This window comes from Rhinopithecus roxellana, chromosome 1 (assembly GCF_007565055.1).
Source record: "Rhinopithecus roxellana isolate Shanxi Qingling chromosome 1, ASM756505v1, whole genome shotgun sequence".
NCBI classification, from domain to species: Eukaryota; Metazoa; Chordata; class Mammalia; order Primates; family Cercopithecidae; genus Rhinopithecus; species Rhinopithecus roxellana.
In genome coordinates this window covers 74,967,952-75,026,538 of record NC_044549.1, presented here as the reverse complement: position 1 = coordinate 75,026,538, position 58,587 = coordinate 74,967,952, and the positions used below count along the sequence as shown (strand labels likewise).

General features: G+C 54.5%; 1 protein-coding gene across 3 annotated transcripts; it reads right to left on the bottom strand.

The window, feature by feature from the left end:
- Positions 1-8,919: 8,919 nt before the first annotated feature.
- Positions 8,920-40,779, bottom strand: PRKCD (protein kinase C delta). 3 transcript variants are annotated; one of them, XM_030925199.1, is made up of 19 exons: positions 40,550-40,779; positions 36,831-36,942; positions 23,417-23,550; positions 22,154-22,353; positions 20,658-20,718; positions 20,319-20,481; positions 20,193-20,224; positions 18,733-18,818; positions 18,363-18,492; positions 16,996-17,096; positions 16,275-16,371; positions 15,948-16,048; positions 15,637-15,810; positions 15,282-15,373; positions 14,595-14,657; positions 13,149-13,287; positions 12,769-12,957; positions 12,015-12,143; positions 8,920-9,527 (listed from the first exon to the last, which is right to left on the bottom strand). In XM_030925199.1, exons 3-19 carry the CDS (start codon positions 23,529-23,531, stop codon positions 9,369-9,371), a joined length of 2,031 nt encoding a protein of 676 aa, XP_030781059.1. In that variant the 5' UTR covers positions 23,532-23,550; positions 36,831-36,942; positions 40,550-40,779; the 3' UTR covers positions 8,920-9,368. The 3 variants fall into 3 exon arrangements, with proteins under 3 accessions (XP_030781059.1, XP_030780999.1, XP_030781121.1); XM_030925139.1 differs by lacking the exon at positions 36,831-36,942 and having other exon boundaries at positions 40,550-40,763; XM_030925261.1 differs by lacking the exon at positions 36,831-36,942 and having other exon boundaries at positions 22,220-22,353; positions 40,550-40,763.
- Positions 40,780-58,587: the final 17,808 nt, after the last annotated feature.

The window sequence follows — 58,587 nt, the reverse complement described above, 5'->3', positions numbered from 1 at the left end:
CTGAGCTCAGGTGATCCACCTGCCTCTGCCTCCCAAAGTGCTGGGATTACAGGTGTGAGCCACCGTGCCCAGCAGACAGCTATTTTTATGGAAGCAACAGTGTACAGCAGCAGCAGAGGCACTGCTCCTTGCAGGGCAGGGCTACCCCACAGGCAGTGTGCCCTGAGTAGTCACTCAGAGGTAGTTCTGCAGTCATATTTATACCCACCTTTAATTACATGCAAATTAAGGAGTGGATTATGCAGAAAGTTTTAGGAAATGAGTGGTAACTTCTAGGTCATTGGGTTGCTGCCATGGAAAAGGGTAACGGCTGGGTGTTGCCATGGCAACAGTAAACTGACATGGCACACCAGTGGTTGCATCTTACAGAAAACTGCTTGCCCCCTCCCTGTTTTAGCTAGTCCTCAATTGGGTCCAGTGTCTGAGCCCCATCTCCAGAGTCAAGTCTCACCTCCTACTTCACCCACTTCCAGGAGACCTTCCCTGGTTGCCATGGCCCACCCAGGAAGAGCCAGCACCTCCTCTGTATGCCCACAGCCTGGGTGGGCACCCCTAGTCACCACACCACCACGTACTGTGATTGTCTTTACACATCTGCCTCCCCACTGAGGCCATGAGTTCTGTTCCTTGATTGCATCAGCTTCCCACCACCCTGCAGAGCCCCCAGCATGCCATCACAGAGTGAATTAATGAGTCCAGCCTTCATTTCAAGGTCAAGACCACTAATGCACTAAAGCCTCCAGTACCAGATCTGCCCTTAGTAGCTGCTCAAGAAACATCAGCTCAACCTGCATATTCATGCCTCAGATGCTACCAGTGGGGGGTACATTTGGGGGTCTCCAGGTTGCTCTGCAGCTGAACCTCTGGAATAGGCTGGGGAAGATCATGAGGGTGGAGGCAGGGAGCTCAGTATGGGCTGTAAGACCAAACAGGGGCAGAGAAGGGGCCATGTCACAGGTGTCAGCTGCTCTTTCTACTGCTGCTGCAGCTTTCCATGGAATTTTGTGACAGTGGTAATTACCCCACCTTTCCTAGGGTTTGATTTTAATTTGTGCTAAGAACTGGGGTATTTGACATTCAAATTTTCTTTCTCACAATTTAAACTCACATGAGACCCACTTGTTATTCCTATCAATCTTAGATACATTTTCTGCTGTGGAGCTGGCTGCTGGCCCAAAGCTCACGGTGAGAGGAGAAGTGAAGGTCCCTGTTTCAGGGACTGGAACCCACTGCTGATTCATGACTCAGGGCTCTGTACCCCACTCCCAAGCTAGGAAAAGTGTGTCCCCTTCCTACAGAATTCCTTACACTTATAGCATTGTTATGAAGAGATCATGTATGACGACATGCGAAATGTTCATGGAGTTAAGAATCACATTCTTACATTTCTGGGTGCTTGGTTGCAGTATGAGTTTTCCATGCATTGACCTCTTAACAATCATAAAGCAGGTACTATTATGCACACGCTGGAGATGAGGAAACTGAGGCTAAGAGAGGCTGAACAGCCTGCTCAGAGCCACACAACTGGGATGGGGCAGGCAGGTGTAGACCCAGATCTGACTCTGAGCCCTTGTCCTATGGTTTGGCCACCAGCACTGCCACTCCCTGGCATACGCCCAGCAGAGTATGCATATGGGTCCATTATAAACAGGGGCATTTGATATCAAGCAATTGACAAACCTGAGCTAGGGTTTAAAGACTTTTTTTTTCAAAACATACCTTTTTTCCAGACAGGGCATTCGGGAACAATTAAGGTAACAAAATCCACTTTTGATTCAATGCAAATATTTTGTGAAGCACATTATTTTTAACTTATTACTCACGTAAAGTGAGTCTAATTGGCTTAACTGTTTCTCAACTCATGATTTACAACCCAGAAAGTGGCTTGGAGAGGCCTTGCCAATGCTACTGATGGCAATGGGCTGCCTAATGGGCTGGGGCCTGCTGCCACTGCCCTTTTTGAGACAGAGTCTCGCTCTGTTGCCTAGGCTGGAGTGCAATGGCACAATCTCGGCTCACTGCAATCTCCGCCTCCTGGGTTCAAGGGATTCTCCTGCCTCAGCCTCCCAAGGAGCTGGGATTACAAGAGCCTGCCACCATGCCCAGCTAATTTTGTTGTATTTTTAGTGGAGATGGGGTTTCGCCATATTTGGCCAGGCTGGTCTAGAACTCCTGACCTCAAGTGATCCGCCCACCTCAGCCTCCCACAGTGCTGGGATTATAGGCGTGAGCCGCCGTGTCTGGCAGCTGCCCTGCTCTTGAGCCGGGTCCCCACCCTCGACTGGGCCAGCTAGCCTCCACCACCCACCTGCTGGAGGACATGAGCTCTAAGGCCCTGGGTTTTGGTCATCTGCCACCGTTAATGCCACAGGCAGCACTAGAGGCCACTCCTAACTTTACCTACTTCTTATCCTTGTCCCTCCCCGTACCAGAGCAGGGGAGGGGAAGAGAGCGTGAGAGGCAGGCTGTGCTGGGGTGGAGCAAGCGCTCAGTGGACACTCAGTATTCACTCACTCACCTGTGCTCATTCCTCAGCATTGACTGGCCACACACCACGTGCTGGGCTCACTGTGGGCTTGCAATGGGTGGAAAGGACACTGAGCCAGGATTCTGCCCTCTAGGAGGTGGCATGTTGGGGAGGCAGCTGGCTGTCCTCTTTGAGGGTCTCCCTTCATCCCTGCCACTACTTTCCTGTGCAACCCTGGCCCAGCCCCTTCTCCTCTCTAGCCTCAGCTTCCCCGCTGTGAATCCATGGAAATTCCCACTAGAGATCCATAATCTCCCAGGGTCCTTCCAGCTCCAAGTCAGCCTGCCTGTGCCCATCATTGCTGCCCTCTGCTGTCCCTGCCTGCCACTGGCTTACTTCTCTCTTATTGGACCCTCTGACGACAGGAAGTAGGGAGCCCTCGTGTTCTCTGACAGTCCCTAAGCAAGACCAGGAAAAGATGGGAGAATGTCCTGTTGTCTCTACAAGAAACATGACAAGGGAACCAACTCACAGATGGAAGGAGCCCCCATTCCAGAGCTGTAGGCCATATCCCTCAACCTCTCAGAGCCTGGGTTTGCTCACCGGTAAAAGGGGAGAGTCCCGGCTGTTTCCTCACGGGGCTGTTGTGAGGGTGAACTGCAGGCAACCATGCAGGAAAAGCATCAAGCACAGTGCTTGTCCCAGGGTATTCTGACATGGGCTCTCAGGTCACACGCCATGAGTGCCAGGCACAGTCATGCCTGTTGAGTGATGCTCGTCAAGGTCCTGGCACACAGCACTCACCTGTTCCATGAAGGAATACACAAATTTGGGAACAGGGCACAGCACTGCCCACCCCACTCACAGCTCCTGCGTCCACCATGCCAGGTGAAATTGATAGAAAGCTAAACTCCCCTCTCCTAAGAAGAAAAAGGAAAAGTACCTTCTCCAAAGCTCTGAGCTTTGTCCAGTACCTAATGTGGGCTGAGCAGCAAATGTCAGGGCCTTCAGAGTTATGTATTTCAGGATAGGGACAGAGAAGAAATTAGGGGTCTTTGTATTAGTCTGTTCTCACACTGCTAATAAAGACATATCGGCCAGGTTCAGTGGCTCATGCCTGTAATCCCAGCACTTTGGAAGGCCGAGGTGGGCAGATCACCTGAGGTCAGGAATTCGAGACCAGCCTGGCCAACATAGTGAAACCCCATCTCCACTAAAAATACAAAAATCAGCCAGATGTGCTGGCAGGTGCCTGTAATCCTAGCTACTTGGGAGGCTGAGGCAGGATAATCACTTGAACCTGGGAGGCAAAGGTTGCGGTGAGCCAAGATTGCATCACTGCACTCCAGCCTGGGCGACAGAGCAAGACTCTGTTTCTAAATAAATAAATAAATAAATAAATAAATAAAGCCAGGCGCGATGGCTCATGCCTGTAATCCCAGCACTTTGGGAGGCCAAGGCAGGAGGATCACCTGAGATCAGGAGTTCAAGACCAGCCTGGCCACATGGTGAAACACCATCTCTACAAAAATATAAAAATTAGCTGGGTGTGGTCGCAGATGCCTGTAATCCCAGCTACTCCGGAGGCTGAGGCAGGAGAATCACTTGAACCTGGGAGGTGGAGGTTGCAGTGAGCCAAGATTGTGCCATTGCACTCCAGCCTGGGTGAGAGTGAGACTCAGTCTCAAAACAATAAATAAAATAAAGACATACCTGAGACTGGATAATTTATAAAGGAAAGAGTTTTAATTGACTCACAGTTCTGCATGGCTGGGGAGGCCGCAGGAAACTTACAATCATGGCAGAAGGTGAGGCAAACACGTCCTTCACGTGACAGTAGCAAGGAGAAGTGCAGAGTGAAGTGGGGCGGGGCGGGGGGGGGGAGCCCCTTATAAAACCATCCAATCTCGTGAGAACTCACTAATTATCATGAGGACAGCCTAGAGGTAACCACCCCCATGATTCAATTACCTCCCACTGGGTCTCTCCCACGATTACCTGGGGATTATGGGAACTACAGTTCAGGATGAGATTTAGGTGAGGACACAGCAAAATCATATCAAACTTCTAAGGCCCACTTAAGAAGCCTGATTTCAGAACTGGCATTCAAGTTCTGAAGACTTAAATCACTGAGGTTATGTGAAGGGTTGATTCAATCTGACGACCAGACCCAAGGAGTGCCCCAAACCTCACACTTCTGGCCTGGTCTGAGCTGTGCTGCCTCAGACCTGGCTCTCACCTTTGGGGGCCTTTCTCTGTCCCCATTTCCTTTCTTTGCTGCTGGGTCTTATATTTTCAGCTGCATGTATCTCCCCCTGCCCCAACCTAAGGAGATCAAGTGCCTGGGAGGATGGTCAGGACTCAGGAAATCATAACCAGCTCCCCAGCCTCTGGCATCACACAGGGTAGTCGTCCGGGGTCACGTGCTGGGCACAGTCAGGGTGCAGGAGGGAGCTGAAGATCCCATCCAGCTTGGAGGGAGGCCAAGGAAGAAGCAGGTGCACAGTGAGCTCATGGGCATGGTGGCTCACGCCCGTAATCCCACCACTTTGGGAGGTCGAGATGGGAGGATTGCTTGAGCTCAGGAATTTGAGACCTGTCTGGGTAACTTGGTGAAACCCCATCTCTACCAAAAATACAAAATTAGCCAGGCAGGGTGGCACATGCCTGTGGTCCTAGCTACTCGGGAGGCTGAGGGTGGGAGGATTGCTTGACAAGCCCATGAGGTCGAGGCTGCAGTGAGCTGTGATGGCACTACTGCACCCCAGCCTGGGTGACAGGTCAAGACCCTATCTCTAAATAAATTAATAAATAATAAATGGGTGAAGGTGGCTGTGACGTTGGAATGGTTGAATTTAGGGCCGTCTGGAGATTCTAAAAATACCAGGGAGCTGTCTAGCTGTAACCTCCACATCTCTGAACCTCTCCAAAATGGTCCCCCAGTATCTCTTTGTTGAAATATTTCCCCAGGGAGTAGTGACATGAAGTGGGAAAGTCAGTGCTCCCTTCCGCGGAAGTCCTCCCCTGCTGGGGTCTGCGGCCTCCGCAGCACCCGCAGCGCCCGCGAGCCTTCTGGCCGCCAGACGGCGCTGTAGCCCAGCTGGGGCCGCATGCTTCCCGCACGGTCCCTCCCTGGCCACCAATCCTCCGCCCGTGGTCTTCCGCGCAGGCGGCGCTCAGGTTGCGGAGGGGGTGCTCGGGCCTCTGCGGGCCACGGCTGGGCCGTACAGGCGGTTGACTTCGCCTTCCAGGGTGTAACCTGTTCAGAGTAGCATTTTCTGTCTTCACCAGGGTAACTGGGCAAAATGCAGATTCCCCAACTGGCTCTGGATCTTGGAGCAGGTGGGACCGCAGGGGCAGCTTTCAAAGTACGGATGCCCGGGCCCTCCACAGATCACCGCGTAAGTAGACCAGGGCAGCCTGGCATCGGCTTCCAGTGACAGCCAGGGCTGAGACCCGCTGGTTAGAACTTGACGCAGGACCAGCGCATGCTGAATTTGAGAGCCACTGCCTTAAAGGGACCTGGGGTCTGGGCAGTCCATTCATTCATTCATTCATTCACTCGTTCATTCATTCATCCATCCATCCATCCATCCATCCTTCCATCCGTCCTTCATCTCTGCAGCCTTTCCCTGTGCCTAAGACTTTGGGTCCCTCACGAGCTGGCCCATGGAACCACAGGGTAGAATCTGGCTGCATCTTTGATTCTCTCAATGGCTTTTTGCCGATCACTTGGCCCTGCACCACTTTCCACGCCAGGAGAGTATTCAACTAGTTCCCCGGCTGCTGGGCCTTCTGCTTGCTTCCAGTTTTTCCCAATTAATCCATGCAGTGGTGGGCTTCCTGGCAAGCCTCCTGGGGCCCTTGGGTGAAGTTCCCAGGTAGCTCTGCCTGAAAGGCACCACTGGGTCATGGGTGGGTGCATTTAACTGCCCACCTGCAGTCCAGTTAGAGGGCTTGCACTTGAAGTGCAGTGTGCAGTGGACAGGCCTGCTCTCCTGAGCATGTTTCATTCCACCGGAGCATGGGGTCACAGTGGCTGCTGTTTCCTATGCACCTAGTGCATGCTGAGCTCATGTCCTGCACTTAGAGACATCGTCAGAGTCCACCGCAGCCATCATGGCACTCCCCATTTTACAGTAGAGGAAGTCAGGGTGCTGGAAGGTTAAGTCATTTACTGAGGTCACACAACCAGGGACATGCACAGTTCAAACCCAGGGCTGTCTAGTAGCCGAGCCCGTGCTCCTGCCTCCAGGCCCTCCTGCACCCATGTCGCTCCGCCCAGCACTGATGGGGCACCCAGCTCTATTTGGCCCTTTCACAGGGGGACCAGGCTGGCTGCTGCTCGAATACCTACTTGGCAGGTGGGAGGCAGAGGGCAGTCTGCCTGCTTCAGGGTCCCCAGGTCCCAGCGAAAGTGTGGTTCAGGGCCCAGCCATAAGAGGTATTTCCCGAGGCTGCTGGGTCAGGCCTGGCACCCACCCAATGGCTGGGAACCGGCCTGGAATGGTGTAGCCTCCCAGGCGGTTTGGCAGTGTCCTTAGTAGCTGCTTCCTGTCCTGGGCTGCTTGAGGTGGAGCTCACGGGCACAGCCCCTGTCCTTTCCTGGGCTCTGCCTGGCACCACTGAGTATCAGCAACAGTCTTACAAGGGCCCGCCAGAGTCAGTTCCATGAGGCAGGGGATTAATGGTCTGGTTTTACAGATGAGGAAACTGAGGCCCATGAAGGAACTCGAGTGCATGGTATGTAGGTGGCAGAGTGGAATTCAAACCCCAGGCTTCTGATTCCAGGCACCATGTTCTTCCCACCACCCTCCACTGCCTCTGGCTGATAAACAACCTATTCCCCCGTTCCACACTGGAGAAAACTGGGCTCGAGGTGCAAGGCTCCACTTTGGTGCTTCAGGAGGATGTTGGGAAGCTCTGAGTTCAGACACCAACCATGTTTTTGTTCTAACCTCCCTCTGAATGGCTCCATGGGGTTCTTGGGGAATGTGTGTTGTGGCAGAGGCAGGGAACGGGGGCCCCCAGGCACCTCCTCTGGGCTCCTACAGCCCCAGTGTCCCAGAACAGAGCCCATGCCATGCTGCCAGTTCCTCCACCTGTGAGCCCACGGGACAAGCACTTCTGAGGTTTTGCCTGCTGTCCTGGACACCCAGCCTGGCCCAAGGCAGAGCAGGAATTCAAGAGGAAGTTTTCCTAAGATAGGAGGTGGGGAGAAGGGGACATTTGGTCTCTTTGGGGAGAGTTTGGCCCCCATCCCTGCAGCCCCCTCCCTGAGCCAGCACCAGCCCCATACCATCCCGCCCTCTCCAGTTGTGGAAACTTGTACCTAAGCCCAGAAAAATGAACTTGCTGGAACTCAGCTGCTTGGCTGCCTGGGCCAGCCAATCTGGTGCTAGGAGTGTCTCGCCCCCATCTAGGGACAGAGGGCCAGGGCTAGACCAGAGGGTCTGAAGAGCAGGCTCTGCCTGAGACCAGTGCCCGAGACAGCAGGGCAGGAACAGAAAGAGGGAGAGGTAGTGAGGGAGGCAGAAACAATGAAAAGCCAGGAGAGGGGGGAGATATGGAGTCGGTGGGGAGGAGGGCAGAGTAGACTCACTGTCTCCAGCTGCGCACACTCAGGGGGGATGCCGGCGCCTCCTGGTCTCCTGGAGCCATTCCTCACCTGCACGACAGGCACACTGGAGCATGTCTGTCAACCTTGGCCCAGTCACTCGGCATTTTTCCACCTTTCTCTCCCACCCTGCCTGTGTCTCCTTCCCCAGGTAGGCAAAAGCTGCTATGATATAGATTCTATAACTTAGACACAGACTCCTCTGCGGCAAAGGCAGGGATAAATGGTAATGAGATGAGGAGTTACAGCTATGGTCTCCTTGCCTTGCCCCCATTTTAGAGGAAACTGAGCCTTTCTTTTTTTTTTTTTTAAAGAGACAGGGTCTTGCTATGTTGTCCAGGTTGGTCTCAAACTCCTCGGCTCAGGCAATCCTCCCACCTCAGCCTCCCAAAGGGCTAGGATTGTCAGTGTGAGCCACCACGCTCACCCAATACTGAGGCTTAAAATGGTCAAGTGACGTGCCCACATCCTTGTGGCTACTCTGTGATTTAAATCCAGATATGCCTGAAGCCTGAGCTGTATTTTCTTCCTCTCCTCCCTCATCTGGGGCCAGCCTCAAAGCTTCTGCTTATGCCTTCTACTTCTCTGCCCTTCCAGAGACAGCTACAGCTGGCCCCATCACCCCACAGAGACACCTGGAGCTCCCTGTAGCCACCCGGAAAAGTCTTCTGCTTTAGGCCCAGGGTCCTGGGCCAGAGGAAACCCATAAATACAAACACATTTGCATGAAGGCCCAGCAGTTAGCTTCCGGGCCAGTTAGCTTCCGGGCCAGTGCTGCCAAAAGTGGGAGTGGCCACCACCAGCTTCCTGGGACAAATGTGTCCTGACAACCAGGTTGGTACCATTTGGTGTTTATTTAGACACACAAATAAAAGAACCTGGTGGTTCAAACAGCTTGTGCTCCTTTTTTTTTTTTTGTCGTATATATATTTTTTTGAAAAAGATCAACATGTCACCCATCCCCCATGGTTTTTCTCTACTGAGCAATATATACAGCCTATTATATATATATGTCTATATATATAATATATATTTTCAATAGATAACTACATTCAAGTAATGAAACACAGGATTTACAATTTTCCTCCGAGGGCAGAGGAAAAGCAGATTCACACACAGTTCACAGAGGAAGTACCATGAGAGCCTGGCCAGACAGGAGCCAAGGCCGCTCTGGGGGCAGGGGTGGGGCCAGCAGCAGAAGTCACCACAGTCCCTCTGCTGCTTATCGTGGGGAGCGGGCAGGTGTGGGTGGAGGGCGGGGCTAGCCTACTCTGTCCAGGAACCTCAGTCTTCCAGGAGGTGCTCGAATTTGGGGTTCACAAAGGAGAAGCCGGCAAACGCAGACTGGTCCATGGAGTCGATGAGGTTCTTGTCGCTGTAGGAGAGGCGTGCCTTCTCGTTCAGGAACTCCTGGTCGAAGTTGCTGTAGTCTCTGGGGGACTTCTACAAGCAGAGGGCAGGGGTGAGCGAACAGGACGTAGGGAATGGCCCTGTAGACACCCCAGGCTGGAGTCCCTGCAGGGCTGGGCCAGGCCAGAGCTGTCCTCACCCAGAACAGAAGAGGGAGCCTCCCCTAGCAGCCTAAAAGGAGCCCCACAGAAAAGAGGCTGCCATTTCCCCAACAGGAGGAGGAAAGTGACCAGGGAGCTCTGGGCCTGGGTGAGGAGAGGTGGTAGCCTCCTGCTCAGGGGCCACCAAATCATAGCCCATGGAGGCCAAATCTCACTCACCATCTGTTTTTGTGGGGCCCACAAGCTAAGAATGGCTTTCGCATTTTTAAGTGGTTGGAAAAAAAAAAACAAAAGAAAAATATTTCATGACATGAAAATTAGGTGAAATTCAGGCCGGGCGCGGTGGCTCAAGCCTGTAATCCCAGCACTTTGGGAGGCCGAGACGGGCGGATCACGAGGTCAGGAGATCGAGACCATCCTGGCTAACACGGTGAAACCCCGTCTCTACTAAAAAATACAAAAAACTAGCCGGGCGAGGTGGCGGGCGCCTGTAGTCCCAGCTACTCGGGAGGCTGAGGCAGGAGAATGGCGTAAACCCGGGAGACGGAGCTTGCAGTGAGCTGAGATCCGGCCACTGCACTCCAGCCTGGGCGACAGAGCGAGACTCCGTCTCAAAAAAAAAAAACAAAAAACAAAAAACGAAAATTAGGTGAAATTCAAATTTCACTTTCCATAAAAAAAGCTTTTGTAATACACAATCATGCCTATTTGTTGATGTACTGTCTGTGACTGCTTTGAGACCATCAAGCCTGAAAAGTCCAAAATATATACTATCAGGCTGTTGACAGGAGAAATTTGCTGATTCTCTGCTTCTAAGGATGTGATGGGATGGTCACACAGAGAGACCGCAAGCTGGTGGCCCTTTGGCCAAACTGAACTGGCAAGTATAATCATTTCAGCTTGAACTGGGTTTTAATGGAATTTCAACCTGTATTTTATTTATTTTTATTGATGTATATATTTTGAGATGGAGTCTCACTCTGTTGCCTAGGCTAGAGTGCAGTGGCATGATCTTGGCTCACTGCAACCTCCACCTCCCAGGTTCAAGCGATTCTCCTGCCTCAGCCTCCTGAGTAGCTGGGATTATAGGCTCGCGCCACCGTAACCGGCTAATTTTTTGTAGTAGAGACGGTTTCACCATGTTGGCCAGGCTGGTCTCGAACTCCTGACCTCAGGTGATCTGCCTGCCTCAGCCTCCCAAAGTACTGGTGTGGGCCATCGCATATTTTAAAACTGAACAACCTATATTTTAAAATTGAACAATGCAACATAAACATCCAGATTTCCAGCTTCTTTTGAAAACTGGCAGATTAAAGCAGCCCTGGGCCTACTTCCTGCCCACTCTTGGTGATGAGAGCCCCTGGACAGCCCCTGCCCCACTGACAAGGGGTACATCACATCTGCTTTGTGTTTCTTAGTGCAGAGAAGGAAATCGACCAAAAGTGAGACTGAAAGCAGGCTGTGTGATTTTCTTGCAGCTGGCCTAGCCTGTCAGTTACATGCTCAGCCAGGACACGTCTGAGTTTGAGGTCCTTGGTATAGGGGAAGTGCTCTGTAGCCTCAAAGCACAAATGTGGGGTGCATTACACAGGCTGCCCAGTGGGAGCTGTGTGCCCTGGTGGAGGAGGGGAATCAAAGGAGACCAAGGGAGTGGGAAGGAAGAACTGTGGTCACAGAGGGGCCACATAGCCCCAACTTTCTTAGTGGCCCCACCTGCCTTTGCTCTCAGGCTGGTTCCTTGGTGGCCCTGTAGATTCTGGGCCTGTGAGTGAACCATCCCCTCTTCCACCTGGAATGCCTCCCAGCTGTCCCTTGTCTCACTTCTTCCAAGGGAGCCTCTCAGACCTCCCAGCCCTGCTCTAGTCTCACTTCTTCCAAGGGGGCCTCTGAGACCCACCCTCTTCTCTGCCACCTGGGCTCCTGCTGACAGACCCACTCAATAGCAACTGATCATGTGTCCTGGGGTATCTCTTATGCTGTCATCTCGTATCACAAATTGTCATCGGTGTGCAAGTTTCTTATCTCTCCAACTAGCTGCGAACTCCTCCGGTTCTGGGACTGCATCTCCCACTTTGCTGTGCAGCCAAGCACTGTGCTCTGCATTCAACAGAGACTCAGGACTCCCCATATGTATTGGAGAATGGATTGAATGGAGTAATAACATGAAGTTTTAACTCTATTTCCCAAAACAGGGTCCTGTGCATAGATCCACAGTCCCCAGTGTGTGCTGACTGACTGAGTCAGGAGGGAGAGGATGAGAATACAAGGGCAGCAGCTGTGACTGAACATGCTGTGGAGATAGGGGAAGTAGACTCGCTGGAAGAAGGGAGAGGTGGAAAGCGTGTGAGTGATGTAGGAGAGAGGGAGGGCAGGGGAGGAGGAGCCCAGCCCGGAGACAGTGCGGGGCAGGATCACATACCACTTTGGGCCTGAAGGGTGGCTCCAACCTCCGCTTTTCTAGCAGAGTCCAGTTTATGGTCTTGAAGAAGGGGTGGATTTTGATGTTTCCGGTCACTCCCAGCCTCTTGGTTGGTTCCCTTTCAAAGAGCTGCAACCCAGCAGGGATCCTGGTTAGCACCCGAGGGCCATGGGAAATTGGAGCGTCAGCAAATCCCCAGCAGACCCAGGGATGCAAAGCCAGGCTTGCCCCAGCCCCGCAGTCAGCCTGGGGAACAGTGGGGCTGAGGGAGATCACTCTGGCATGCAGTGCTCCCAGTTTCCCCAGAGATGAGAGGCTCTGGGCTGGACATCCACGACTCTGCTAATGGGACTTTTTATTATTTACTATCTCCCTGGCCCACAGCTGAGCATCGTATGTTTCTATTTTCTTCCCAACAACTCTGTGAGGCAAGACTGCTCATAGCCCCATTTTGCAGATAAGGAGACAAACTCTAAGAGGTTGTGACCAGCTAGTCCCAGGCGGAGCCAGCATTTGGCCTCGGGTCTGTCTGTCTCCTGACCCTGGGCCCTTAGTCACCATGTCAGGCTGATTCCATGCACAGGACTCGACAGGAGTTCCTGGGAACATGGTGAGACAGCACTACCCTGTATGTTAGGACTGTGGCACCACTGAGGCTGCCATTCCAGAGACAGGAAGCTCCTCACCCAAAGCCCAGTGTCTGCCAGCCCCTGCCCCTACCCCTGCCCAGCCCAGCCCAGCCCAGGGCCTGCACCTTCTCCAGGATGTCCTTGGACTCCTTGGTGATCCAGCGGGGATAATGCGGTGTATCCACACGGATGGACTCGAAGAGTTCATCCTCATCATCACCATGGAAGGGGGACTGGCCAATGAGCATCTCGTACAGAAGGACCCCGAAAGACCACCAGTCCACCGAGAATGTGTACTTTAGGCCCTGTAGGATCTGAGGGGGAGCAGGTCAGCAGGAGCTGAGGTGCTGGGGCTGAGAGGGGCCCCTGGGCACGAGCCCTAGCCAGGCCACCTTGGCCTATGGGCTTTGGCTTGGACCTCACTGCCCTTGGGAAGCCTTCCCCCGCCCACCGTGGGGAGGCAAGGTGCCTGACTGAGCGGGGGTATGGAAGGGTATCGGCTCACCTCAGGGGCGATATAGTCAGGAGTGCCGCAGAAGGTGCTGGCCCGGTTCTCCCCGAATATATTCTCTTTGCACATCCCAAAGTCGGCAATCTTGATATGGCCATCCCGGTCCAGCAGCACATTGTCCAGTTTGAGGTCCCTAAGGACAGGGGACAGGTAAGAGTCAGCAGGGGCCATTTCTTCTCCTTCCCCACCCTGCCCGCCATGTCCTAATTTTCAGCCATATTAGTCCAGGACTGTCCCCAAGAGTACAAGGTAATGAGAAAGAGAAAAGGAAGCAGGAGAAAGAGATCCTAAAAACAGGTGCTTCTTGCAAGTCCGCTACTGTGTGCTAAACGCTGGGCACACACCGCCCTACTTCCTGAAACCCGAATGGGGCTCAAACAAGTGATGTCACTTGTCCAGGGTCCCCTAGCAGTCAGCAGCAGAAGTGATCTCCAGGTTCAGTTTTGTCTACTCCCCAAAGGTGGGGACCATGTCTATATTTAGTAATTAGTCATCTGAGTAGATACTTTATGCATATGGGAACTAGAAATGGCAAACAGTACAAAGTCTGCCTTCCACTGAGCTCAATCACCAGGCTCTCCTTAGAGCAATTCTAGGCATGGACAAGCATATGGCAGCATGCAGCTTGCTCCCACTTTTTTTTTTTTTTTTTTTTTGAGATGGACTCTCGCTGTGTCACCCAGGCTGGAATGCAGTGGTGCAATCTTGGCTCACTGCAACCTCTGCCTCCCGGGTTCAAGCAATTCTCCTGCCTCAGCCTCCTGAGTAGCTGAGATTACAGGCATCCACCACCATGCCCAGCTAATTTTTGTATTTTTTAGTAGAGACAGGGTTTCACCATGTTGGTCAGGCTGGTCTCAAACTCCTGACCTCAGGTGATCCATCCACCTTGGCCTCCCAAAGTGCTGAGATTACAGGCGTGAGCCATCGCGCCTAGCCTCTCCCACGTTTTAAAGCCTGAATGCTAATATTCGATACACACTCTCCTACAGGTTGGTTTTCCACTTAACAACGTGTCTTGGCATTATCCCACGTCAGTACACAGAGCCTGGCCGCAGCCTTTTTGGTGGGTGTACAGTTCCTACCATAGGATGGAATCATAACTTATTAGATGAGACTTTATGGAACCAGTCTCTTCTAGCAGAAGCTTAGATGACTCGATGGGTCTTCAGAGCGAGATTGATGGCTCCAAGGATGGGCGGGGCAATGGTGTCAAATATGGGCAGTGAGTTCCTAGTTCCTGGAGCTAAACCAGCCTCAAATGGGGGCCACAGGAATGCTCGCACCAGGGTGGGAGGTTTAGGCAAATCCCCAGCTAAAGATTGATTTCCAGCAGAGAAGGAACTGGTGTTGGGGGAATCCTGCTTGCAGCATTTCAGAAGATATGATGGGGCTGGAGCCTCCCCTCCCAAGAGCCCCCCGCTGCCCTAACCCCTGCACCTGTAAATGATGCCCTTGCTGTGTAGAAACTGCAGTCCACAGATTATCTCAGCTGCATAAAACCTGGGCAAGATAGAGAGACGAAGTGTTCTAGGATCTCTGCCGAGCAGCCTCTGCTTCCCCTCGGGCCCTCATCCCACTTCCAGGGGCAAGAAATGCTGCAAATAACTCCATGGACAACCTAAGCATGATCAAGTACATCTTGTATCAGGCAAGTGGGGGCTGGCAGCCCAGGCAGAAAGTTCTGAAGGGAAAGCTCTCAGTGAGCCAGTTCTCTAAGAGTGTATGCATTTATATGCATGTACACATGTGTTTGCATGCACACACACACATGGTTAGTTGGGGGGGCATGTGAATGGGGAAAAGCAGGTCTGGGGGCCATGCACCAGGGTCCTGTGTCCTGTGTTGTGTAGGACCACCATTTGCAAGGCTGCCCTGGCTGTGGCCCACCGAGGGTCCAGAACCCAGAGTATTTGTGCTGAGCCCCCAGCCGCAGCTCACTTGCCACCCATGGCTTCTTATGTGGTGTGGACCCAGGCTATCCCCACATCTCCCCAGCTGCTGCTCTAGCCCATGCTGGCTTTTCTAGGGAGAGGGAAGAAGGCATGGAGGGCAGACTGGCAGTGGGTTCTGAGCCAGTGGCCCTTCCTCCACACTGGGCCCTTCCCCACCATGGCCCTCACATACGTGGCACGGTAGAGTTCAAAGCGGCCTTTGTCCTGGATGTGGTACATCAGGTCCCCCCCGTTGAGGAACTCCATCACAAAGAACAGGTGGTCCTGGGGTGGGGAGGGTGGTGAGCAGGGGTGAGAAACAGGCAGGAGGCTCCCTCACTCAGGGCCACTGGGGCCAAGCCCCAACAGGAAACAGCAGGGACAGGCCCTGGCTGAGGGGGACAACTCTGCCCTGGGAGGCATGAGGGGGGAAAGCATGGCCCTGCTTTAAGTGGCCTGAGGGGGAGACACAGCCCTGACTTAGAGGGGCTGAGGGGCTGTGGGACATGGCTGTGGCATGGGGCGGTGACGGCAGGAGGCCCAGGAACCTTGGTCTGGAAGGTGCAGATGAGGTGGGTGAGAAAGGGATTTTCTGCGGCGAGCGTCAGCACCCGCTTCTCAACCATGGTGCATTCCACATCGTCGTCGATCAGGACCACATCCTTCTTGAGGGCCTTGACAGCAAAGTACTCTCCTCTGCCCTTCAGCTCTCCAAGCAGCACCTGATGGGGAGGCACAGGTGCTGAGCAGGGGAGGACAGGGCAGGGGCCACAGCCCGATTCAGACTCCCGCCTCAGCCACCTAAGCAGGAAGCAGCCAGGGTGGGGTGGGAAGCAGATACCCGGCTCACAGCCCTCACCTTCCCAAAGCTGCCTTTGCCCAGGACCTTGTGGAAGATGAAGTTGTTGATGTTGCACTTGCTGCTGCCCTCCCAGATCTTGCCGTAGGTCCCACTGTTGTCTGCCCGAGAGATGGCACCTCCTCAGATCAGGGTCTCAGTCTACACAACTCCCCTCCCCCAGGGCCCGGGGTAGGCTGGGGGAAGGGGCCTCAGAGAGGAAGGGGCTCACTCCCCAGGGCCGGGGGTTCCTCCCATATCTCACTTGACAACAGAAGGAAGGACAGTCCCCTGTCTTTGGCCTCAGGGGGAATACAAACTGTACAGGGGCAATGGACCCAGCTTCACCTTGCGAGTCCTCCCCAGCGACTCCGGTCTTCTTCTCGAAACCCTGGTATATCCCAACAGGCTCTGAGGAGGCCGAGTCTGATCTCCGGGAGGCTCTCTGGGGAGAGAGCAGAGGTGGGGGGCCAGACGGTCAGACCATTATCAGAACTCCCAGCCCAGAAGGAAGACCCCCAGGTAAAACTCCACCCTCAATACCAAGAGGAGACAACAGGGGCACAGCCCAGGCCCCCTACTCGGGCTGCGTGTACACACGCACACTCTTCCCGGAGCCCAGAGAAGCCTCAGTGGTCTGAAAGGCTCTGATTACAAACAGAAGTTTCGTAAACAAAACCCTACCTTCCCAACCACTCACTCAATAGATTTTATTTGACTATTTAGCTTCATTTCTGATTGATTCTAAAATTGTACCTTTAGGTTTCGTGGCATCCCTCAAGCCCCACCCATGTACAAACGTCCACACCCAAAGTCTTAGTTCAAAGTGTTCCAACACCCAATCCTGTGGTCCCCACGTTCACCCTCAAAGAAAGAACTGCTTGAATAATGAATTTCTCATGAACAAAACCCCCCTTCCTCTGCTGCCTAAATTCTTGAGTTGGATCTTCCCGAAGTAGAGTCCTGGGTCTAAATATACCCTGGCTGTGGCTCCCCAGCAGTGGCTGTGAGCCTTGATTGTCCCTGACCCCACTGCCCTATGTCCAGGGTCCCCATGGCACCTGCCCACCTGGGTGACTTGGTTCAAGGCCTCGGCCAAGAGCTTCTGGTTGATGCCGCAGAGGTTGGCCACCTTCTCCCGGCATTTATGGTGCACATTCATGCCGCAGTCTGAGGTGAGGAAGAAGTGGGGCTGTCAGTCCCGGAGCTCAGCCAAGGGCAGGGGCAGTGTAGGAGAGGGGCAGGAGAGCATGAGAAAGGAGGGCTTTAGCGGGGTCTGCTGGGTTCCAGTTTTTAGGAAAACATTGATCTGAAGCCATCATATATACTTCAATCTCTCTTTTTTTTTTTGAGATGGAATTTCCCTCTTGTTGCCCAGGCTGGAGTGCAATGGCGTGATCTCGGCTCACCACAACCTCTGCCTCCTGGGTTCAAGTGATTCTCCCGCCTCAGCCTCCTGAGTAGCTGGGATTACAGGCATGCGCCACCACACCTAGCTAATTTTGTATTTTTAGTAGAGATGGGGTTTCTCCATGTTAGCCAGGCTGGTCTCGAACTCCCAACCTCAAGTGATCCACCCACCTTGGCCTCCCAAAGTGCTGGGATTACAGGTGTGAGCCACCACGCCTGGCCAAGCACCTCAATCTTTCATGTTTGTTTGTTTGTTTGTTTGTTTTTTTGAGATGGAGTCTCCCTCTGTCACCCAGGCTGGAGTGCAGTGGCGTGATCTCAGCTCACCGCAAGCTCTGCCTCCCCAGATTCGTGGCATTCTCCTGCCTCAGCCTTCCAAGTAGCTGGGACTACAGGCACCTGCCGCCACACCTGGCTAATTTTTTTGTATTTTTTTTAGTAGAGACGGGGTTTCACCGTGTTAGCCAGGATGGTCTCAATCTCCTGACCTCAAGATCCGCCCACCTCGGCCTCCCAAAGTGCTGGGAATACAGGCGTGAGCCACCGCGCCCGGCCAATCTTTCATGATTTAAAGAAAAAGGAAAAACCAGAAGACATGGGACCTAATTCAAAACCCTTCAAAGAACATCTGGGTCAACTTAAGCCGCTTTCCCTCCAGGGTCTTCTGTCTCATCTCTAAGTGAAGCAGAGGGCAGTGGAGGCGTGTCTGGGCGCCTGCCGGTGTGCACCACGCCTGGCTTCAGCATCCTCTGCTCACTGGCCCCTAACAGGGACTCTCTAGGTCCTGCTTTTCCCCTCCAAATGGCTTAGAGGGGTGGACTCACCCACCTGTGGTCACACAGCAGGTAAGTGGCAGAGCCAGTCAGGCCAGTGAGGAGGGTCCACCAAGGCCTCACCCTCATCAGGTCCCTGAATGAGGTGCCCGTCTCTAGGTGAGGGGGCGAGGGCAGTGTGAGGTGGCTGGAATTCACAGCACCACCAGCTGGGAGTGCCCCTCCTGCAGCCCAGGGGCGGGGTGGCACGCACCTTCACACTTTAATCCCTGCTTCACCAGTCCCCAGAGCAGGCTGCCGCAGTGGTCACAGAAGGTGGGGCTCATGTAGTTGTGAACCTTGAAGCGGTGCGGCATGTCGATGTTGAAGCGTTCTTTCTGGAACTGGGGACGGGGGTATCACAGGCTGAGGGTCAAGTGCCAGCTCCAGCCCCTTCTTCAGCCCCTAGCTCTCCCCCAACCCTGGGCACAACATCCCAAGAGAGCTCCACTGGGAGAGACAAGGAAAGACTAAGAAAAATGGGGAGGGAGGGTAAGCTATCCCCGGAGGGCAGGGAGAGGGCGTAAATCCCTCCCACGTGGCTAAGTCCCCCGATCCCAGCCCTGCCCCAGCCCCAGGCTCACTATGGTGTCCCGGCTGTTGGCCGCAGTGCCAGTACATCTGCCGATGATCTTGTCGATGCATTTCTTGTGGATGGCAGCGTTACATTCTTGAAGAGGCACAGGCCCAGAAGGGGGAAGGGAGGGCACCGGGAGGGGCAGAGTCTATGAGCTGGTGCCTGCCAGTCAGTCCAGCCCTCTACACAAAGCCACCGTTCTCCTGACCACCCACACCCTCACCCAGCGGAGGCACAGTGCTTGAGTCTTCCTCCCGCCAGCCCTCGAAGGAGGGGCCTGGAGAGGTTGGAGTGGAGAGGACAGGCCAATCTGCAGGGGCTTAGAAATGAAGGAGTCCTAGTGGGCAGGGAGGTGGGCAGAAGTTAGGGGGCACGGGGCATCTCAATATGAGAAGCAGGGGCAGTTCTTTCCCTCTTCCAAGCCCTGGGATAGCAAACAGCTCCTAAATGCCCTCTCTCACACATGCATACGGACACGCCTCAAAACAGACCCTGTACATACACACAAAGCATGTGTAATGATGATAACAAACTTCTTACACAGAACGGCTGCCAGTTGAAGGCACTTAAAATACAGCCTTACATATCTTACTCCATTTGATCTTCACAATGACCCTATTATACATTATAATTACATCTAATTTATAGATGAGGGCCAGGCACAATAGCTCACGCATGTAATCCCAGCACTTTGGGAGGCTGAGGTAGGTACGTCACTTGAGGTCAGGAGTTCGAGACCAGCCTGGCCAACATGACAAAACCCCCATTTCTACTAAAAATACAAAAACTAGGCAGGCATGGTGGTGCACGCCTGTAATCCCAGCTGCTTGGGAGGCTGAGGCAAGAGAATCGCTTGAACCTGGGAGAGGGAGGCTACAGTGAGCTGAGATCACGCACTCCAGCTTGGGCAACAGAATGAGACTCAGTCTAAAAAAAAAAACTATAGATCAGGAAACTGAGGCACAGAGAGGTTAAGTAACTTTGCCTAAGGCCCTATAGCTAGGACGTGGTAGAGCTAGGATTCAAACCCAGGCAGTCTGGCACCAGCCTGTGGCATCTCATGCATGCACCCTCAGGGAGAGTGTGCGCTCAGAGACACCCACAACTACACAGAAGCACACGCAGCCACTGTGTGCTAGTACAGGTCCTATCACTGCCTCTCCAGGGAAAAGAGGCCTAGCGCATGGCCTGGGTTGGTTTCTGCGTGAATACTCTACTGTGCCCAATTGCCATCCACCAACTCCCGGTCACTGAATACAGAGCTGGGAAGAGAGACGCAGAACTGGTTTTCCAGAGCAGCAGCAAGCCAGCCCCAGCACTCACTGAACTTAGCTGCTGTATCTACACTGGGAAAATTCACGTGCATACACTCTCTGAGCGCACACAGGCACTGGCACACACACAGGCACGGGCACACGTAAGCACACACGGGTACATACGTACAAACTGGCCTGTGGAGACACTTACGCCTGCATTTGTAGCCTTGTTTGTTGAGGCCCCTGAAAGGCAAAACCCAGGCAAAGTGAGTGAGTGGGGACTGGGATCGGCCCCCACTACCCGGCACCACCACCAGTGGGCATGGCCAGTTCTCACCAGACAAAGTCTTTGCACACAGAACAGAAGGTGGGTTGCCCAAAGAAGGTGGCGATAAACTCATGGTTCTTGATGTAGTGGATTTTGGCCTGCTTGATGGCTCCTCGGCGGTTCATCGTTGGGAACTTGGCCTCGTCCTCACTGCGCATAGACTGTTTGCAATCTGGGGACCATGGAGTGGGGAAGTCAGCCCTGGTATCTGGGAGGGTGACACCCCTGCACTCCCTCCCAGGGTGGCCCTGGACAGTCTGCCGAAGGGACCCGCTTCCCTACGCCTCAGTGCTGGCTCTGCCTCTGAACCAGGCAAAGGAGCCCCCTCCATCCCCAGGGAGTTCTTACCCACGTCCTCCAGGAAATACTGAACAGACATCAACACCTTGGCCTGAGGCTGCAGGTCCAGCTGTTGGGGGCCAGAGGCCAGGGGAGAACAAGGTCAGTGAGGGCGGCCTGGGCCAGGCCAAACTCAGAACCCGCCCCCATGGCTGGTCCCTCAAGGCCAAGGCAGCCCCGCAAGGCCTAGCCAGACACTTGTCTGCCCAGTGTGGGCAGGGCCCTGCCTGAGCCCCACCCCTGAGCCCCACCCCCACACTGTACCCAGGGGTATTATTACATTTAGGGAAGTGAAAGGGTCCAGCCCACACCCAGCCTAGACACATAGCTGGGGAACAGAGCAGGAAGGGAAATTCCCCACCCCTACCCACTGCGGCCCCCTTAGCAATGGAGGCCCCTACTCATGTGCACGTGGAGAGAGACAGACACATCCTCATGCACACACGCTGCTCCTCCGTCTGTGCCGAGGGCTCCTCATGCAGACTGGACAGTCTTGAGGGTGGGACCTGAGCCTCTATCCCCTCACCTCCCCCAAGACACAGACCTGGTGACTGATATCCTCCCTTGGGGGAGTGGAGACAGCACAGCCAGAGGCCCCTCTGTGTCTCTGCCTGACTGGCCAAGGGTCAGTACAGCCTTGTGTCAAACTCTCTCCCATCCCAGCCCCCTCACCCCTCACAGGAGGCTGATCAGAGTCTCCAGTGGTCACAGGGCCTTTCCTGGTGGAGACATCTTAGTTACATCCCACATGTAACCCCAGGGGACTTCTGCCAGCGCTGGCATCCTGTGGCCACCCAGAACACACAGCTGCACATGGCCAGGTGGCCACTTGCTTGTGCTGAGTGTCCATTTCAGCAGGTAAGTAGATGAGACCATAAGCCTCCCCTTCTCCCACCTCGTTGCTGTTAAAGGTCACTATGTTGCCCCCTCAATGGCTGCCAAGGTCTAGAATATATGCGAAGATTCCAAAAAGAACTGGAATAATGGGTGCCTCTGGGAAGGAGGCCTGGTAGCCTGGTTTTGGGGCAGGGACACACCCTTTTGTGCAGTTAAAAATGTTTTACTATGTGCATATCCTGCCTTTCCAAAATTAAAAAGGAAAAAGTAGTCACAATAAGGAAGTTGGCTGTCTTTAGCACCTGCTATGTGTCAGGTTCTGCAATAAGCCCTGTACATCCAGCTGCTCCTTTCATTTGAACAACTGACCCTGAGGTAGGCACATTTAGTAGCGCCCTCCCTTAACAGATGTGGAAGCAGAAGCTCAGAGAGGCTGGGAATCTGGTGAATTGCAGAGCCAGGATTCACACCCAGGCCACATTGGCTGCAGGGCTGGACTGGTGGCCAGCACAGGGCCTGGTGCCCTTCAGCTGTGCTCACTAACCGAGCCCACGCACTGATGCAGGCATGCGCATGCGAGCGTGAGCGCGTGCGCACGCACACACATGCGCACACACACACACATGCGCGTGCGCACACACACACGGCACGGCTCGTGCGCCCCTCACCCAGAACTCAGCCTTGCCGTTGTTCTTCTTGCAGCGCTCGGCCAGCACCGACACACCCACGGTCACCTCAGACACTGGCTCCTCGGCTGCCCGCATTAGCACGATCTGGATGACGCGGCCCTCGTAGATGTGGGCATCGAATGTCGACTTCCACTCAGGATACATGGTTGGTTTCTTCTGCACCAGTGTTTTCCCACGCTCTGCAACGAGGCCAGGCAGGGAAGGTTGGGTCAGGGCCCCTCTGTCCCTCCCTCCTGGATCTCCACGGCCTTCCCCTGGCAGAATCTGCCTGACTCTTCTGCTCTGAGGGCCTGCTGTGGTCCCCCAGTGTCCTCTAGAGCACAGAACTGTCTTGGGCACCCTGCTAGGTCCTCCCTCCAGGCCTTTGTTCCTGCTGGTCCCTCTTCCTGTGTCCCTCTTGCTCCAGCTCCATTTAAATGTCGCCTGCCCTTATGTATTCACTCAGGGAACATGGGCTGACAGCTCCTGCATGCCAGCCATCATATTCGAGGCGTGGAACACAGCCGAAAGAAAAGCTACATCCGGGGCCTGTCCTCCTGGATCCCCAGGCCCGGGTGGCGAATGCACCAACTCCTTCCTCAAGTAACTGTTAAGTCACAGCTGTGTGAGACTGAAGAGGGTAAGGCTGGTAGTGCTAGACTTGCCTATGGTCAAGTGGCCACAGGGTCAAGCCTAAGGGTCAGGGAAGATTTCCTAGAGGAAGGGACAGTTCAGCTGAGAGCTGAGGGACAACTAGGGGTTCACCAGGCCAGGGCAAAAGCAAGAGGGAATGGTGTGAGGTATGTGCTTCCTCCAGGAAGTCCTCCCTGAACTCAGGTTCAGAGGGTGCCTTCTCTGGGCTTCCCTATTGCAGGACTCACTGCTTTGTGACAGGCCTGGTTTCCTCACCTGACTATGAACCCCATGAGGGCAGGGCCAAGTCAGTCCTGGAGCATGACAGTATCCTCAGTGCCCAGCACAGGCCCTGGCACAGACGGACATGTAAAAACTGTTGGGTAAAACAACCAGTGGAGGAGGAGCCAGAAACTCCAAGCCTTCCAAGGAGGGCTCAATTTGGCCAGTGTTTGCGGCCCTATAGAGACTCAGTGGCCTCTGCCTTCATAGCTGAATGGGGCAGGGAGCCAAGGATGAGGAAGAGCAGAATCCTTCAGAGGTTGTAGGGAACAAGGCCAGGCCCCCTCCAGTCCCTCCAGCTGGGCCCAGATTCCCAGCCCCTCTCCAGGGTCCAGCCTCCAGGCCTACCTGTGCTGAGCGCCTCCTTCATCTTCACGGCACAGAAGGGCTGGTTCGCCTCGTCCTCAGCCTGCAGGGAGCCCAGCTCGTAGGAGTTGAAGGCGATGCGCAGGAATGGCGCCATGGCAGGGCCTGCAGTGGGCCTGTGCACACAGAGGGATGAGGCCAGGCGGCTGGGCAGGACTAGTGGGAACAGTCACAGGCAGCATTCAGGGACCCACTCCCCCAGGCCTCTCCCACGATTGGATTTGGCCCACATGGTGCATATACACACTAGTCTCAGTTGCCAGTGTTAAAAACTGAGAGGTTTGCCGGGTGCAGTGGCTCACACCTGTAATCCCAGCACTTTGGGAGGCCAAGGTAGGCAGATGGCCTGAGGTCAGGAGTTCGAGACCAGCCTGACCAACATGGTGAAAAGCTGTCTCTACTGAAAATTAGCCGGGCATGGTGGTGCGTGCCCATAATCCCAGCTACTTGGGAGGCTGAGGCAGGAGAATCACTTGAACCCGGGAGGCGGAGGTTGCAGTGAGCCGAGATCGCGCCACTACACTCCAGTCTGGGTGACAAGAGCCAAACTCTATCTCAAAAAAAAAAAAGAAAAGAAAAGAAAAACATTGAGAGGTTTATGTAAGTCTGGATTTGTGGCGTCTCTGGTAACACTGGAAAATGTGACGTTGGGCCCACTGGGCAACAGCCAGCTAGCAATGGGATGGCTGCCCTCCATCCATCTACCCCAGGCCAAGGGCACTCTCTTTACTCCTCCTCAAAACCTACCTGGGCCCTGGTGGCATTTGCATCTGTCACCCCAAGATATTCATTTGGGGAGTCACTCAGTGCCTCCCTAAGTACCCTATTGCTGGGCACCTACTCCATGCCAGGCACCTGGTATGTGCCATTGTCATCTGGTAAGGGGATGGGACAGTGCCGCCTCTTTCCCATCCTGCCCCATGCAGCTCTTCGTGATTTTCTAAGTTTGGGGTTTTTTCTTCATAACCACCCAGGCAGACAAGCAGGGCCAAAATAAACACCCCCACTTTTCAAATGGGGAAACTGAAATTCTAAGGCAGAATCAGAACCAAAAGCTGACATTCCACTAACTTGGCACCCACTTTGTTCAGGGATCAGGGCAATGAGAGGCTCTGCCTACATCAGTGTGCCTGACCCTTCTAACTTGATCTCTTGGGGTCAAGTGCCTCTTGCCTGCCTGGAAGGTTGTCTGCACCTTCAAACTAATTATTTCCCCAAATATAAAACAGGTGGGCATGGTGGCTCACTCCCATAATCTCGGTACTTCAGGAGGCCAAGGTAAGAGGATCACTTGAGGCCAAGAGTTCAAGGCAGCCATGATCGTGCCAGTGCACTCCAGCACGGGCAGCAGAGTGGGACCCTGTCTCTTAAAAAAAACCCAAACTGCCCAGGCGTGGTGGCTCATGCCTATAATCTCAGCACTTTGGGAGGCCAAGGTGGGCAGGTCACCTGAGGTCGGGAGTTTGAGACCAGCCTGGACAACATGGTGAAACCCTGTCTCTACTAAAAATACAAAACCTAGCCTGGTGTGGTGGCACATGCCTGTAATCCCAGCCATTTGGGAGGCTGAGGACAGGAGAATGGCTTGAACCATGGAGGCAGAGGTTGCAGTGAGCTGAGACTACGCCATTGCACTCCAGCCTGGGCAACAGAGGGAGACTCTGCCTCAGAAACAAAACAAAAAAAAAACAAAACAAAACAAAACAAAAAACCCAAACTGTATTTTAATGTACAATGTAACGCTGAATGTGCCTTGCAGATTCACACACAGCAGCTCCCACACTCCTGGGTTTCTCACCATTCTCTAGGTTAATGTTCACTATAGTAAGTGACCCACTTGTGAAGGACACTCAGGTGTGTAAGCACCTATGTGCACACTGGCTTCTGCCCAGGCCCCACGAGGTTGCTCCACAGCCTTGGTTGAGGGAGCGCTCACTTGATTTTGTGCACATGCATGTGTATTCACTCCATCCTGAACATAAGCCAGCACACGGGGCACACTCAGACACACACGTGTGCATGCACACACAACAGCTGCCCAGCCCCAGATGACTTCCTCCAGCTCCTGCACAAGGTGGCCAGAGCAGCGGCCAGATCTGCTGGGAGCTCCTAGCTCAGATGAGCTCACAGCAAATGCTGACCTCACCCTGCAGCCCAGCCCAGTGAGTCCAGGCAGCCCTCTGAGGCCAGCAGATGCCAGAGCAGAGAGCAGGACCCAGGCGGGCAGACCCCACCACATCCCCTGCTCGGCCTTGGCTCCTACTCAGTGGATGTGAGAGTGGGTGTGCAAGCTCATGCATGTGCCCAAGTCCCAAAGCCTTCAGCTTGACACCAGCAGGTGGCCTGTGTGCCAGGCCAGCTGCCCATGACCTCTTGGTGGGCCACAGAGAGAGGGCCAGCTGGGGGCTGCTGCTGACTGCTCCCCAGGCTGCAGCATGCATGAATTGGTGCATGTGAGGTTGCACGGGTCTACTGGTGCGTGCGATTATATGCAGCCATTGGAGTGGGTGGCACATGGTGGGCACTCAGTTAATATTGGAGTGAAAAGCAAGCTACGTGGGCCTGGCCTCGCACATATGCAGGAGTCTGGTTGAGCATCCCAAACCCATAAGCAAGACGGACATCTTGCCCCTCTTGCTGCCTGGCTTGGCCCTGAGGGTCCAAGAGATCCAGCACCCAGGTGAGTGCTCCCTGGATCTGGAATGATTGGCGGGTCTGTGTCCACACATCCAGGGCCTGATCCAGCAGATGCAGCTCTGCTGTTAGGAAAACCTGGAGACCCAGCTGGAGCAGTAAGCAACTTCTGAATGCCTCGGAGGATGATGAGGGTTGAGGGGATGGGGCGCAGAGATAAAGGAGGAGCAAGTGTGTTGCAGGTGGCCTGGACTCCTAGGGGAGAGAGGCTCAGGGCAGTTAATGTGGCAAAATGATGGCCAGGCTGCCTGGGTGCTGCACCCTGACACCAACGTTGCCTTGGCTGTGGACTTTGTGCAGGTCACTTGGCCTTTCTGAGCCTCAGCCCTCCCATTTCCTGATGAGGAATAGTCTGTTGGCTCAGAGTTGTGGTGATAATGAAAACTCATGTAGGATGATGGCTACAATCAACCCAACAGGCCTTGGGGAGGGGGGTCCTCTTACCGCTATCACGCCCTCTCACTGCAGCATCCATCCCTCACTGTGCACCTCCCTTCACAGTTTACAAAGCGCACTCGCATCCCCCACCGCATCCATTCCCCCTGCCCGGGAAGACAGCCTTGGTTACAGATCCCACTGCTCAGAAAGGGAAACCAGGTCTCCATGAACATACAACTCACTCAGGAGCACCAGATGCTCCAACATCGGCCAGCCAGGTCCTCCTCCCAGCCACCAACCTTTGGGGCCCAGCCCTGACAGCCCACAGGCTCCATGGCTTCCCCTGCCCCCGGCCTGCCCAGCAGGAGGTATCCGTGGGGACCACCCCAGGACTGCATGGAGGGTGGAGGAGACAGTGGGTCAGAGAAGCCCCACGAGGGTGAGGCAGAGCCCAGGATCTTCCCACCCGAGGATGGCCCTCCAGCTCTCTCAGGCCACACTCAGAGCAGCTGCTGCTCACAGTTAGAAGCCACCGGAGGGAAAACCACAACCACAGCAGGCCCCAGCCTAAACCTGCACCGCCAGGCTGCAGCGCCATGAGAACTGGGGAGCCATGGTCTTCATGGGCTGCCCCAAGGCTAACCAGCAGTAACCACAGGGTCAGACCCAACCTCCTAGGACTAAAACCAGGGCACGGGCTCTGGCCAGGTTCTGCCACCTCCTCTGCCCCTATTTGTACTACCCAGAGCCCCACATCTTCTTCTATCACTGTGTGACCCTGAGAGAGGTCCTGGGCCTCTCTGGGCCACAAGTCCCTGCTCTGCACAGCAGAGTCAGAGTCTGCCCCCTACCTCTCAGAGTATATGGCAGGGAGGAGGGGGTGAAGCAGCAGCACAAAGGCAAGGTGTGCTGACTATTTATAGCCCCCATGCAAATAGGACCCAGCCCACGGAGGCCCCAAAGGAAGACTGCTGGCTCAGCTCAGACTCATGGCTACTCTGCAGGGCCAGGGGATGCCTGGGGCTGGACCCCACACAGCCTCCATGGGGACAAGCTCCTTGGAGCCAGCCAGGCCTTTCCCAGCTGCCTAAGGGCTCCTAGTCTCTATTCTGCTTCTCCAGCCTACAGCAGAGGCAGTTTTATGAAGCAGAGAGCACCAGACTAAGGGTCAGTGTCTAGGTATGAATCTTGGCTCCTCCATGTACAAGAAAGACAGTCCTTTTCTGAGGCCGACAATGTCGCAGATTACCTCTGTAATTACATTAGCTCACTTTATCCATATGCGGATCCAGAAGGGATTTTACTGATGGGCATTTTACTGATGAAGAAACCAAAGCTCAGAGAAGCTATGTAACTTTCCAAGGTCACACAGTCAGTAAGTGGTGGAAGGATAAATCCAGGCCTGCCTGATGTTGCAGCCCAGGTCCTTTCCAGTACGCCATGTTGGGAAGAAGAGACCAAGAGAGATAAGAGGGTAGAGGTGGAGAGAGGAGGGTAGAGGTGGAGATGGATAACTGTGCCAGGAACAGCACACACAAACACACATGAAGACCAAAAAAACAGGGAGGTAAGGGCTCCAAGAGACAGGTACTCCATGCTTGACCAGTGGTCTTCCCCGCTGACCTCACCACTTGGACCAGCCTCCATTTCCAAAACCTGGGGAAGGGCCAGGCACGGTGGCTCATGCCTGTAATCTCAACACTTTGGGAGGCCGAGGCGGGCAGATCACCTGAGGTCAGGAGTTCGAGACAAGCCTGGCCAAGAAGTGAAAACCCGTCTCTACTAAAATACAAAAATTAGCCAGGTGTGGTGGCAGGCACCTGTAATCCCACCTACTTTGGAGGCTGAGGCAGAAGAATTGCTTGAACCTGGGAGGGAGAGGTTGCAGTGAACCGAGATCATGCCACTGCACTCCATCCTGAGCAACAGAGTGACACTCTGTCTCAAAAAAAAAAAAATAAAAACAAATAAAACAAAAACAAAACCTAGGAAAGGCTTGGTCACACTGGATCCCAGCCCCAGTGAATGTGAGCCCCAAATCAGCAGCCCATAGGTAAGGAAAGGCAGTAGCTAGGCCAGGCCAGAGAAGGCAGGTCACCTCCTCTGGGACAAATGGAAACCTGTTCCCAGCCAGTACCCAGCAGCGGGCAAGGCCGGCCTCAAGGTGATCAGAGCGACCTTGGGTTTGGAGCTCCCAGGCACAGAACTCCGGGTTGTCTCCAGCAGACAAGTATGTGTGCTACACATCCACATGTGTGCTGGTGTATACCAGCAAAGGAGGCTGGGGTGAGGGACATGGCCTGAGGAGCACCAGCAGGAACAGGAATGCATTTGCTAATTTTTCTACATCACATGTAAATTGTTGGATAATGGTTTTGTCAAAGGTGAAAAACCCTAACAAGCCAATCTCTCTATAAGAGACAGGTCTTCAGAGACTGGCATGCCCATCTCCCCACTGTACAGAGGAGGAGACTGAGGCCAAGGGAGTGCAGTCAGGGTCCCCTGGCTCCCAGATCCGGCCTGGTCCCCTCCACCCCATCCCTTCCCTGGTGTTTGATTCTGCCTCACAGGCCACAGGGTGATGCCTGTTGGTCAGAGCAGTAAGCTGGGTTGGAGGAAAGAGGCTTGATCAGGCTGCTGGGGGGAGGTGTGTGAGAGCAGAGTGAGGCTGCCTCAGAAATGTCTAAGGGAGAAACGAGGTGGCATGTTGAGGTCAGTCAAAGCAAGGGTAATGAAAGACCAGTTGCAGCCCCTCGTGGGTATAGGGGGGTCTGGTTCCCTTGAACAGACTACCGGGGAGCAGGGGATGTCCCCCATGCCACCTACTGCAGCCCTGTCCCACACACACCTGACACCTGTCACGGAAGCCACAACTGCATAGTAGGTGGCACAAAGTGGGGGCCCTCCTAAGGATGCAGACTTTGCCTGGGGGAGTCCACAGTGCAGCCTGCCACAGCCTTGCAGATGAATAAAGGAGGGTGGAGGAGACCAAGGCCCAGGCAGGGGCAGGAATGACAGTGAGAGGAAGTGTGATCAGCAGGAGGGTGCAGGACTGGTCCTGGCAGTCATGGCAGGGCAAGGGGGCCGGGCATGGTGGAGCTGCCAGGTTGGGTAGGCAGGTAGGTGGTGGCTGGGCTGGGAGGCTGGCCGCCTAGATGGCCTTCCCAGCGGAAACAAGGCAATGAGGCCATGCGGGTTTCACAACCCAGGAAGTGGGCTCAGCAAGAGGAACAGGAGGTGGGAGGGGAAAGGCTAGCAAGACCCTTGAGTGTTCCTCCACCAGGGCCCATCCCCTAGCCTCTACGTGTGCTGAGATAAGAACCAGATCTATGGACTCAGGTCACAGCCAAGTCCCAGAGCAAGGGATGCTCCCCACACCTGCTCCTCCCAGCACAGGTACCTCATCGCCCAGCCAGGGCTCCTCCTGGGCCCCTCCCTCACCCCACACAGACCAACCACTGCCTGTAGCCACTCCTCCCCTTACCCAGCTCCCTCCCCGCTGTCACCACCTCTGCTCCTTCCCCTACCCATTCTTCCCACAGCTGGGAACCTCCTAGGCTCTCACTGCCCCTGGAGAAAACCCAGACCTCTCCAGGCCTTCCAGGCTCCCCACTCCCTGGCCCTGTCCTGCTCTCTACCTCAATCCCTGCTCTGGCTACTCTGTGAACATGTGTCTCATTTCCCAGCCCCCATGTTTTTGCAGATGTTGTTCCCTCAGCTGGAATGGCCTTCTGAATTCCCACAGATCCTTCCAGGCAGCTCAGAAGGCTGGCCCTGGGGGACTCTTCCCACCTCTCAGGAAGCTAGCTGCTTTCCCACTGGTAACCTCTGCCATACCAGGCCCATAGAACTACAGCCTGGTGGGGGCCAGTCACATAAATATGTGATTACAAAGAAGAGTAAGACCTCTGTAGGATGCGCAGCACAGGCAGTGAGTACTAGGGAGTGATGGGGGCTGGAGTAGAATGGAGGCTGCAGGGACCTGTTGGCTGGGGGCCTTTGATCTGAGGGGTCAGCAGGAGCATAATGACCTGCCCTGCCAGAGGGTCTGGAAGGGTCAGAGGGGCAGGACTTGGGAGCCTGGCTGTCATCAGCTCACATCCACCCCTGCCAGCTTGCGTGGGGTAGGGCCTCCTTGGAAGGAAGCCACCAGGCACAGGCCTCAAGTCACCAGCCAGCCCTGGGATATGAGGAGTCCTGGGCTCAGTCAGAGGGGCGTGCCCCAGGTACCCCGAGAGAGGAACAAAGGCCCCTTCATGGCAAGAGCCAGAGAGCCAGATCCTGTGAGGACAAGGGGCCTCTGTGAGGAGCCAGGGTGGGGGACGCAGCTGGGTCTCTCCACGAATAACCACACGTGTGCACACACAGGCACACCCGCCAACCCAAACAGCACACAGGGAGCCCCGCTCAACATCAGACACACACACGCACACAGCTGGAGCCACAGGTACGTACACACACTGCTATGATGACTCAGATGCACACACACACAGAAACACACCCCCTCACTGGCTCTCACATCTCAACAGACACCCAGGCCCACACAGACCACACCCGACCACATAGGCTCCACATGCACGTGGGGTGCCACAAGCTGTAATGTACACACTGGCACAGAGATGCTCTGAGGCAGACACAGAAACAAACATACAGGCCTGGAAGGACCCCACATCCCTGACTAGTCTGGCACCATGAAAGTCCAAATTTAGCTTTTTCCACCGCAGCCCCCAGGCACAATAGCTGGGGAATGGAGGAGGGGCAGAAGGGCAGCTGGTGTCAGGCTAGGCTGGGCCTTTCCACCCAGGGAGGCGAAGAAAGTCCCTCTTAGTCCAGAGCAAAGTCTAAAGTGTGTAAGGGAAGGAGTGGGTTGGTCAGGCGCATCACTGGGCAGGCCTCTGCCCGCCCGCCCACCTGCCTGCAGGGACCTGAAGCTGTGGTGGAGGTTGATGGTCACAGGTGGCAATCACAGGCCTGGTGCACAGGGGGAGGGGAGGGCTTGAACCTGTGCTGGTAGGGCAGTAAGCCGGGCACCCCAGGCGCAAGTTCCATGAGCTCCAGGCTCACTGTGCAGAAACCGAAAGAGAGGTTGAGCAAGTTCAACCAAAGCCACAAAGCCAATGGGGCAGACCCGGGGGAAGTGGGGAGAGAGCCTCCAGCTCTAGTCCTAGAACTGTCCATCTGGCCTCCAGCGGGGTGAAGGTATGTGTTTGGAGGTAGGAAGAGCTCCACCAGCCCCCAATACAAGAGCCTTACTCCTTAGCCCTTCTTTCTCCCACAGAGTTCCCATGATTTTCCAGATTGTTTACCATTGGAAACAATCGTTTTGTGTTTGGGAGAAGCCAAGATGGCCACCTAAGCCTTCTGCCAGCCATCCCCAGGATCTGGGCAGGGTCCACATGATGCTTTCCCACTTTGGGGATCTTGAGAAAGCTGGGAGAGAGGCAGGACCATCCTACATGGTGGGCCATCCCACAGCAGGCAGCTGACAGAGGAACCGACGAGCTTGGACCTAGACAGGTCTAGCTCAGATCTGCTGCCTGGGTGCTCCGCGATCTTGGCCCAAGTGCTCTGGTGTCTTCCAGACTTCCTTGGATCAGGTGGGAAAAGAGGCTCTGTTAAGCCCTCCAGCCACAGGGTGCCCTGTTCTGGCCTGAGGCTCTAGGCAGAACCGGGCTGAGGCAGGCAGCATGAGTCCACTGGCAGAGGCTGGCCAGCTACTGCCCCTCCCAGGGTTCCAGCCTCCCTATCTCAACAATGGAGACCTCTAAGCTTTCTCCATCCCTGACACTGGAGGACCCTGAGATCCTCCTCCCACACCAATAACCCCAGCTCACAACCTACACCATGGCAGACATCTGATCCAGCCTCAGGCCTTCGCGACTGCCTGCTGTGCAACGGCAGACATCTGATCCAGCCTCAGGCCTTGGCGACTGCCTGCTGTGCCATGGCAGACATCTGATCCAGCCTCGGGCCTTGGCGACTGCCTGCTGTGCTCTGCCTGTTTACCCAACACGGCCATAGACATGATCCAAAGCTTCCGGAGCTGTTGTGAAAACAGCGGCTCAGCCACCACAAGCCTGCCCTCCTGGGTGCCTTGGCAGGGACCTTTGAGGGATAGCCATCCCAGTCCTGTTCCTGGGGCCTCTCAAACGCTCCCCAACCCCTTAGAAGGCCTGTTGAGCCCTCTCCGCCCCAATCCTGACTTTAGGCTCCCTGTCTTTACTTTGGGCCCAGACCCTCCTGAACTTCAGGCTTGTGGGCCCACCTGCCTCCCTGGCTTCACCACATGAAAGACTCCAGAAGAGCTCAAGCCTGCCCACACCAGTACCCCACCATTTCCCTCCCAGCACTCCTCATCCACTAGGAGTGCATGAGCTCATGCAGTGGCTCAGGCCAGACAGCTCCTCCTGCTCCCCACACAATAAGGCCATCCCGTCTGCCACTGCAGCCTGTCCTCAAGTCTCAAATCCTCTCTTCTCCCACCACCACCATCCCCAGGCTCTGCACCTGCCTTCTGACTGCTCTCTATCCTCTACCCTGGCACCCACGGTCCCGCTGCTCCAGTCACCAGACGAGGCTTTTCAGACGGATTTTGTCACCCCCTACCCAAGCCCCCAGTGCCTCCCATTGCCCCTCTGACAAGCCCAGACTCCTCACCTCAGCCTGCTCCATGCAGCCTGGTCCCTGCCACCGCCCCCCCCAACCCCTCGCTGCTACCTCCCTGACCTCTCAGGCAGCTGCCTTTCCCTCACTCCTGTGCCCCAGCCACGCTGACCCCTTTCAGTTCCCGGAGCAGCCAGTTCCTTCCCGCTTAGAAGCCTCTGGGCTTGCTGTTCCGTCTTTCTGCTCCACCCCACCCCACACAGTGGCTCTTTCCCATCATTCATGTCTCACACGACACTCCCTGATCTGCCCATTTCACAGATGAGGAAAGTGGGGAGTAGTCCAGTCCCTGGCTCAAGGGTGCACAGCCAGTAAATATTGAGCAAGGATTCAATCACGGTCTGTCTGATGCCCGCGTAAGTCCTGCTCCTAAGCCTTCAGGATACCCTCACCCACACTCCCCACCCAGGCCCATTCATCTTTCGCTCTCCAGCCCTCAGGCCCCTGATGCTTGCATCACTGTCCTTACCACTCCTCAACATTTCTCACCCCTAGCCTCTGGGTCCCACACAGTGAAGGCCAATGCTCAGCCCAACCCTGACTGTGCTGACCTTCTTCGTGTCCCTGGGACAGGCTGGGCCCTGCCCCTAGCTGCTGTGTATGTAGGGGGTTTTCTAGCTCCCCCTACTCTTCTAGCCTCCATCATACCCAGATGCCCACTCCCTGCCCCAGCCCAAAGGCTGACTCCAGGGGTCTGAAGGGTAAGCAGGCTGGCAGGAGGGCTTACGTCCACCCCCTCATTCCCAGCCAATTCTCCCAGCCTAATGTTCTGCAGGAGGCCAGAGCTGGAGAGTGCCAAGGGGAGCCCTGAGGGGGCAGCAGGCAGCTGCAGACTGCCTTTCCCCTCCCTGCATCCATTTGTCATGAGATCTATTTTCTCCCTTTGAAAGGGAGTGAGGGGGAGAAGAGCAGGCAAGGGCTGGGCTGCTGAGTGGGCGGAGCTGCTCCACTGGGAGCTCCTCTCCTCAGAAGACATGGAACCTATTGAACCAGTAGGGTGCTGCCACTGGAGGCAGAATTGAGGGGGATGAGGGAGTCAGAGACCTGGCTCCTCGGCCAGGCTCCATAGCACCTGGCCATGTAACACCGGACCAGTGCCCAGCCCATCAGATCATAATACCCCCTCATCAGTCCCACTTGCTATTTTTTGAATAGTTCCCATGAACTGGGCACTAAATGCTTTACATAACTACAGTTTCTACTCATTCAACTCTGACAATGTGCTAAGCACGATGCTAGCTACTTTGCATATGTTATCTGTCATTTCTGCTCAACTTCATCAAGATGGATGTTATCATTATCTCATCTGTCAGGGGGAAACTGAGGCACTGAGAGGCAAAGCCACTTGCCCAGGCTCATTCATAGAGCTTCTGGGAGCTGCCTAGTCACTGAGATGCAGCCCAGCCATCACCACTCTCAAGGGGGCCATGCCTACCAGAGCTGATGCTCTTGAGCCTCGGCTTACAGGGTCAGAGCAAGAAAGGTGTGGGGACGAGAAAGTTGTGAGGACTGCAGGGGACTTCATGACCTGCCCCCTGCCCTTCTCCTAGAGACCCCCAAAAAGGCCTGGGCAGCCCTGGCAGTGAAAAGCCTGGTCAGTCAGCCTAACCCGGTGGCCAGATGCTGCTTCCCTGGGCAGGCAAGGGAGGGGCGGAGCAAGGCGTAGAGCCGCGGACAGAGGGCTGGTCAGTCCCACTCCAAAACCACTTCCTGGGCAGCCCAGAGGAAGTGAGCCTCCGGAAACGCCTCGGACAGACAGGCCTCTCCCCTAGGCCCAGCCTTTGGGAAGTGAACAGACCGCCCCTGCCAACCTCTTAGTCCCTAGAGCCCAGCAACTCCACTCCCTCTAGGCATGGATGCTGTGGGGGACACAGGCGTTGATAGGACCCCCACCCACTGTGGGCACACTGGCCTCATGGCCAGACAGCCTACTTCCTCTGCTGTGGCACTAGGCACACGGTGCTGGCACAGCTGACACGCCTCTCCCCTGCACTCGTATCTCCCATCTCCCATGCCAAGCCCTGGTCGGCCTGGAGCCTGGGGCCAGGTGGGAGGATGGCTGCTGAACGCATGGGCAGAGCCCACCTACCAGGGTGGCCCAGCCCCCCTTAACCCCCTGAGATCACAGCCACACCTGGAACTTCCCCCTCAGGTGCCAGATGCAGGCGACCTTGCTGGGCTGTGACTCTGACCAGGGCCCCCCTTCCTGACCCCAGAATGGGCACAGTGTGGTATGTGTGGGAAGGCATTTGAGTGCATGGATGCCAATGGTAACTGGGAGATCATCTGTGTGTGCGTGAGTGTGCCATGGGTGGCTGCATGTGAGCACCTGTGAACCTGCATGCCCACATGGGTGGTGCACGCACAGGAACTCATGAGTCTGTGGGTGTGCATGGCCACTGCAGCCTGGCTTGCCATATCCCTGTGTGAGCACGCATATGTCTGTGCAGCTGGCGGGTGATGTCTGAGGATTTACCGTGGGCTGTCTCCAAGACTAATCAAACTCCTTAGAAAACAAGGCTGAGTGACGGAAAGGGCTGGCTCTTCAGAACTCAGGTGGCAGAGGCCCCTACACAGCCAAAGGCACTTCACTTCCTCCATACCAGGTTTAGGGATAGGTCCAATACACAGAAGGCCCAGTGAAGACTATTCCTGTTCTGCCCCAACTCCTACCCCAGGAGTGAGGGCCCTGACCTCCTTTCTGCCCCCTAACCCAGAGTCAGGCCCAGGAAGCCCAGCCCTTATGGCTCTACTCACAGACCTATAAGTGTGTAACAGCCAGTGGGGTTGGCTGCGGGGGTCTGCTCAGGGAGCACTCCTGGAGGAAAAACCATCTATGCTATCCCCCCACTGTCACTCCCAGGCTCCAGCTTCATTAGCACCCATACCCACCGCCAGAACCCTGCTCACTGGGGCCCAGTCACCAGCCTGGAGTGAGTATGGAGTCACCCACAGCAATGTTTTCATGGTAGTGGGGCTGAAGGAGGCAAGGCTTGCCCCAAAACGAGGAATTTCCAGCTTTCTGAGGCTCTTCAGAGAGACTGCAGCCTTCCCGGCATTGTTCCAGACTCTGCCTAGCTCCCCTTGAATCTGGAAGCTGACGAGAGGGACTGAGCCCTGCTCGGGGTCCAGAGAAGTGGGGAAAATGGAGGGGCCTGGGGTGTGGAAGACAGTTCAGCTGTACCTGGAGCTGGAGACCCCATTCCATCCCCCTGCAGTGTCCAACCCACTGTGGGGCCCACGGGGAATCTCATCGTCCTTGTGTGACGATGAGGACAGTTTGAGGCAGATACAGGGCCAAGGAAAAGCTGATACATCCACCCTCAATCCTTGGCCCACGAGCCACCCTCTCTCTAACTGACCAAAAAAGTGTTACTACTTCTTGCCCCAAACTAATGGTAGGCCCCAGGCCTCTGAGCTCCAAGGCGAGAGCATTCGGGGCCAGAGCCAGGTTCCAGGCAGGAAGTTCCTCACGAGCAGAGAGCCCCCCTCCATAGACAGGGCAAACAGCTGCGGCCCCTGGCCACACAGGGCCCACAACCAGATCAAGGACTCTGCATGCATGCCCAGCACCATCCAGTCCCACAGCAAAGGACAGGGAGGACAGAGAGGAAAGCCACGCCTGCGCACCGTCCATCTGCCTAAGAGAACTCAGTCCTACCTGGGGCTCCCAGCTCCCACTTGTCCTTAGTCCTGGCTCCTGCTGCTGCTGCAACACACCAACCACCAGGAGAAACAGGCCTGCACCCTTGCCTGGCCCGTTCCCTGCGGACCTGTAGGAACAGGAGGAAACAGCTGAGCTGGGAGGCACCGCCAAACAGGCTCTCCCCATCCGCCAGTCCCGGCATGGCTGACAGGCCCAGTTCAGTCTCTCCTGGCCCTAAAACTTCGGGTCTCTCTGGATGTGGCTTTCCCTTCCTTGAAATGTGGTGTTGGGTCCAACTTTTCCTGGACACCACTATGTGTCCATTCCATGTTAGGGGCTGGAACACTGTGTCCCTGCCTTCAGCACATTTCCAGCCTGGTGAGGAAGCCAATAACACAGCAAAAACCTGTTCCCGACTCTCCTGTCTGCGGGAGGTTGCCCTGCAGGCTTAGGAGTCCTAGGGTGCAATGAAGTACCACACCACTTTATGGCCTAGAGCAATTCCCCTGAGCCTCAGTTTTTTTAATGGGGAAACTACTAGCCCCCTCTCCCCAGGTGGTTCTGAGGTTCCAATGATGTGGCGGGCCAGCTCCTGTGCTGGACTCACGTTGAGAATGCCAAATGACTGACTTTTTTTTTTTTTTTTTTTTAATGTGGCAGGGTCTCGCTCTATCACCCAGGCTGGAGTGCAGTGGCACAATCTTGGCTCACTGCAACCTCCACCTCCTGGTCTCAAGTGATTCTTGTGCCTCAGTCTCCTAAGCGGCTGAGATTACAGGCGCGCACCACCACGCCCAGCTAATTTTTGTATTTTCAGTAGAGATAAAATGTTGTCCAGGCTGGTCTCAAACTCCTGACCAAGTAATCCACTGCCTCAGCTTCCCAAAATGCTGGGATTACAAGTGTGAGCCACCGTGCCCAGCCTGAAGAGTGACATTTTTTAATCTCTTGTTTTGTGCCTTATAGTTCAGGTGATTCTCACATTACTATTGTGCCCATTACACAGCTGAAAAAACTGAGGCCTGGAGATATCCTGGAAGGAAGAAATGGCAAAGGTAGCAAGGTACTCTGTGTCTCCTGGCTGAAAGGCCTAAGCATTTTTTCTGAAGGCCAGCTCAAGCCTCTAAGAAAGATTCTGCTCCCCAGATGTGAGCCCCTCCCCCAGCTGGAGACCCCCATCACCATTCCCTGGGGGTAGAGGCATCCTTGGCTTTATCTTTTTGTCTGTACTTTAAATTATTTCTAATTTTAATCTAAACTGTGCCAGTTAAATGGTGTCAGTGCCCTGCAGTCACAGCTCTGAATCACCCCCCACCCCTCTCTCCCCCATCGCTGCTACTGACACTAAGGGCTGGTGAGGGAGGGGCTGTCATGCAGGCTGAACAGGGCTGGGTATTAGGGGCTCTGTCTGGGCATCCTCCCTCCCTCAAGCTGCTTGGTCAAGGAGATGGGAAGGGGCAACAGACAGGCAGGAAATTGGGTTGGATACTGTCTGGGCTTTCTTTAACCCCAGCTCCCAGGAGAATGGGAACCATATAGCCGGGGGTGGTGACAACATAAGACTTCGCATGTGCTGTGTTCTCACTATGGGCCAAGACTGTGTTAAAGGACCTTTAACATAGGACCTTTTGTCCTCACAACTTTCTCCATTCTGCAGATAAGGACACTCAGCCTTGAGAGGCCTAGCCTGGGTCTCTTGCTCTTAACAGGCACAAGCAAGTATTGGAGCCCAAATTATTCTTGGATCCAGAGCCCGAGGTCTTGGTCACAACACTGCTAGCCCCAAGACTTGCCCTCTAGCCCTCTCCATGTGCACACCCACATCCTCATGGTCTCCCACACACTCACACACCCACACTGGGCTCTCACCTTCCCTCCCAGCACTGTCACCACACACCTTGTCACACCCCCTCCTGCCGCTAACACCCACGCCCAGGCACTCTCCGTTCCCCACAATCACAGTCATTCCCCAAGCATAGACCGTGTCCCACCAGTCACACACTCCTACCGTGACCACACACTACCAGGCTTACCCCAGTACTGTCCCATCACATAGGCCTCACACCAGCCCTCAGCCAGGTACAGCTGCCCAGACACCTCCACACCTCTCTGTCTCTCTCTCTCACACACACACACACACACACACACAACTGCACACATCACACACGCGCCATACAGCCTCCCTCTGCTGGCCTGCCCACCACGCCCCAGCTCACTCCACAGTAGGAACGAGGAAACCCCAGGGATCAGTCCCCTCCCTTAGTGACCAGGTGAGCCTGGTCACAGAAGCTCAGTGGCTCAGGGAGAGCCACACATGAGTACACGCACATACACACACTCATACAGATACACTCACACATGAGCCTGGTGGGCAGGCACCCAACACCAGGGGCTTCCACAATTAACAGATCTAAGGTACTCGTGGCCAGTTGGTCACCGTGATATACCCAGTATGCAACAGTGAAATCTCCAGACACACAAGGACACACACACTGGCAGACAAGGACACACAAACACACAAGAGTCTGGTGACAACAAAAACACCAAGAATGGTACACACATTTGCAAAAGACACACACAAAGCCTCAGGACACAAACAGACATACACACATACACACAAGCAAGCCACACATGCGAAAAAGGACACACATGCACAGGCAAGTCCCACAGTGACAGACAGCACAGAAGCTGACACAGACACACGACGTACCCACACACCCAGATACCAGTGACTTAGCACAAGGAGACAGCGTCCATGCATACAGGGTAGGCGTCAGAGAAGGGACCCCCCCTACACACTCACAGCAAATCCTTCTGACCAGGTTTAAGTGGGGGCTCAGTGGGGCTCTCCCGTGCCCCAAGAGTGAGGGAATTGGGGAAGTGGGAGCAGTTCCGATGGTGCTCTCCTTCTGCCTCTCCACCACCAGCCAGGAGGGCTCCCCCCTCCCTCCCCTCACCTGGCGGAGCCCCCACAACGCGAGTGGCATCTGGGTTGGGGGCGGGTGCAGACCGCACCGGGCAGGGGCCACCCTGGGAGGGGTCTCAGAGGGGCGGAGGGGTGGGGCGGTAAGGGGGATGGTGGAGACTGGAGCCACGCCCAGCCCAGAGACGGATGAAGGGACCAAGAAAGACTCTTGAGACCGAAAGAAGAGACAGCGAGGAGGAGGCGCCGCGCGGGTCGGGCCTCCAGGGACCCAGGGGCGGGAGGCGAGGCCCGGCGGGCGGCCTGGCCTGGGCCCCGCGGTAGAGCGGATAGGCGGCTGGACCGGCAGGGGGCGGCAAGCGTGGGCCGGGGGCGCGGCTCCGGGAGAACGGGATCGAGGGGGCGGCCGGCGGGGGTAAGGGTGGGGGTGGGGCGATGGAGCACGCAGAGGGCGAGGGACTGACGGATCGGGTCTTGGAGAGGCGCGCAGGGGGAGAACACAGAGTGGGTGGCGACAGACGGACGGTCACAGGGCCCGGGAGATAGTCGGGAGGGACGGACGGGCCTCTCGGAGGAGCGGGAGACACACGGGCGGGCGGACAGAAAGACCTCAGCCCCCACTATCTGGCGGAGGGACGGACAGACGGACGGGAGGACAGAGTCACCGGCAGGTCTCGGCGCGGCGGGACTTTCGCTGACCGCGGCTCAGTTTCTCAGTTTCGGAAACGGGAACCGGGCCGGGGAGGGGAAGGAAGGGCGTCGCGCCCTCGGGGTAGCCCCGATCCCGCGCCCGGTCCCGGCCCTAACTCACCTCCCGGCGCAGGGGCAGGCGCCAAGGGTCGCGGCGGCGGTGGCGGGGGGGCGGCTCCTCGGCGCGCGCGGACCGGGGTCGGCGCGGCGCTCACTGGGACGAGCCCAGCGGCCAGTGAGGTGTGGCCCGGGCCTCGGCACGGCGGGCGGGCGCTGGGGGTCGCTCGGGGTATCTGGGCTGCAGCCGCTTCGGGCTCCGGCGCCGCGGCACACGGAAGTGCGAGGGGGCGGGGCCGCGCGACCTCACCCAGGTGCCGCCGGCCCCGCCCCCGCCAGGCCCCGCCCCTGTCAGGCCCCGCCCCACCAGCTGCAACCAGGGACTGTGTCCCTCTGCCTCTTTCTGCGCGGGACACTGAGTCTCCCGGCCCTCGGCCCTCCGTGGCCCGCTTCGCATCCTCCTGCCATTACGCGCAGCCAGCCCTCAGAAGGGGCCCATTTTACAGAGAGGGCCGCTGAGGTCCGATGGGGAGGCGCCCCCCGCCCGCTGGGGCCTGGGAGGTACCGGCGGGGGTTCCCCCGCTCCCCACACCCACGCCCGGGACTCCCCACTGGCCAACTGGCCCGCCTCTCCTGGCCCCACTCCTGCTCTTCCTGTTGGCTGGAACTCGGACGCGGCCGGGCTCGGTGCCCGCCGCCAAGCCCGCTGTCCCAGCTCTGCCCCAAAGACTGAGCTGGTTACACTCCAGGGCCAGAGGTTCTCGCTGGTCGGCCGCTGCACTGCTCCTCAGGCGGTTCTGGGACCTGCCCCTACCCCGACTGGCAGTTGCCCCTACGCCGATTGGCAGTCTTCTGCTCTCCTGCCCCATCTTCGAGACCTCTCTATTGCTCCTGGCAGGCGCCTGAGCCTCCTTTCCAGACGTGGAACTTTGTTATCAGCCATAACTCATTCATTCATTCATTCATACACTCATCCATCTATTCATCGAGTGTCCCCTAGGCTCAAAGTCTAGGGACCAGTTGGGGTTCTAGGGTGTCCATTCCCCTGTCCCCAGAGCTCAGAAAGCCAAGACATTATCCTTATACTGATCCAAAGAAATGTCACTTCCCAAGAGACAAAAAAGAGAGTTCCAGGTCCTGGGGAACCACCTAGAAGGGATAGGGAAAGTCTAAACACAAGGGATGGAAGTGGGGGACAATCCCTGAGGTGGCCTGAGCTGAGAAAGGGGCTTGTGACAGAGACAGGTTATTGGACTTTGGTCTTCTCACGGAGCAATGAGAAGGTGGTGAAAGCTGTTACAACCAGTCAGGACGACAGGCTCTAGAGGGCTCCTGCGGGATAGATGGGGCAAAGGGAGGGCAGGGCAGAGGACAGGCTGGATGGGGGACAGAAGGGCTGCCATGTTGTCAGCCACCTGGGTTGAGACTGGGGAAGATGGATGGGGAGAAAATGTCAGACCAGGTGGGTTCCAGGACTATCCTTTGGGAAAAACATTTTTCTCTTCACACCCAGGCCTTGAGGATGCTGTTCTCTGGGCCTGAATGCCATTTCCCACCCCACCCGCAAACCTCTACCTGCCCTGGTTGTGTCCATTCAAATGCCCCTTCTCCCTGATGCCCGGTTGTAATGCACAGCACTTCCCTGAGCGAAGGACCATATTCATTAGCATGTTCTCTGTCCTGATACCATCCCACCCCACCCATCATGCCCCATGGCTTCCCTGGGGTTGGACTGGAGGAAAGGGTGAACAAGGTGAGCCTTAAGTGACCTTTGCCCACTTGGCATCAGGTTTCCTTCTGGCTCCTCCTTCAGGTCCACAGTCAGCCAACCCAGCCTCTCCCTCAACATAAACAATAGGCCCACCCCGTGCCAGGGACTGCAGCCAGAGGGAGGACTGACCCTTGCAGAGCTCCAGGTCCAGCCACCAGACCTTTGTGGCCTCCAGGTCCAGCCACCAGACCTTTGTTCCCACTCCCTGTGGTTCACCTTGGAAGAAGGAAATGAATAATCGTGGCTATCGCTGATAGGGGCTACCCAGCACCAGGCTCTGTGCTGGGTGCTGGATGTGTGCAATCTGAACAGTTAAGAGGTGAGGGCTGCTGTTAGTGCCAGTTTTGGTGATGAGCAAACAGGCTCAGGGAAAGGAGAAGAGACTTGCCCCAGAGTACACAGCCAGTCAGTGGCAGAGGCGGATTCAGACCGAGGTCTCTCTGGCTCCAAAGCCCATAGTTTACATCAGGGATCTCAATTCCAACACCACTGACCTTTGGGACAGATGATTCTTTGCTGTGGGGGCTGCCCTGTGCACTGTAAGGATGTTTAGCAGCATCCCTGGCCTCTGCCTACTGGATGCCAGTAGTACCTCCCTGCTTTAACTTGTGACAGACAAAAATGTCTCCAAACATTGCCAAATGTCCGCTGCAGGGCAAAATTACCCCTTGTTGAGAATCACTGCTTTGACATATACTGGTGTTACAGGAACAAGATTTACATTAGACAATAGGAAGCACTTTCCTGATCCTCAGGATATGCAAACTTGTGAGCTCAGGGGCTGCAAGCATACACCGGCTTCAGCCAATCTTTCTCCTCTGGAGAAAGGGGAAGTGTGATGTACTCAGAGGGGGGCAGAGGGGCTAAGGCTGTGCTAGCTATGCTGTGGCAAGGGCAGAGAAGGGATGAAGGTGGGCTTCCCTCCAGGCCTTAGGTCCAAGGGCCCCAGGGAGAACAGGTTTGCATGAGGTCTAGGGAGTCCAGAGTCCAGGCCAAGCTTGACTAGAACCAACCTGCATCTTGGAGCTGCTTCTGGGTGCCACACTGGTAGGCCAGGGCAGGGTCCTGATGAGCTAGTATCTGTGTCCCCATAATCTGCCTGGCATCAACAAGAAGGGCCTGCTGAAGCCTGAGAGCAAACCTTTGCTGTGTCACATGCTAACTGTATGACCCTGAGTAGGTGACCATGCCTCTCCCAGCTTCAGAGTTCTCACCTATGAAAAGAGCTGATGACAGACTCATGTCAGGGGTTGAATGAGATGATAAGGGTTAAATGAGATGATATATACAGAGCCTCAGCCAGGCTAGACACATTGCCCAGGGTTACAGCCTGTGACCTGGCATGGTCATGTGCCAAGTCATAGGCCGTCAGCCTTGAAAGAGCCTTCAATGGCCTCTCATGACATGGGACGTAAATCCCTGAGCAGGGCTAGACTCATAGCAGCTGTCTAGAGGTGATACTTTCCTCCTCCTCCAGGTTTGCAGCCAAGGAGATGGGCTAGGGGTGGTGCCAGGCAGCTTCCAGACTCCCACCCACGGCATCCACCCATGGCTGTTCCCTCTGTGGACCTCCTGGAGGATTTATCCAAAGGAGAAGCAGCTTGACCCTTGTCACTTCTGCCTCCTCCAAAGGCCATGAACCCTGGGAGGCCTCCAGACTCCTCCACTCCTGAAGTCCAAGCAACCTGGAAAAGGCCTCCCTCTGTCCCTGAGGTCCATACAGCTGAAGGCAAATGGGGTCCCTCACTTGATCCCTGCCAAGAGTTGGTCCTTGTCCTGGCCTCTCTGCCTTTTGTACCTTCTCTCTGTTTCTGTCTCTCTGTGTCACCATCCTTGTCCCTGAAGCTTTGGTTGCCATGGCAATCCCCATCACACCCAGAGCACTGGCCTGGCCAAGACAGAGTGGGCTTGTGTTTCTGGAGCAGGAGACACAGTCAACAGCGATAGTGCACCTGGGCAAGAGCCTGGGAGGTGCCCACTGGGGACGGTGTAGTAGGAAGGACACTTGGGACATGCCCATGCCTCAGGCCACCAAGACTGTCATCAACAGGAGTGTCAGCTTCAGGCACTAGGTTAAGGACAAGCAAGGACAGGCTAAGGGGACAGTGGCTTTGTGGGTAGTACTGCATAGCAGGGAAGTGCCAGGCCAGGGGCTGGTTCACATCCTGGCTCTGCCCTGCACTGCAGCTTAAATGTGCCTCACTTCCTCATCTGTGAAGTGGAGTTTGGTAAGATCGACTTCCTGAGGCTGAGGGGATGGAAGAGTTAAAGTTCATCCCATGTTGGTGTTACTTGCCAGGCAGAGAGTTAGTGAGGCTGGGCTAATCGCCTCCATGTTCCTTCCTCAACACATTTGTGTTTGGGTGAAACCTGAGACATACTTGGGGGTAGACAAGGGGAAGGTGCGTCCTGGGGGTGCAGAACACAAGGCTTTCCTGTGGCTCTCCCGGGTTGTGTACCCTGGACTGTCCCTTCTCTGCACTGAAAATGGCATAGCTCCTGCCAGCCTGAGTCACCTTTCCTGGCTCCTCTGCCCCGCCCCCAAACGTGTGTGTAGGTGGGGAGAAGGGGCACTGGTGTTGGGATAGTCATCAGCAAGAGCCATTCCCCCGCACGGAGGCCAGGGGACCTCCCAGCTCTTCTCCACCACCCCCACCCACTCAGCTCTGATTTACAGGGTCCCTACTGGGAGGCTCTTGGGGCTTAATCACTCACGGTGGGGAGATAGGGCAGGGAGGGCTATGAGCCTCACCCGCCTTTCCTTTCGCTCCCTGGCCTGAGGGTGCCTCAACTCCCTGTCCCCACCCTCACCCCCACATCCCCCACATCCTCAGAGGACAGCTCACCAAACCCAGCTTGGCCCATGGCAAACAGTGTGGGGGGTGGCCCTGAGCTGAAAGGCAGCCGCTCGAGGTGGGCAGGCTGGGAAGGACTGACTGCTGGCACACCAGGGTCCCCCAAGCCATTCACACACCTCCATACCCACCGCACAGCCGCGCACACGCTGGTCGGCACGACTCCCGTGCACCAGCACAGGGAGGCCGCCGGGGCCCCACCCTCCCCGTGCCCGCCCCGCCCCAGGGAAGCCTTTCGGAGCGCGGGGCGGAGATGCCCGCCCAGCCGGGTGACTCAAGCCCCACTATAAAACACCCGGCTCTATTCTCAGGTCTGACAGCCACCTGGCTCCAGCCGTCGGGTGGCGCCTTCGCCTCCTCGCCCCCTTTGTTCTCCTTCCAGGAAAGTCAGGAAGACCTGAGCTCACCCATTCCTTGGATGGCGCAACTGAGGTCCTAAGTGTGAGGGTTGTCTGGGGCACTACAGCTGGCCTCCTAGTGGGAACCTCTGAGAAGACCTTGAGGACTGGGGGCTGGATATGGGATGAGAAGTGAAGAAGGAGAGTCACCGAAACCTAGAAAAGTAGCCACACACTTTGGCCGTTCTGATTAAAAAAAAAAAAAAAAAGTAATACATGTCTATTAAAGCAAGGAAGACAGAGACAAGTTTACCGAGGAAAGTAGGAATCTCCCGTAATCGCACAAGTCATTTCATCTCCCCAGACAGACCTGCCCTCCGCACTGTCATTGCATGCTACGAATTGTCTATTGAGGACACAATCGGGGCAGGCTTTGTGAAGGGGGTTGCTGTGAGGCCTTCTGAGACTGAGCAGAGCAGCCTGGGGCTCAGGACTCCGTAATTCTTGCCCTGGGACAGGGATTGGGGGAATCCTAAGCCCCTGACCCAGACTTCACCCAGGGTTTGCCAACAACTCTTGGCAGGACTATGAGCAGGGACAGTGGGCAGTGCCAGAGATAAGTGGTTGGGCCAGTTGGACTGGCAGAGCCTGAGCAGCCAGCACCCTCCATCCCAGGTCCTCCAGTGATATGAGAGGCCTTGGGTACGAGGGCACTTCTGCCAATCCCCTCCACTCCCCCAGCCACTGCCCATCGAGGCCTCCCTACCAAGCCTCTGCTCAGGTTGTGCTTTGCCCTGGAATGCCTTTCCATTAAGCTCTAGCCATTTGACGAGGTCCCATGCAAATGGTCCTCCTGCAAACTGTCCTCCTCCAGGGAGGCTCCCAGATCCCTGCCCTTAACCAGAGGCATCCTCTGCTTCCTGTAAACCCCCCAACTCCACACTGTCTAGTGCAGAGGCTTCAGAGTGGGAAGAACTAGCATGCAGCCCCCATGCTGACTGGCTGTGTGACCTGGAGCAAGTGCCAGCCCTCTCTCAGCCTCAGTTTCTTCATCTATAAAATCTCCAGCCCTTGGGGCTGCTCTGAAGATAAATTAAAATATTGGAAGCAGAGTGCCCATTTCTGTGCCCAGCACTAGAAATAGGCAGCTGGGCTGTTCATGTCCATCTCCCCCAGACCATGAGCTCCCCTGGCAGAGACATGCCTCCTCCCCCAATGCCCAGCAGCCTGCAGTGGGCAGAGGAAGAAATTGGCAGGGGAGGAGCCTCCCCAGGGAGATGAGTCTCACCCTCAGGCTCTGCCCACCCCACCACCTTCACACGCCTGGGCCCTGCTCTGCCTGTAGGCTTCTGCGGGCACAGGCTGTGGCCATCTTGGCCACGGTGGCTAGGCAGGCGGCCAGGCCACTGGGCAGGCCTGGGCAGCACTAATGGTGAGGCCTTGGGGCCGGAAACACAGCCAGTTCCCAGGGCAGCCCCTCAGGGCCCATGGGTACTGGGCAGGCATCCCAGGGCAGTAGGGAGCAGGGAGAAGGCTGGGATTTCTGAGTAAGTGGTGGAATTTGGGTCAAGAGCTGGGGTACTGAATCTAAGCCCTCAGGTGGGCCCCATGCGGGGCCTCTTACACCCTCACTCTAGGCCAGTGGAGTGGGGACTCCTGCCAGCTTCTGACATTTATTAATAGTTGTGCCAGGGTGGGCACTGGAACTGAGGCCTCAGCTTCAGGTACAAGGCCCAGGAACATAGGGGTCTCCAGGTATGGAGGAGGTCTGGGACACTGCCGGGGGGCCTTGTGAAAATGATGAACTAGAATTTCAACTTACCCTCATGTTTTACAACCTGGATATCTGGGAAGTTCATGCTGATGTCTGCCCTAGCACCCTCATGTTGCTAAAGCAGACCTGCTGGTCTGTCTGCTGGAGCGGAAGGGTGGGTCCCTGGTGTGTGGGCTGCTCCAACCTTAGGGTACCTCCCTGGAGGGAGAGCTGGAGGATTGCATGGGAGACTTGGGGGAAGTGTCAGTGGGTTTGAGTGCTGGGCTGTAGGGGCTGTGGCAGGAGTGCTCTGTGGAATCTGACTTTGGATTCAGGTGTGTGCTCCTAGGTGCTAGCTGATGTGTATGTGTGTCAGTGGTAGGGGATACTTGGAGGGAAGCGGGGTAATGGAAATGCCAAGTCTTCCCTCCTGTTCCTCAAGTGCCCTCCTCCCACCCCACCCACACCAAGCCATTGGAATCCGGAGGAGAAGGTCCCAAGGAAGTTTCCACCACTCCCCAGGCTCTGGAGAAGGCAGGCAGCAGCGGAACCACAGCCTCCCCATGGGTGTGCTCTGTGGGTGTGCACGGCATAGCCATGGTGCAAAGGAAGAAAAAATGAACTTTCTTTCCCCGGGCCGAAGCCTTTCTCCAAGAGAGGGTGAGAGAGGAAAGGACTCCCAGCCCCTGGGCAGGATCCCAGTGGGCCTGCACCGGGGAACCTTCTACCCTGGCCCCACTATCAACCTTCTGCACACACGATGTTCTGCACCCCAGCCAGGCCCCAGTTCACCGCAGAATCTTGCACAGATCTCTCTCACATTGGTGCCTCACACTCCCCATCCTGACTTCTGAATTCATTTGTTTGTCCCCAGGCCATCACCTTGGTCTGGGTCCAGTGTCTCTTGTCTGGCCATTTGTGATGGTCTCCTCTGTTCAGAATACCACCTCCCCACCTCCAGCAATTCTTTTCCTTCACAGCAGCCATACAATCCTCCTAAAGTGTCAAGGACTACTCACTCCCTAGCCCTGAGGCTGACCATGGATCTCTCGGAATAAAAGTCAAAGTTCTCCTGTGGCCACCTGGCCCGGTGTGACTTAGCCTCTGCCTCCCGTCCCCCTGCCAGCCTCAGAGCTCCAGGAATAGGAACGTCTTCCAGTTCCTACCAGACAACATCCTTCAACTTCCGACCCCTGGGCCTTTGCCCATGCCCTTCCCTCTGCTTAGCACACCATGCCTAGCTAACTCCTCTCAGTCTTCTGGTAGATTCTTGCTTAGTTACCACCTACTCCAGGAAGCCTCCCTGGCTAACCTTTAAGCCAGGTTAGGTAGTGCTCAGACATGAGGGCAATGTGTGCCTTTCATCCCACAACACAATCTAAGACCTCCTTCCTCCCTCTGCCTCCCCACCAATCCATGTGTGGTTGCCAAGCCACAATCTGATGCTCCATTTCATCTCCCAGTTCACTGAGGAAGACAGAATAGGGTGACCAGGAGGAAGTGAGGGCAGGGGATGACCGGGGGCATCAGGATGCCTACCACCCTGTCCTTCACATGGCAGCTGGTACCACTGACTGTCCCCCAAATCTGCCTCCCCTGGATTGCCTCGACCCCACACCACCACTGTTCCAGGTCCCCTGGCTATCCCCAGCTCTGAGGGAACCCTAGAAGCTGAGGGGCAGGCCAACTTCCCGGGTCTTGTCTGACGGGGGCCCCAGGTGGGTGTAGGGTGAAGCTTCTGGGAGAAGGCTAAGCGCTAAAGTGCTTACCAGACTAGGGTAGGCCTGGGCAAACATTAGTGAGCGGGTTTGTGTCCAGGCAGTGAGCTGTGGCAGCACTGAGGCTTCCACAGGCCCTTGGTGGACACACGCAATGCCAGTAAGCCTGAGGAGATGCTGGACCCCAGGTAGAGGCCTGCTCAGCCATGCCTCTGACTAGCTGCAGGATCCCGGCAGGGCCTTGCCCCTCTTGGTCTCTGTGGCTCCAGCTACCCAGAAAAGGTGATGGGATAGTAGAAACTAATTTATCCCTGCTACCAGGGAGAGGCTGAGTGATTAAAAACCACCTATCAGGACAACCTGCAGAGTAAAAGCAACCCCAGTTTACAGGGGAGGAAACCAAGGCTCAGAGAGGCGAGCCCAAGGCCAGGTGGCAGGGCCAGACCCCGCATCTGTGCAAGGCTGGATGAAGGTCAGGATGAAAACCCGATGGCTTCAGAGGCAGGCGTGCCCAAGCTGCAGGCTTCTCCTCCTGGTTCAGCCCACTCTAACTGTGTGACCTCAGGCAGGTGGCTCAGCTTCTCTGAAACACGTTGGGAGGATGATGAAAGACCCAACGGTCAGTGGTCATGTGGACTGACTGATGCAGCAAAGGAGAGGAGGAAGAAGATGCCTAACTTCCTTGCCAGTTGAGCACAGGGCCTGATGGGAGGATGGACAGGAGTGGGCAGCCACCTTATTGCTGTCTAATTGCCTACACCTGGGGTAAAGCAGGGATTCCCATCCATCCCAGAGACAAGGAAACTGAGGCTCAGGTGAAGCCCGGCCTAAGGCCACACAGGTTGTTGCAGGGTGCTGAGGCCGGAGTCCAAGACCTGGTGTGTTCAATGTCCTGCGGGGGTCTCAGCCCCTTCCCTAGCCGAAGATGGATGCTGCTCTGGGGCCAGTTCTGCTGCCTGGTAGTCAGTTCTGACAGGGACATGACCAGGACAACGTCTCAGGAAACTAGAGCAGGGGCGGATATTCTGCAAGGCCTGCTTGCGGGGGACCAGATAGTGGCCTGGATTTCGGCCCATGGCCCACCAGAGGAAGGGAGGGAGGCCCACAAATACTGTTTTCCTCTGCCACAGAGATTACAGAGGAGCCTCCCTGCTGTCACATGCCTGCGTGCCTCAGCCTCCTAAGTAGCTGAGATTACAGGCATGTGCCACCACGCCTGGCTCATTTTTTGTATTTCATAGAGATGGGGTTTCACCATGTTGGCCAGGCTAGTCTCGAACTCTTGACCTCAAGTGTTCTGCCCACCTTTGCCCTCCAGAGTCCCCTCTTCCTCTCCTCATGCCTGAGGGGCAGCCCAAGCCCCTGAGCCCGAGTCTGCTGAGGGAGTCAGAATGCATGAGTGAAAGGGCCTATTCTTACTGGAGGTGTTGAAAGTGGTGGCCAAGGTCAGGAGTGTCCTGGAGCTGCTGGGGGCTGGTGTTCTGGCAGGGAGCTCAGTCACTCAGCTATGTGACCCTGGGCACATCACCTTCCTTCTCTGGCTTCCACTCGCCACTAACAGAAGCTCGTAGACAGTAGACAAGAGGAGGGCCTAGTACCGTGCCTGGATCAGAGTGAGTGCTCAGTGGATTATTGCCAGCTTTGTTATTATGATTTAATTTGATATCCTCAGGGTGTACTTTAGGGTAGGACAGGAAAGCTTGCATGGCCTCAAGCCCTCTGTATAAAATCTAAGGCTTGGCTACACCCGGTGGCTCACGCCTGTATTCCCAGCATTTTGGGAGGAAAAGGCGGGCAGATCACTTGAGGTCAGGAGTCCGAGACTAGCCTGGCCAACATGGTGAAACCCCATCTCTACGAAATACAAAAAATTAGCCAGGCGTGGTGGCACGTGACTGTAACGTCAGCTACTCGGGAGGCTGAGGCACGAGAATTGCTACAGCCTGGGAGGCAGAGGCTGCAGTGAGCCAATATCATGCCACTGCACTCCAGCCAGGGTGACAGAGCGAGACCCCATCTCAAAAAAAAAAAAAAAAAAAGTTCTGTGTGAGGGCCAACAAAGCAGGGAAGCCTTCACCAAAAAGGTGCCCTTGGTGCTGGGCCAGGAAGAGCAAGAAGGAATTCCTTAGTGGGCAGTGGTGGAAGGCAGAGAAGGCACTCCAGACAGAAGGAACAGCCTGAGCAAAGACTTGAAGGTAATGAGCCCGCTGCATCCAAGGCTGACTCTAGGGAAGGCTGAGGGGCTGCAGGGTAGGATTCACAGGGCACTGGTTACTGCTGGCAGGTGCCCCAGGGGCCAGTTGAAGATTCACACTCACAGTGGCCTTGGGTGCCATACAACAGCCTGGGCTTGTGGTGAAGATCATGGGAAATGAAGCTTGGAAAGAGGAATTTCCAGGCAGAAACTGGAGGGCAGAAGATCTGGAGGAAGGTCACTCAAGGCAGAGGAAACAGTAAGAGCAAAGGCTGGAGGCAGGTGTGAGTGCGCCAGGCACCTTTAAACGAGTGGAAAAATGAAGCCATGACCTATATGATTCATATGAATGCTTTCTGGGTCTCCAGAGCCAATCAGGCAGGAACCAGAGTGCTGGTCATGCCCCAGCCCGATGCAGGGGTGGAAACTCAGATCCCAAGACTTCCACCGGCCCACACGCCCAGCTTCCCTGTCCCAAGGAAGTACCCAAGGCCAACTGCAGTCTGCTCCAGAAGCACAAAATGTGCCCACATGAAAGGGCATTCGTGGGTACGAGTGCAAGGAGACTTTCCAATAAATCTTTGCCCTTCTGACCCTTGCTCTGCAAACTTGGCTGGCTCAGCCCTTAAATGATGGGCTGCTGGGACTCTGGCCAGCAGACTCAGCGGTGAGTATAGGGTGCTCCTGGGCCACCTGGAACCCTTCCTTTCCTTCACTGTCAATTCTAGAACCTGAGTCTACAGGTCTCTGGGTTTCCAGGAGCCATCCTTTTTGGCAGTTGAGCCTTAGATCCTGGATGTTTTTGTTCCTTCCCTAGCTGCAAGGTCACCCCTTGAGTGCCATGTCCTCTCCTCCTGATCACTCCCCACTGCCACCACACATATGACTCCCACCCTGTGAGGGCCGGTTACACAGCAGGTACTCAGTGAAGACCAGCTTTCCTGTGTTGACATCGCTGTGCCCAGAGACAGCACTCAGCAACCTTAGTGACTACATGTTTCTTGGCTTCTTCAGCCCCCGGCCTCCATATGGCAAGGGCTGAAAGTTAAACTGCATGGGGTTGGCCTGGACTTCTGGGGCTCCCTGCACCCAGGAGCACTAGCAGACCCTGCCCTTGAAGTCTCTGTGGGATCCAGAGATATTTGATCTCTGCCATGGGGGTCAGAAGCAGCAGGCAGGAATGTGCCCAAGAGAAGAGGGAGCAGTGGTGCATGATTAAGCACTGTGGGGCAGGCCTGCCATGCTAATGGTCATGTGGTCCGTAAGTACTCAGGTTCACACGGGGTTGTTTCTCCTACCTGGAGCCTGACTTCCTTCTCTGCCTGCTTCGAGATGAGGGAGTTTTGGGTGGGAAGCTACCATCACTTCCTTTATCATCACCCTGGTCGCTGTTGGGTGAATGTGCAAGGACACACATGTGCATGCATTCTTATGCTTAAGAGCCATGGCGTGGGGGCAGCAGGGTAGGAGGTGCCAGGTATAAGCAGGTAAGAGTGTGTGACCTCCAGAGATGGCTCAGGCTCAGGATCCGACCCCGAGACACCCTCATTCCACACCACCCCAGCGGAAGTTTTGCCAACCTCTTTCCACATAAGACCAAGGCCTTCCCTCCCGAGGGGAGGAGGGGAAGGGGACAGAGCAGACAAGGAAAATAGTCCGCCGTGCCTTCCCTGCCTGGATCCTCCTGCGTGCTCTACTCCATGTCCCAGAGGGCCTGCGTTGCTTTGCATTGACTCTCCCAGCTACCCAGGCTCCCCGGCGCAGCCCCTGCCTCCAGAGACTGGGCAAAAGGGAATCTGTGGGCCAGGCACAGTGGCTCACGCCTGTAATCCCAACACTTAGGGAGGCTGAGGTGGATGGATCACTTGAGGTCAGGAGTTTGAGACCAGCCTGGCCAACATGGTAAAACGCTGCCTCCATTAAAAATACAAAAAATTAGTTGGGCATGGTGGCATGTGCCTGTAATCCCAGCTACTCAGGAGGCTGAGGCATGAGAAATGCTTGAACCTGGGAGGTGGAGGTTGTAGTGAGCCCCAAGATCATGCCACTGCACTTCAGGCTGCTGAGACTCCACCTCAAAAACAAACAAACAAACAACAACAAAAAAAGTTGGGGTGTCTGTGGAAGCTATGGGATCTTTTATTTATTTATTTATTTATTATACTTTAAGTTCTAGGGTACATGTGCACATGCAGGTTTGTTACATATGTATACATGTGCCATGTTGGTGTGCTAGACCCATTAACTCGTCATTTACATTAGGTATATCTCCTAATGCTATCCCTCCCCCTCCCCCCACCCCATGACAGGCCTGGGTGTGTGATGTTCCCCTTCCTGTGTCCAAGTGTGCTCATTGTTCAATTCCCACCTACGAATGAGAACATGCGGTGTCTGGTTTTCTGCTCTGTGATAGTTTGCTGAGAATGATGGTTTCCAGCTTCATCCATGTCCCTACAAAGGACATGAACTCATCCTTTTTTATGGCTGCTTAGTATTCCATGGTGTATATGTGCCATATTTTCTTAATCCAGTCTGTCATTGATGGACATTTGGGTTGGTTCCAAGTCTTTGCTATTGTGAATAGTGCTGCAATAAACATATGTGTGCATGTGTCTTTACAGCAGCATGATTTATTTATTTATTTATTTATTTTTATTTTTATTTTTTTTGAGACGGAGTCTCGCTCTGTCGCCCGGGCTGGAGTGCAGTGGCCTGATCTCAGCTCGCTGCAAGCTCCGCCTCCCGGGTTCACGCCATTCTCCTGCCTCAGCCTCCCAAGTAGCTGGGACTACAGGCGCCCACCACCTCGCCCAGCTAGTTTTTTGTATTTTTTAGTAGAGACGGGGTTTCACCATGTTAGCCAGGATGGTCTCGATCTCCTGACCTTGTGATCTGCCTGTCTCGGCCTCCCAAAGTGCTGGGATTACAGGCTTGAGCCACTGCGCCCGGCCAGCAGCATGATTTATAATCCTTTGGGTATATACCCGGTAATGGGATGACTGGGTCAAATGGTATTTCTAGTTCTAGATCCTTGAGGAATTGCCACACTGTCTTCCACAATGGTTGAACTAGGTTACAGTCCCACCAACAGTGTAAAAGTGTTCCTATTTCTCCACATCCTCTCCAGCACCTGTTATTTCCTGACCTTTTTAATGATTGCCATTCTAACTGGTGTGAGATGGTATCTCATTGTGGTTTTGATTTGTATTTCTCTGATGGCAAGTGATGATGAGCATTTTTTCATGTGCCTGTTGGCTGCAGAAATGTCTTCTTTTGAGAAGTGTCTGTTCATATCCTTTGCCCACTTTTTGATGGGGTCTTTTTTTCTTGTAAATTTGTTTGAGTTCTTTGTAGGTTCTGGATATTAGCTCCTTGTCAGATGAGTAGATTCCAAAACTTTTCTCCCATTCTGTAGGTTGCCTGTTCACTCTGATGGTAGTTTCTTTTGCTGTGCAGAAGCTCATTAGTTTAACTAGATCCCATTTGTCAATTTTGGCTTTTGTTGCCATTGCTTTTGGTGTTTTAGACATGAAGTCCTTGCCCATGCCTATGTCCTGAATGGTATTGCCTAGGTTTTCTTCTAGGGTTTTTATGGTTTTAGGTCTAACATTTAAGTCTCTAATCCATCTTGAATTAATTTTTGTATAAGCTGTAAGGAAGGGATCCAGTTTCAGCTTTCTACATATGGCTACCCAGTTTTCCAAGCACCATTTTTTTAAATAGGAAATCTTTCCCCCATTTCTTGTTTTTGTCAGGTTTGTCAAAGATCAGATGGTTGTAGATGTGTGGTATTATTTCTGAGGGCTCTGTTCTGTTTCATTGGTCTATATCTCTGTTTTGGTACCAGTACCATGCTGTTTTGGTTATTGTAGCTTTGTAGTATAGTCTGAAGTCAGGTAGCATGATGCCTCCAGCTTTGTTCTTTTGGCTTAGTATTGTCTTGGCAATGAGGGTTTTTGGTTCCATATGAACTTTAAAGTAGTTTTTTCCAATTCTGTGAAGAAAGTCATTGGTAGCTTAATGGGGACGGCATTGAATCTATAAATTACCTTGGGCAGTATGGCCATTTTCACGATATTAATTTTTCCTTTCCATGAGCATGGAATGTTCTTCCATTTGTTTGTGTCCTCTTTTATTTCCTTGAGCAGTAGTTTGTAGTTCTCCTTGAAGAGGTCCTTCACATCCCTTGTAAGTTGGATTCCTAGGTATTTTATTCTATTTGAAGCAATTGTGAATGGGAGTTCACTCATGATTTGGCTCTCTGTCTGTTATTGGTGTATAAGAATGCTTGTGATTTTTGTACATTGATTTTGTATCCTGAGACTTTGCTGAAGTTTTTTATCAGTTTAAGGAGATTTTGGGCTGAGACGATGGGGTTTTCTAAATATACAGTCGTGTCGTCTGCAAACAGGGACAATTTGACTTCTTCTTTTCCTAACAGAATACCCTTTATTTCTTTCTCCTGCCTGATTACCCTGGCCAGAACTTCCAACACTATGTTGAGTAGGAGTGGTGAGAGAGGGCATCCCTGTCTTGTGCCAGTTTTCAAAGGAAATGCTTCCAGTTTTTGCCCATTCAGTATGATATTGGCTGTAGATTTGTCATAAATAGCTGTTATTATTTTGAGATACGTTCCATCAATACCGAATTTATTGACAGTTTTTAGCATGAAGGGCTGTTGAATTTTGTCAAAGGCCTTTTCTGCCTCTATTGAGATAATCATGTAGTTTTTGTCTTTGGTTCTGTTTATATGCTAGATTACATTTATTGATTTGCATATGTTGAACCAGCCGTGCATCCCAGGGATGAAGCCCACTTGATCATGGTGGATAAGCTTTGTGATGTGCTGCTGGATTCGGTTTGCCAGTATTTTATTGAGGATTTTTGCATCAATGTTCATCAGGGTTATTGGTCTGAAATTCTCTTTTTTTGTTGTGTCTCTGCCAGGCTTTGGTGTCAGGATGATGTTGACCTCATAAAATGAATTAGGGAGGATTCCTTCTTTTTCTATTGATTGGAATAGTTTCAGAAGGAATGGTACCAGCTCCTCCTTGTACCTCAGGTAGAATTTGGCTGTGAATCTGTCTGGTCCTGGACTTTTTTTGGTTGGTAAGCTATTAATTATTGCCTCAATTTCAGAGCCTGTTATTGGTCTATTCAGGGATTCAACTTCTTCCTGGTTTAGTCTTGGGAGAGTGTATGTGTCCAGGAATTTATCCATTTCTTCTAGATTTTCTAGTTTATTTGTGTTGAGGTGTTTATAGTATTCTCTGATGGTAGTTTGTATTTCTGTGGAGTCGGTGGTGATATCCCCTTTTATCATTTTTTATTGCGTTGTTTGTATTTCTGTGGGGTCGGTGGTGATATCCCCTTTTATCATTTTTTATTGTGTCTATTTGATTTTTCTCTCTTTTCTTCTTTATTAGTCTTGCTCTGGTGGTCTATCAATTTTGTTGATCTTTTCAAAAAACCAGCTCCTGGATTCGCTGATTTTTTTGAAGGGTTTTTTGTGTCTCTATCTCCTTCAGTTCTGCTCTGATCTTAGTTATTTCTCACCTTCTGCTAGCTTTTGAATGTGTTCGCTCTTGCTTCTCTAGTTTGTTTTCTTTTTTTTGTTTTTGTTTTTGTTTTTGTTTGGGACAGAGTCTCACTCTGTCGCCCAGGCTGGAGTGCAGTGGTCAGATCTCAGCTCACTGCAAGCTCCGCCTCCCAGGTTTACGTCATTCTCCTGCCTCAGCCTCCCAAGTAGCTGGGACTACAGGCGCTCGCCACCTCGCCCAGCTACTTTTTTTGTATTTTTTAGTAGAGACGGGGTTTCACTGTGTTAGCCAGGATGGTCTCTATCTCCTGACCTCATGATCCTCCCGTCTTGGCCTCCCAAAGTGCTGGGATTACAGGTTTGAGCCACCGTGCCCGGCCGCTTCTCTAGTTATTTTAATTGTGATGTTAGGGTGTCAATTTTAGATCTTTCCTGCTTTCTCTTGCGGGCATTTAGTGCTATAAATTTCCCTCTACATACTGCTTTAAATGTGTCCCAGAGATTCTGGTATGTTGTATCTTTGTTCTCATTGGTTTCAAAGGAGATCTTTTCTTTCTTTCTTTTTTTTTTTTTTTTCTTTTTTCTTTTTTTTTTTTTTTTTTTTTTTTTTTGAGGTGGAGTCTCACTCTGTCGCCCAGGCTGGAGTGCAGTGGTGTGATCTCGGCTGACTGCACCTCTGCCGCCTGGGTTCAAGCAATTCTCCTGCCTCAGCCTCCTGAGTAGCTGGAACCACAGGCATATGCCACCACACCCGACTGATTTTTGTTTTGTTTTGTTTTGTTTTGTTTTGTTTTGTTTTGAGACGGAGTCTTACTTTGTCGCCTAGGCTGGAGCGCAGTGGCGTGATCTCGGCTCACTGCAAGCTCCGCCTCCGGGGTTCACGCCATTCTCCTGCCTCAGCCTCCCATGTAGCTGGGACTACAGGCGCCCGCCACCATGCCTGGCTAATTTTTTGTATTTTTAGTAGAGACGGGGTTTCACCGTGTTAGCCAGAATGGTCTCGATCTCCTGACCTTGTGATCCGCCCGTCTCGGCCTCCCAAAGTCCTGGGATTACAGGCGTGAGCCACCGCGCCCAGCGATTTTTGTATTTTTAAATGGAGATGGAATTTCACCATGTTAGCCAGTCTGATCACAAACTCCTGACCTCAGGTGACCCGCCCACCTTGGCCTCCCAAAGTGCTGGGATTACAGGCGTGAGCCACCGTGCCTGGCGGAGACCATGGGATCTTGAACCCTAGACCCTGCACTCAGAGGTCAGCCTCCTTGGAAGGGCCTCCTCCCTGAAGAACTCAATTTTTGACGCTGTCTGGCAGCAGCTGGTGCTAGGCTGCCCAAAGGCACTGTCTGGGCATCAAAATAAAACCTGAAAATTGCTACCCCACCCAGTACTGCAGAGCGTTGCCAAAAGGTAATTATAGGTGGCCTGGGGTGGCCAGCTCTGCCTATAGCCCCAAGCTCAGCAGGCCCAGGGCCACAGGCTGCAGGGAGCCCTGCCTCTGCCCCCCTTGTTCTGCACCAGGCATAGTGCAGAGTGTTCCAAGTCCCAGCTCCAGGGCCCCCCATCAGCCTACAGGCCTCCGGATCTTGGTTGTGCTCCCCGGGGGGTCTGGGTGGATTCCAGAATCTGCAGAGGGTGTGAAGAGAGCTCGGTCTCCGCTTCACATCATAACAAGAACAGTAATTCCAGCCCCCACATGTCAAGCACTCACTATCTACCAGGCCCTGAACTAACACTTGATGTTCCTTAATTCACAAGCCTCCCACAAAGCCCCTATGATGTGGGTATCATCATTAGTCCCATTTTACAGGAGGGGATACTGAGGCCCGAGGAATCTAAGTGACATGCCCATGGTCGCCCACAGTACCCTGGATTCTGGGCCAGACTTCACAACCACTAGGCCAGCTTGTCCCTATAGCCACAGAGGCAAGAGT

Excerpts from the sequence above, each read along its gene's own strand:
- PRKCD (XM_030925199.1), bottom strand. The coding sequence starts at position 23,531 with ATGGCGCCATTCCTGCGCATCGCCTTCAACTCCTACGAGCTGGGCTCC. Across the intron at positions 22,354-23,416 it reads GAAGGAGGCGCTCAGCACAG|AGCGTGGGAAAACACTGGTG; the intron begins GTAGGCCTGGAG and ends GCCTCGTTGCAG. Across the intron at positions 20,225-20,318 it reads GTGTGCAAAGACTTTGTCTG|GGGCCTCAACAAACAAGGCT; the intron begins GTGAGAACTGGC and ends TTTGCCTTTCAG.